The sequence below is a fragment of the Symphalangus syndactylus genome, chromosome 1 (assembly GCF_028878055.3).
Source record: "Symphalangus syndactylus isolate Jambi chromosome 1, NHGRI_mSymSyn1-v2.1_pri, whole genome shotgun sequence".
NCBI lineage: Eukaryota > Metazoa > Chordata > Mammalia > Primates > Hylobatidae > Symphalangus > Symphalangus syndactylus.
In genome coordinates, this window is record NC_072423.2 from 19,147,346 (window position 1) to 19,219,434 (window position 72,089).

General features: G+C 37.1%; 2 protein-coding genes across 2 annotated transcripts; both read left to right on the forward strand.

The window, feature by feature from the left end:
• The first annotated feature begins 15,936 nt into the window (after positions 1 to 15,936).
• LOC129492061 (WW domain-binding protein 11) lies at positions 15,937 to 56,387 on the forward strand. Its single transcript, XM_063638359.1, has 4 exons — positions 15,937 to 15,988; positions 16,291 to 16,564; positions 16,611 to 17,073; positions 54,884 to 56,387. The coding sequence occupies exons 1-4, from the start codon at positions 15,937 to 15,939 to the stop codon at positions 54,908 to 54,910; spliced, it is 816 nt and encodes a 271-aa protein (XP_063494429.1). The 3' UTR covers positions 54,911 to 56,387.
• DSEL (dermatan sulfate epimerase like) lies at positions 17,945 to 51,558 on the forward strand. Its single transcript, XM_063637368.1, has 2 exons — positions 17,945 to 22,460; positions 28,463 to 51,558. The coding sequence occupies exon 1, from the start codon at positions 18,783 to 18,785 to the stop codon at positions 22,449 to 22,451; it is 3,669 nt and encodes a 1,222-aa protein (XP_063493438.1). The 5' UTR covers positions 17,945 to 18,782; the 3' UTR covers positions 22,452 to 22,460; positions 28,463 to 51,558.
• Positions 56,388 to 72,089: the final 15,702 nt, after the last annotated feature.

Here is a 72,089-nt window from a genome sequence, read left to right on the forward strand (position 1 = left end):
TTTCACAGCCTCTCAGCTCCCTGAACACCACATTCCAATGAATTTATCCTCTACTCCACCTCTGGTCATGCTCTGGACCTTTTCATCATGAAAAATTACTAATTTCTACATCCTGCTCAAGTTTTCCTGATGCTGCTATTTTCATAGCTAATTCTTCACATAGTTGTCAGAGAAATTTTTTTGAAATAGTTCGTATCTTACTGATCCCCTGCTTAAAGCACTCTAGTAACTTCCTAACACACCAAGGACACAATTTAGTATCCTTACCAAGGGACACAGGCCATGCATTATCTGGTCCTTAGTTACTTCTCCAAATCCTCAACCTCATATCTTCCAAATGCTTTCCAGGTGCACTGGCTTCCTTGCTTTTCCTCAGTCTCACTAAGCACTTCTGTCTCCAGGCCTGTGTCTCAGCTGATATATCAACTGAAATTCTCTTGCCTTATTCTGTCACTTCTTTTGGTCCCGGCTCAACTATCACCCCCAAGAAGGATCTCTAAATTAGCATTTCAGTGTTTCTTTTGCTTCTTAATCTGCTTTATTATCTTCCTGTTATTTGTTGCTATAAAACCTTATATTTTTGTATATGTAGGTATTGTATGTTAGCTTTGCATGAAGGTAAGCCTCCCAGGCATCAAGAGATTTAGTTCTCTGGTTCACTGGTCTATTTTTAGCACTGAGTCTGACTAGAAATTTAAAAATATGAATGCAAGAAAAATAAGAAACAGAAAGAATCGTGATGTGATTAGGCTTTGAGTCCCCACTCAAATCTCATATTGAATTTAACCCCCATAATCCCCTCTCCATGCGTCAAGGGAGAGACCAGGTGGAGGTAATTGAATCATGGTGCGGTTTCTCCCATGCTCTTCTCATGATAGGTGAGTTCTCATGAGATCTGAAGAAGGTGCCTTGTTTCCTCTTTGCCTTCTGCCATGATTATAAGTTTCCTGAGGCCTCCCCAGCCATGCTGAACTATGAGTTAATTATCCAGTCTCGGGCAGTTCTTTACAGCAGTATAAAAATGGACTAATACACTTGTTTTCTCAAAACACCTCCTCTTTCTGCAGCTTACTTGTACAGCTCTTTCTCTAAGACCATTTGTCAGCCGCATCAGAAATTCATTACAGAAGCTTGCCATATTCACAGTTCCTTCTGTATACAGATAGATTCGTGGAACATCATTTCAGTAGCGCTGCTGCAAATACCACAGTCTCCTTGTACTGTGTCCAAGGTGAAACCTAATCTTGGATTGACTTTATAATCTGCTTTCTCCATGATTGTACCCAAACAATTCATTGCTACTGCAGAAAATCAGAGTACAGCAAATACCACTCTTTTAAATATTTAGAGAATAGAGCTAGCAGAACTTCGTGAAAGATAAGCTATGAGATAACGGAAGCATAAAAGATTCTGGCATTCTGGCTTATGTGACTAGATGTATGCGACACTTCCCAAAATACAAGGGAATGGAAATGGATCAGGTTTAGAGTAGGAGGAATCTGCAAATTTGAGTTTGGCCATTTGAGTTTTTGGGTTGATTTTTGAGACATTCCATTGGTACTACTAAAAAGGCATTTGATTACCTGGATTTCGATATATAAATGTAGAAAATTAATCTATGGATGGCTGTTCAAGACATGGTCATATATAAGATTGTATAGTGAGAGGACAGAGTGAGAAGGGAAGACAGTCCAGGAGCCTTGAGAGTCTTTGAGGCTCCAAGGTAAGGACCGCAAAGGAGGTAGAGGTGAAAATTAGGAAAGTTACTATTCAGAGGCCAATGTAAATAACAATTTCGAAGATGTACAGTGAACAACAATATCACATGCTGATGAGAGGTTGAGTAAGATGAGAATTGGAATAGTCCTATTGAATTCAATGATATAGATGTCATTGATGTCCTCAGAAGAAGCCCTTTCAGGAAACAGTGAGGGGAGACACCAGAATAATTTGGGTTAAAAAGATAGTGAGAAGGGATAAAATCTGGGGATCGAGTGCTGTGCAGAGGTGAGAAGATAATTTCTAGGATCCAAATCAGAGGTGGATTTATTGACTTTAGGTAAAAAGAGAGATACCTCGTATATTGTAATCTGAGAAGAAAAGAAGCTTTGTGCAGATGTAGGTAGACTTGAAGGTTTGACAGCTGGACAATGAGGGAATTCCTGTCTATTGATTTTAGTTTTCAAGGAAAAAGAACAATTTCTCCTCTGGAGATTAAGTAGAAACACGTCTGGATGTGCAAGTGGGGTCCTGGTTTTTAAGACAATGTAAAGGGCCTTTACTAGTCATGGGGAGTATAACATCAGTTTAGGAGAGGTTCATGGAAGGACTACAGTGCAGAGTTGACAGCCCATTTCTCCAACTAGGTCCCATCCATCCATCTTCACTGCCATCAATCTGATTCAAGCACCATATCTTGCCAGAACTGGCAATAGACTAGTCTTTTTGGAAGTGCCTTGGTAATTTATTCTATGTAGTATAGCCAGGGAGATATGTGCAAAATACAAATCTGATATTCATGTTAATTTATATTTAAAATTCTTAACAGCTTCTTACTGTTAAGACAAAGACCAAAATCTTTAACATATATAACATGATTATAAAATGTATCATCCAAACCAAGAGACGTTTGAGATTGGCAGGAAGCACTACCAATACTTAAGATGGGGAAGCTATTTAACCCCATACTACCCTGGGCAAAATGAGATTGATTATAAACCTATGTATTAGATCTTACTTGGTTAAATATCTTAAGTCTTCCATTATGTCACATTATCCTAAGCTGCTTCTATCCAGATACAATGGGAAAGCTAATGTAACCCCATACTATATAAACCTATGTATTAGCTCTTACGTGGTTGAACATCTTTAGTCTTCCATCACATCACATTATCCTAAGCTTCCTTCTATCTAGATAACCAATTATTTTTGTTTTTCTTCTGAGCCTGCCTCCCTCCCACTACAGGCATTTGCTCTTCCTATTCCATCCACATTAACTTATACTTCTCCCCACCCCTTGGCTGAGAAAACACACCATAGGTTCTATTTTTACAAACCAAAAGTGTCTCAAGTATAATAATTGCACTGTAGGAACCATTGGTGGTCAAGGCCTGGACCACCACACTAGGTATCCCAACCCATAGAAAGAGAAATTTCCATCAACATGTGAGTATAACCAAGGCTCTCTCCCATATTTTCCTTGTGTCCAGTAGGGAAGATGGCACCCCATGACTCTCAGGAAGCAATATGTCTTTCCACAAACTCACTGACAGTGGTAGAAATGGACCTTGTGATTATAAGCTAGTAAATGTCAAAATAATTACTTCATAGAATTTCTGATAACATATATTGAAAGAGGCCATGATATTTGTCCAGCAAAATATTCATATTTATAAAAAAGGCTATTAATGAGACAGGGGATTAAAATATTAAAGATGTTTAAATGGATAACATTATTTGCCTGAGGTAGCAAAACATTCAGAATCTCTTTGTAAGTTGAAATTGCTTAACTTTCAGAAAATATGATATAAAGTTCAATGAATTATGGAAGGTCTGAGTTTTTTCAACCCCTTCTCACAGTTTAGCTCAAGGACCAATTGCCACTTTCTCCAACAAGCCTTCTCTAACTATTCCTCCTCATTTCCTGTCTACCATAAAGTAGTATAATTTTTTTCACTTTAACACAGCTTTTATTTATATATATATATATAAGTGTCAATATGTCAATAGCACTTTTTCCTGCACTACACCATAAACTCAATGACAGCTGCAACCCTATTCTTCTTTTTACTATTGTATACCCATTGCTAACCACTGAGTTTGGCACATACTAGGAATTGTAATAAAATCTGTTGAATAAATGAATGAATAAACATAAAAATATGTTTAACTACATATTTTTCCATAATGTTTTATTACATGGATGATTAATTAATTTATTTATTTTCAGACAGAATCTCGCTCCATTGCCCAGGCTGGAGTGTAGTGGCATGATCTCAGCTCACTGCAACCTCCACTTCCCAGGTTCAAGTGATTCTCCTTCCTCAACCTCCCAAGTAGCAGGGATTACAGGCACACGCCACCATACCCAGATAGTTTTTGTATTTTTAATAGAGACAGGGTTTCGCCACGTTGGTCAGGCAGGCCTCAAACGCCTTACCTCGTATGATCTGCCCTCCTTGGCCTCCTAAAATGTGATTACAGGTGAGAGCCACTACACCCAGCCTGGTTTTATATAGTGATAATCGATTATGTTATTCTAGAATTTACCTAATGATCACATAGGAAATTAATGAAAAGAAATGACCTTTGTTTTCTTCAACCATGACTTTTTAATATCAAAAAATAATGAAACCGTAATGACTAAAATAAATAAAAAATAAATTGAACATTTTTTCTTCTCTCCAATCAGCATTACCTGAACCCTAATCTGGAAGAAAAAATCCTTGCCAACTCTTTTTTGAGAGAATAGTGCCCATCACGACGGGGTGGCTTAACATATCTGGACTGAATGTCTTGCTTCTAAGGAACAGAGTAATGTGGAAGTAAAAGGTTGTGACTTCCGAGACAAGGCCAGCGAAGGAATGTAGCTTCCTCCTCGCTCTCTCTCTCGAAAGGATAATTCTGGCAGACTTCAGGGGTCATACCGTGAGGACAGTCAAGCCGCCTTAGGTAGTGGTCCATGTGAAGAAGAACAGAGGCTTCATGCCAGCAGCCACTGGTTGAACCCTATAGAAAGCAGTTGCTTCAACCCCACTCAAGACCTAAGAAAACTGTAGGCCTGGCAAGCTGTGATATAGTTTTTAAAATGCTATCTGAACCATTTTGAGACCCTAGCTAGTGTCCAGTCAGTTGTTCTTGAGAGAGTAAGTCCAAATCCCAAACAACTCCCTTCTTGGGCTCTCACACTCTGTGCCACTATACCCCAACCCTAATCACTCAGGGCCAAGTACCAGGAAATCAGGAACAGTCCTTCTGACCAGAGCCCATTGAACGTACTCAAGCCGGCTGATCGCAAGCCTGCTTACCCTACCTGGTCTGCTCCTTCCTGCAGAAAGAACAATAAGGACTTTTGCCCACCAATACCCTTTCTCCCTCTGCCTCATGACCAATGCCCAATGCTTTCTGTGAATAGCACTGCATGGCCTGCTATTTCTCCCCAGTGAGCTGTGAGTATAGCACAACTGTAGGACTCCTTCCAGTTTCTCCCTCTGTCTTTCTAAATTATTATTATTATTATTTAGAGATTGTCTCACTCTGTTGCCCAGGCGGAGTGCAGTGGCCTGATCATAGCTAACTGTAGCCTCTAACTTCTGGGCTCAAGGGATCTCCCCACCTCAGCTTCCTCAGTAGCTGGGGCTACAGGTGCACACTACCATGACCAGATAATTTTTAAAAAATATTTCTTATGGGTGAGGTTTCACTATGTTGCACAGGCTGGTCTTGAACTCCTGGGATCATGCAATCCTCCCACCTCAGCCTCCCAACGTGTTCACACCTGATCCATCATGCTCAGCTGTTTCTCTTTTTCATCTACATCTGGCCTTGTCATACCCCACACAAGGTAATACAGTTAAAATACAGACATCTTGGCTATAACCCTCTGAGCGACACAGATCAGAACCATTCAGTTAATTAAGCTGCTTTGATTGGTAATGATCAGAAATTGTGTGAAAAAATAAACTTCTGTTTCTTTTCAGCTAGCAAGTTTGGTGATAATTTGTTATGCAGCAATAGATGACTAATATCCAAAATAACATTCTTCAAAATTGGCCTGAAAGCTAATTTTCTCCTCTCTCTATCCCTCTTTGTCTTTTATATATAATACATATGTGAAGTATGTATCACATTTCACAAGTATCATATATACATATATTTGCCAGGCAGACAAGTATATCTGACAGGACAATTATGCCTGTAATTCACAGTAAATTGTAAAAATTATATCTTTGAAAATGATTCCTTTATACATGTGCTTCATAGATTTTTATATAACTAAAGCATTTGACCTTAATCTGATTCTACCACTGTTCAATTCAATGAGTTAACTGAGTGGAAAGCATGTGCCTAAAATTCTGGCTGGAACTGATGGGAAGACAAAAGAAGGACAGTGCCCAATTTTTGTCTCTAAGGACAGAATGGTTTAATTAGCTGATTCTTAATCTTGTATTGGTAAACCTGATAAAAATGCAAATTTTTATGCCCTGATCAAAACTCTATTTCAGAAAGGATCTGTAATGGATATATAGATAGTCAGCTTTTAAAAATGCTCCCAGAAAAATTTTGGGTCCTAGAAAGTTCTTTGAAAAACTGCTCTAATATAAGCTGCATATAGAATTGTTACTTTGAGGTTTTTTTTTTTTTTTTTTTTTTGGAGACAGAGTCTTGCTCAGTCGCCCAGGCTGGAGTGCAGAGGCGCGATCTCAGCTCACTGTAACCTCCACCTCCCAGGTTCACACAATTCTCCTGCCTCAGCCTCCTGAGTAGCTGAGACTACAGGCGCCCGCCACTACGCCTGGATAATTTTTTTGTATTTTTAGTAGAGACGGGGTTTCGCCGTGTTAGCCACAATGGTCTCGATCTCCTGACCTCGTGATCCACCCATCTCGGCCTCCCAAAGTGCTGGGATTACAGGTGTGAGCCACCGCGCCTGGCCACTGTATGAGGTTTTTTTGCTTTTTTTTTTTTTTTAAGATCTAAAGAAGCAACTTAATATATCACTGAATATGCTTAAAAACAAATAGCATCATCTACAATGTAGTGGCATGGCTGCAGATGGGTAGTAAAGAAACCTGTGTTCTGGTCCAGCAGGCCTTCTTTTTCTCTCACGCATCGAGCTCAGATTCTTCACCAGTAAAATGAAGGAACTGCACTACATGTTTCCTTCAAATATTCTCAGTCTTTAAAATTAGACAAGTTCAGAAAGGAAGTTGGTAGACACTGGAATACTATTTTTGTCACATTATCTTAAGTTATGATATTTTCTATTCCAAATTCCTCTTTCTCAGTTCTATGGTACACAAAATTGAGTTAATCACATAGCATTCACATGATTGTTAAAAAGACTAAATGAAATAAAGTATGTAAAATTGCTTTTAAAGTGTAACAACCCTTAAAGCTCTGTACTGAGAAACGTACCTGCCTCTTCTCATTTAAGCTTCTCAACTACTCTATACAGTTAGTTCTATTGTAAATCCATTTTACAGAGGAGGACACCTATATTCAGAAAACGTAAGTAACTGGTCCAATACCTCCCAGAAACTTACAGAGCTTGGATTACAATCTCAGAGCTTGGATTCAAACTCAGGATCATCTCACCCCAAAATCCAGCATGTAACCATAAACCTATGAGAATTGACCAGAAGTAAGCCCAGGACAACACACAGTAGGTAACTCGGAGTAAAGCCATTACAGGGAGGGAATCATCCTTTATCCTTCGACTTCAGTATTTCCTAAGCTTCTCTGCTGATACTAACCACTTGACGTACCTGCCAAGAACATCAAATTCTAGACTTGATCCCAGGCCAAGCAGTCTGCATTTCCAGCTCAGGAACTATTAAGATTTTGTGATTTTTAGCATCAGGACTTTGGAAAACATGGTTCTGTTCACTTCTTTTCTATGTATTATTTTTAAGATGGTTACCAAAGAGAGATGACTTTCATCTTGCATTTTGAGTTTGACTGAATCCCATGACAAAAAGCTCTGGCCCACAGTGACGCATATACCAACAGTATGCCCTGTTCTTTCATACTGATCTTTTTCAGTGGCCTGCTTTGCAGCCAGCTGCAGGAAAATGGCTCAGTCTCATCCCCAAGGGCTCCTAGAGAAATAGCCAAACTACTACATTCTTTGTTTTTGAATCTCCTCATTGTCTATAGGAAGTCTCTGGCTAGCTGTGCTGGAAACTCTGGAAGCAGGTCAGCAAGAGAGGTTCCAGCATTCCTTTCTGCAGTAGTCAGCCAGATTGCTTTGTGCCTGGCTGGACTCCAGGTATTAGAACAGAAGGAGTGCATCTCTGAAAAAATGCAAACATCCTAGTGATTTCTTACAACATTTGGGTTTTTACCTATTTTCCCAGCTTCTGAGTCATTACCAATCTTCCATCCTCATCAAATTACATGTGCTCTTGAAAATAATGGAATCAGTATATAGATGAATCTTCAAAGCCATTTAAATATGATGAAGTAATGATTAAAATACAGAAAAAATGAAGTCATAATTCATGCCTTTTGTGCCTTTTCTATCCACAGATTATAAGCTCCATTTGGTGAAGAATATTTTTTACCCTTGTGGTTTTTCAGCATCTGGCACAGTGCACTATTGAGCACTCAGTGAATATTTATTGAATTAAAGAAATAAAACTTAATACACAACTGCAGGAATAAATCAGATTGCTTGAATACATGGCCAGTCCTTGACTGTTCCAGGCTGAGAGGAGTTATAGTAGTAGACAACTTAAAAGAAAGGATAGTAATTTTTTTCCCCAGCATTAAAATGGAAAGTTGAATTCCTGGGGAGTTGAACTAGCATATGCAAAATCAGGAAATTTATTTTCATGCATCCAGCTCACAATCAGAAGTCAAAACCTTGCAGTTTATGATTCGAATCCATTTTATTTGGCATTCACAGAGTTTTCAAAACAAGTTAAGCCACTATAAAAATCAGATAATTTCCTATACGAGTTCAGATTTCTGGCTTTCTTTGCAAAATCAGGTTATCTCGTGACATAGGTCCTTACGTTCCACGTGACAACAAGCACCTGGCTGGCTTCACCCACATAAATTACCTACCTCCCATCTCTATCAAACTTTACTCTTTGAATCTGAAACAGAATTATGTTCTATTTTAAGTAGCTAGCCAATTATTATTATTATTATTTTCATTATTATTATTATTTTAATTAACAGGTAAGGCCAGGCACAGTGGTTCACGCCTGTAATCTCAGAACTTTGGGAGGCTAAGGCAGGCAGATTACCTGAGGTAAGGAGTTTGAGACCAGCCTGGCCAACATGGCAAAACCCTGTCTCTATTAAAAATACAAAAATTAGCCAAGTGTGGTGGCACGTACCTATAGTCCCAGCCACTGGGGAGGCTGAGGCAGAGAATCACTTGAACCTGGGAGGCAGAGGTTGCAGTGAGCTGAGACCGTGCCATTGCTCTCCAGCCTGGGCAACAGTATGAGACTTTGTCTCAAAAAAAAAAAAAAAAAAATAGAAAAATAAAATAAAATAAATTGACAGGTAAAATTGTAAGTATTTAACATGTAAAATATCATGTTTTGAAGTATATGTAGATTACGGTTTGACTAAATCTAATTAACCTATGCATCACATATAGTTATTATTTTTGTGATGATATCAGTATGTCAAAGAAACACTGATATGTATCTCTGCACTGCCATGTTCATTACAGCTCTATTCACAATAGCCAAGCTATGGAATCAACCTAAGTGTCCATCAATAGATGAGTGGATAAAGAAAATGTGGTACATATACACAGTGGAATATTATTTAGCCATTTGCAACAATATCTATGAACTTGGAGGACATTATGTTAAGTGAAATAAGCCAGGCACAGAAAGACAACTACTGCATGAACTCACTCACGTGGATTTTTAAAAAATTGATCTCATAAAAGTAGAGTGTGGTGGTTATCAGGGGCTCAGTTGGTGGGGGCAGCAGGTTTAGGGAGATGTTGGTAGCTGGCAATATTTTAAAAGGTTATCTAATGGTGATTTGTTAATTTTGCAGGATCATAATGGAATTTAAAAATACAGGCTTCTTATATTTCCTTCCTCACTCTACCTTCAAGTAGAGTTTTGGATCTCATATCTCGTACTTTTAACAAGTAATTCTAGGTGATTCTTCTAATTAGGTAAATTTAATACAGCCTACAAAAGGAATAATTTTCAGGGGATAAGAAAGAGGAGTCAGCCTGTTTACATAAAGCGTGGGCATTTTTGAACCTTTCCTCCCACCCAAACTTTCACTATCCCACCCCATACCTCAACCTCCAACACCTCAACTACTCACCACAAAATACACTGCTTTTATGTGCTTCCCTGGGGGTGCATGGCTCTCTGGTTTGTGTCATTTTATAATAGATACTTTTAAGGTATAAGCCAGCTCTCTCTTCCTAAGATGATTGATATCCCGAACCCACGAATGTCAGCCCCTGTAGGAATATTTGAACTATGTGACCCTGAACTGCTTTCCATTGCTGCTGGAGTCATGATGAAACTCTGACTCTGCTAGGAAATCATCTTTTCTGAGAATATGGATTTGAGGTTCAAAAAGGACAATTAATTTCTGCCTGATGGTAGAGTCAAAGCGATATAAACCTGTGCTGAAGGATAGCCATGTTGAGTTGTATCACCATGAAGGAGCAGGTGAAATTGATTCTCAGAAAAAGAGAAGGGAGTAAATGCTCAGGAGCAGAGGGAGAAGTCTCCCTGCCTCAGATGGATGGAAAGGGGAATCTTTTAGTGGCTTCCCAGCAAGGAAGCCTACTGAGGAAATATGATACTGGCTAGATCTGAGTAAGATACAGGTGCTGATGGCGGGTTAGCGGCCAACACTCTACAGAGGAACCTATCACTTCTGCTCTACAGCTAAACTCTCACTGTTTTCTGGGCAACAAACTTCTCTGCTAACTGTCATTTAATCAACTTGCCCCAAAAAATACAACTTTCATTGTTTCTAGGTTGTATTCATTTTTTTTCTCTTTTCTGTTTTATAAATCTTATTTGCCTTTATTGCTTGACTCTAATATCTCACTTCCTCACATGTGAATAAAGAATTTAAACGTAAGACTATTAAACTAGCTGCAAAATAGCTACATACATGTTTCTGAGTTATTCTGCAACACTAGTTCCTAACCCTAGTCAGTGCTTATGCTTCTGCCAGCCTGAGAATGTTTCTGTTATGTAGCCAAACAAACCCTCAGGCACAGGTGTGTGTGGCAAGGAGGAAAGAATGAGAATTATCTTCGAACAGTGACTCAAAATTTGTTAGGCACTTGAGGAACATTTCAAGGTACAGAATACCAGGTTACACACTGAGATTCTTAATCCATAAGGCTGAGACCGATTTGATAATTGACATTTTTAATAGCACCGTGAACTTTCTGATACTGGTAGTCTAAGAACTGTAATTTGAAAAACACAGTTCCAGTGAAAATAAATCAGATAGTAAGGGTAATTGGGGTGCGTGATATGTACGGGGGTTGTGGGTAAAAGGACATTCTCTTATTAAAATCAGAAGGGCGTTTCTGATAACCCAAAAAAAAAACATCATTCCAAATATTATTTGGTAGTAATTAGTTTACTGCCAATTATGCCTGTAGGCATAGCTCAAGTTTTTATAAGAGCTGAGACAGCTGGGTTTAGAAGTATCTTATGTCAAATGAAGAAAAATGGAACCAGTACCTGGTAAACAACAAAAAGTCATCTGTGAAGAAATTAGAGAAAGCTAGTGTCTTAGTTTGTCCTTGCTGCTATAATGAAATACCACAGATAAAGTAATTTATACATAGCAGAAATTTATTTCTCAGAGTTCTCAAGGCAGGAAATTCCAGGATCAAGGTGCCAGAAGATTCTGTGTCTGGGGAGGGCTTACTCTCTGCTTTGAAGATGATATCTCTTGCTGAATCCTCACATAGTGGAAGAGGTAATAAAGAAATGAACACTGTGTCCTCATGTGGAGGAAGAGATGGAAGGTGATATGGTCTCAACATGTTCCCCCAAATCCAAGTGTTGGAAACGTAATCCCCAATGCAACAGTGTTGGGAGGTGTGGCCAAATGAGAAAGCTGTTTAGTTCATGAAGAATGGATTAATGCTCTATAAAAAGGGTTGGTGGGAGTGGGTTCTCTCTTTCTCCTCCTTTTCTGACATGTGAAGATATAATGTCCTTCATCTCTGGAGGGTGCAGCATTCAGGTGCCGTCTTTGCAGCAGAGAAACTGGGCCCTAATCTGCCAGCACCTTGATCTTGGACTTCCCAGCCTCCAAAACTGCGAGGAAATAAATTTCCATTCATTATAAATTACCCAGGGTCAGGTATTCTGTTATAGAAGCACAACGTGGACTGAGACCAAAAGGCCAAAAGGAGACTAGGGCACCTTTTTTTTAATGCACCTCTTTTATAAGGCACTAATGCCATTCATGAGAAAAGGACTTCCCAAATGGCTCCACCTGTTAATACTACCAATTTGGTTCCAACATATAAATTTTGGAGGGACACATACGTTTTAGCCATAACGGCTGACTCTAGAACAAACTGCAAATAGGTAATTGGCAAGGCAGGGGGACAATTTAGGAATTGATTTGAACTACCAACAATTTGTACATAATCAATTTTTAGAGTCAGTGGGATAGGTCAGAGTTTCTCATTCTCAGCAGTACTGACTTTCTGGCCTGCATAATTCTTTGTTTTGTGAGGCAAGAGGAGAGGGGAAGTTATCCTGTTCATTGCAGGATATTTAGTAGCATCCTGACCTCTATTCACTAGATTCCAGCAGTCCCTCCCACTAACCGAGACCAATATTGAAATTTCTCCAGACATTGCCAAATGTCCTGTTGAGAAACGCTGGTGTAAGGATACCAGGCCAGGGGAAAGGGAGGGTGGAAGAGCCCTGGAGAAACCATCTTATGATCCCTTTGCAAGTTTTACTTTGTTTAAATTTTTCTTTCATATCAAAAGCTAAACTGTATGTAAGCAAATATGGTAGCAATAAAGCTTCTCATTTATGAATTCAAGGCTTTAGTAGACTTATGGGGAAACTTTTTCCCCCAGAATTTGGCTTTGCTATTTTTAAGTTTTAATAAATCTAGTTACTGTCATGCTGACTCTTGTGCAGCTGGATAAACAAACTCAAGAAACACTCTCAGCCACATCTTCATTAGCAACTCTGCAGGCAAAATCCCTGTCATTTTGAGATGTTTTGTATTCAAAGCAATTGTGAAAAAAAAAAAAAAAAAAAAAAAAAAAAGATTATTTCCAGACTGTACCGCCTGCTTTAAATTTGTGGTTTTGTCTTTATTATTGGTGTGGCCTATTACTGCTGGCAAATTGGGCAATAAAATTTGCAGCTTAAGTTTGGTGTCTGTTTCTAAACAGTCACAGATGCTATATCCCTAACCTCTGGGGCAGACACTAGTTCTAATATTGCTAGTGGATCAATATAATATACATCTGGCCCTGGTAAGTGGTTCGAGAAATCTGCATCTGAGCTTTCACGGCCAAAGCTGTAGCAAACACAGGTTATGCTATGAGAAGAATAACCAAGCCATCTCCATATTCAAATGGCTATGCTGCGTGAAAGCCCAGGTATTGGAGACCTGTGCATATAAGTTGCTGAATGCACAGCAACTAGTTCTTGAATGTCTTGGCCCCATTTATTTAAAAACCACCAGAATAACAGATCATGGACAAATGTGATTTTAGATCAGGGACTTTATGTAGTGTCTAGGCTTGTTTTATGGCTTGTACTTTATCGTTCTCAGGCTCACAGCTTGAATTTGCCTATCTTAACATACACAATTAATGCAGAAATTCTCTTGAAAATGTTGTATGACTTTCCAGTCTCATGTTTCACTTGAATTAAGTCACCTCAAGGCATAGCTCCAATTACGGGTTGTGTGGTAAGAGGCTTCTCAGCACAGTCAGGAGAAAGAGTGTGTGACTCTGCTTAAAATGTAGTAACCCACTTTAGACCTTTATCACGTTTTCTCTTCTATCATAAAATGGGGGCGATAATTCATGTTAAACATTCACCAAACATTTTTTAAAAAGTGCCAGGCTCTGGGATAGATGTTGAGAAATAAAATTTTAAAAGAAAAATAAAAGAGAGAGAGAGAGAGAGAGAAAGGAAGGAAGGAAGAAAGGAAGGAAAGGAGTGCGAGAAAGGCTTCTGTTCTAGGGAATCTATTCTAGAAAGCATTGTTTCTGTTGTAAGATAGGTGGTTGTGGGTAGGTTGAAAGATAGGCAAATAAAGAAAACAGATTTTCATGAGTACTTTGAAATCACGGAGTAAAATCTCATGTAGATTTAAGATCCTTTTATATATAGAGAAATCCCCAGAGCAATAGACTGCAGCGTTCTTCACTTACATTAAAATAAGATACTGCTCCAGAATTCTGAATTTAGCAGCTGTTGGTACATGTGTCTCTTGCCACACTAATAAAGGTTTTTAATGTACAATAACATAGCATATAGCTCTTCCCTTCTATGGTCGGATGCATTATTTATAATTAACTAACTTTGTACCATCTTCATGTGTGGAAGGAGCAATAATTGGAGCTACCCATTTTTAGTTCACAGGAAACAAGACTCTCTTCATTTTTAATAGTGCCATTTACCTACCACCCTTTCTGCCAATGATTTGAATTGTTCAGCTGTGGCTCTTGTTTTACTTTAATGCATTCACATTTTACCACTATGAAAAGATGTCTGTTCAAAATGAATTAGTCTGAAAGCCCATCTGAGAATGCTGGGAGGCTAGCTGCATCCCCACTGCTTCAGCACAGATGCATGGGGCAGAGCTGAAAGGCCACAATGTCGGTACCTGAATTCATTCTTCTCTAAAGTGAAAATGATCATATTGATATTTCAAAATCTGAAAACAATATTGGAAGAATATTTGCCTGGCAGATGTTTGCGCATTAATTCTCTCTGACTCACCTTGCCCTCGCATCATGAGACACTTTGAATCCATAGAAATAACCCTGCCCACACACTTTGTTCTGAGAAATGTTCTGTACATCTAGTAGCTGTGTTTACTAACCCTAAATTCTAGGCTCCCCTCTGCAAATAGATAGGAATCTCTGGAGTCAGCTCCCCCTTTCCCCCAACTCTACTTTCTCATAAATGAGGTTGGAGGCCATGGGTCCTCTTCGTCTCTCAGGGGCCATGTAGAGGCACAATCCAGATTTTACAGGAAGTTGTGTCAGAAGAGGATCCTTGTTTGGGAATGAACCACAGTGGAGGAGACGAGGCTCAGTATCAGCCCGATTGTTCAAGGTTCAACTCATTTCAAAAGCAGATATAGTACTTACAAAGGGGACTTGCGTGCTACTCATGACTTGTAGGAGTTTTGAATACGGTACAGGAGTCAACCAGTTGAAACAGAAAGCAGAAAATAAACAACCTAAACGGCCGAATATAGCTACAAATGATATAGTTCGGGAGTAATACATTCTGGCTAGGGAAACTTTGGAGTTATTTACAGAAGAATGTAAGCATCTGAGTTGAGACCAGGATGATCAGATAATTTCAACAGTCAGAAAAATTTTAACTAGTAAGTGGGGTGGTTGGGTAAAGGACACTGTGAGGGAAAGAATGGAATAAGCATAGTTACTGAAGCACCCGAGGAAAGCAAGTGTGGCCATTTGGACTGGGCTAGGGTTACTAAGGGGCCAAAATAGAGGAGTGATGAGGAGTTAGAGGCCACATTTCACCTCAAAGTTAAATGATTTGAAATGTAGTCTGCTAGCAGTCGTCTACTGTTTGATTTTCACCAGTAAATGATCTAAGCAAGACATTTAGTTTTAAAATGTTAAAATATATCTTCTTAAATATTACCAAAATAGTATGGGAAATGAAGAGACTGAATGTGTTACTAATCCCCAACTGGGAATGGAATTGTTCATTTGTGAAGCTTGATATTTCCCTGTATTTTTATTACTACTAAGCTATTATTTTTTACATTTGAGGTCAGAGCTTGGGTTGGTTTATGCCAAAGTGTCATCTCAGCTACCTGTGAGAAGCTCCATATGTGGAGTGCAACAGGAGTCCTGCTCTAGGATTTCCACGCCCTGGCACTGCACTTACATGTCGTAGTAACCGGGGCACACTGCCTTCTCCTGTCTGCATGTAGGTCTTTACCGAATACCAGGTCCCATTTTTAAATAAGAGGCTCCTTCTACTTGTTTGTCTCATGCTTCCCCTATTTATACTGCCTGAGAAATTGTTTTCCATCAGTAAAGCTGGTTAGTCTTTTCTGTTTTCCCTTGATCTTTGTTAGCATCTGGGCTACAGAAGTTGTTCTCCTATATTAATCTGGGTATTTTGGTTTTGCTTTTCCAAAGGACAGCAAGCTCAGCTAGGCTGCCTCTCAGTTCCAAGGGAGTGCTCATTCCCTCCTTCCCCAGCCTTTGCTCTTTCCAAAAGGATGATTTCTGTCGTTCCAGGGCTTATCCCCTCCCACTCCAGCTCCTCCCATCATTTGAGTCAATCCCACAGCCCCCACTATGGCTCTATTATATAGTTGTCCTGTTCCCATAACCAAAAGGTTTTAACGCCAGCCTGGCAGCGTCTTTAGACTCTCGCACTCCCAAATTGTCCCCTCCTCCAGCTCGACTCCTCCGGGAGCGCGCGGCCACCGCTGCAATCCCAGAACACAAACGCCCAGAGCTTCCTCCGCTTAGAAACCCGGGGCGCTTGGCCCCGCCTCACCTGCTGTCGGCCCCGCCCCGCCCCGCCCCGCCAGCCGCCGGCTTGCTCACGGCTCCTCCCGTCCTCCCCGAAGCCCCGCCTCTGACCCCGCCCCGTCCTGTCTCCGTCCCGCCCCCCGCCCGCCAGCCAGCGTTGCTGTCTCTCGCCTTCCCTGAGGCCCCGCCTTCAACCCCGCCCCGTCCTGTCTCCGCCCCGCCTCCGCTTACCGGCCCGCGTCGCCGTCTCTCACCCTCCCCGGGCTGCGCGGCCGGAGCTGGCACAGAGGATCCTCGGCCGCGGCGACATCACCGCCTGGGGACGCGGGCGCTGCTCTGGATACGGCGCCACCGAGAGAACCCGCCGCCCGCGGGTCCCTGTCCTGCGGTCCGCGGTTGCCCCCACGAGCGTCCGGCGTTTCCTGAGGGCGGGCGTGTCCGGGCCGTGCGGGGCGCGGGGACCGAGGGCGGCTGAGGAGACCGAGCTGGGGCAGCGCCTGCCGGAGCGCGGGGGACGACGCGGGGGTCTTGCGGAGCCCCCGCGGGAGCCTGGCCCACCGTGCAGAACAGTTTTCTGGAACTCTCCACCTCCGCCTACCTTGGGGCCCAGTGCGGCGCTGAGCCCCCGTCGGGATATGCCTGAGGTAAGCGGACTTGGTGGCTCAGGGGTCTCTCGCCCTCCTGCCTCAGCCCCAGAGCGGGGAGCGGAGAATGGGGGCGGCAGGGTCGGAGAACGCCAGAGAAAAATGCAACAGGCGGGGCGGATCAGGAAACTCCTAGCCTGAATGTTTCCGAAAGAGGGGAGACTTGTCCAAGACTGAAACTTGCTTAGGTTCTTCCAGCCGCGGACGGGTACGGAGAGGCGTTTTCCGACACCAGGGTCCGAGCTCCCTCTGGCGGCTCCGCCTGAGGACAGGGACTCGGCCACAGGTGAGCGCCGAGCGCGGAGCTACCGCCCCTCGGCTTGGCGCCTGGTCACGATTCGCGGTTACCCCGCCGAGAAAAGTGACTGGTCCGAGTAGTTCTCGTTAGGAAGATACCTTCTGATCCCATGAACGCTAAACCTTCCCCCGGAATTTAAAAAAAAAAAAGATCTTTTCAACTTTTAGTTTTTTGTCCCTTGGTCCTTGAGAACAAGAAATAACAAGGATAGCAGGATTCATCTTTGTGTAAACTGTATTTGAATAAAAACATTTTTTAAGTGACTGACGCCACTTTAGTGGCGTTAAACTATAGATATTGTCGAGAAAGTTCTATCTTGTATATTTTGTATTTATTAGTTGCTTGTCTTCTGCTGACTGTCATTGGGTTCCAAATAAGTGCATTTACATGGATATGAAAAAAATCACTTGCCCTAGCTTAGGTTGCAGATAATATGAGATTTTACTGTGATTCTAAAATTTCTATCAAGTGATTGCAGAATGTTTAAGTCATCAGTTTATATTCACTCTCAGCATACCTGAAGCTTCAGAGAATTTTTATTTTGTCCCCCACCCCCAGAAAAGAGTGTCATGAAAAAAGAACAGAAGAGAGACCTCACTGTTGCTGAAAGGGGAATTTTCTTTCCCCGTTGGCGGTTACTTCATGATTGGACGAGAAGTATCTAGGTGACTGAAGAGATTCCATTTTTATGGTTATACACATGAAGCTGATAAAAGAAGATGTGAACGTGATTTCTCTTTGTCATAATAGGCTGATGAGTAAGTAAGCCTGAAAAATACTTGAAATGAAGGCAGAATTCTGAATTTTTAAAAACCAACTAAGACTTTGATCACTTGTTGAGGATGTTTCTCTCTCATAAATGGAAGAAAAACGTATTCACAAGACAAGAAGTATAAAAAGTTGAGAGGAATGACAACTGAGTCCACTCACTCGAAGAATGTCAGTACTTTATCATCTTCTTTGGGCAAACATACACAAAGGCATCATTCATGTGTGGTGAGCGTATCACCAGTGATAGTTTTCTGTGCTAGAAATGACTCTTAATTTGAATTTTGGAGTGCTTTTTCTCTTTTTTTACAATGTGTGTTCCAACTCTTTGTGTTAAATAGATTTAAGTAAAGGAGGTAAATGCTAAATTCATAGTGTTTTTTAACTGAATCACTTCCCTGTGTATTATGGAAAAATTAGAGATTTTAACGTTCTTCGAAGTTTTACTGGAAGCAAAACTGCCAGGGACAGAGATACACAATTTAAGTTTTCTCTTTTTGGCAACTGCACTTGCTTAGAATGTACTGAATGTCAGCTGGATTTCACAGCATATCAGATTTACAGTCTTTGTCTTATCAAGGCCTTTACTGTATGTTTTATACTAACCAGATGGGAAACACATTGAGCATCATATCTGACATGTATGCCTAAGGGAGGAGCTCCCCCATGGATCATGGCGTTAATGTTTACAGGACATTTACTATTCTTAGCATTATTGATGTTTGCTTTCTCTACTTTTGAGGAATCTGTGAGCAATTACTCTGAATGGGCAGTTTTCACAGATGATATAGATCAGTTTAAAACACAGAAAGTGCAAGATTTCAGACCCAACCAAAAGCTGAAGAAAAGTATGCTTCATCCAAGTTTATATTTTGATGCTGGAGAAATCCAAGCAATGAGACAAAAGTCTCGCACAAGCCATTTGCATCTTTTTAGAGCTATCAGAAGTGCAGTGACAGTTATGCTGTCCAACCCAACATACTACCTACCTCCACCAAAGCATGCTGATTTTGCTGCCAAGTGGAATGAAATTTATGGTAACAATCTGCCTCCTTTAGCATTGTACTGTTTGTTATGCCCAGAAGACAAAGTTGCCTTTGAATTTGTCTTGGAATATATGGACAGGATGGTTGGCTACAAAGACTGGCTAGTTGAGAATGCACCAGGAGATGAGGTTCCAATTGGCCATTCCTTAACAGGTTTTGCCACTGCCTTTGACTTTTTATGTAACTTATTAGATAATCATCGAAGACAAAAATACCTGGAAAAAATATGGGTTATTACTGAGGAAATGTATGAGTATTCCAAGGTCCGCTCATGGGGCAAACAGCTTCTCCATAACCACCAAGCCACTAATATGATAGCATTACTCACAGGGGCCTTGGTGACTGGAGTAGATAAAGGATCTAAAGCAAATATATGGAAACAGGCTGTAGTGGATGTCATGGAAAAGACAATGTTTCTATTGAATCATATTGTTGATGGTTCTTTGGATGAAGGTGTGGCCTATGGAAGCTACACAGCTAAATCCATCACACAGTATGTTTTTCTGGCCCAGCGCCATTTTAATATCAACAACTTGGATAATAACTGGTTAAAGATGCACTTTTGGTTCTATTATGCCACCCTTTTACCTGGCTTCCAAAGAACTGTGGGTATAGCAGATTCCAATTATAATTGGTTTTATGGTCCAGAGAGCCAGCTAGTTTTCTTAGATAAGTTCATCTTAAAGAATGGGGCTGGAAATTGGTTAGCTCAGCAAATTAGAAAGCACCGACCTAAAGATGGACCGATGGTTCCTTCAACTGCCCAAAGGTGGAGTACTCTTCACACTGAATACATCTGGTATGATCCCCAGCTCACACCACAGCCTCCTGCTGATTATGGTACTGCAAAAATACACACATTCCCTAACTGGGGTGTGGTTACTTATGGGGCTGGGTTGCCAAACACACAGACCAATACCTTTGTGTCTTTTAAATCTGGGAAGCTGGGGGGACGAGCTGTGTATGACATAGTTCATTTTCAGCCATATTCCTGGATTGATGGGTGGAGAAGTTTTAACCCAGGACATGAGCATCCAGATCAGAACTCATTTACTTTTGCCCCCAATGGACAAGTATTTGTTTCTGAAGCTCTCTATGGACCCAAGTTGAGCCACCTTAACAATGTATTGGTGTTTGCTCCATCACCCTCAAGCCAGTGTAATAAGCCCTGGGAAGGTCAACTGGGAGAATGTGCACAGTGGCTTAAGTGGACTGGCGAGGAGGTTGGTGATGCAGCTGGGGAAATCATCACTGCCTCTCAACATGGGGAAATGATATTTGTGAGTGGGGAAGCCGTGTCTGCTTATTCTTCAGCTATGAGACTGAAAAGTGTATATCGTGCTTTGCTTCTCTTAAATTCCCAAACTCTGCTAGTTGTTGATCATATTGAGAGGCAAGAAGATTCCCCAATAAATTCTGTCAGTGCCTTCTTTCATAATTTGGATATTGATTTTAAATATATCCCATATAAGTTTATGAATAGGTATAATGGTGCCATGATGGATGTGTGGGATGCACACTACAAAATGTTTTGGTTTGATCATCATGGCAGTAGTCCCATGGCCAGTATACAGGAAGCAGAGCAAGCTGCTGAATTTAAAAAACGATGGACTCAATTTGTTAATGTTACTTTTCAGATGGAATCCACAATCACAAGAATTGCATATGTCTTTTATGGGCCATATATCAATGTCTCCAGCTGCCGATTTATTGATAGTTCCAATTCTGGACTTCAGATTTCTCTCAATGTCAATAATACTGAACATGTTGTTTCTATTGTAACTGATTACCATAACCTGAAGACAAGATTCAATTATCTGGGATTCGGTGGCTTTGCCAGTGTGGCTGATCAAGGCCAAATAACCCGATTTGGTTTGGGCACTCAAGCAATAGTAAAGCCTGTAAGACATGATAGGATTATTTTCCCCTTTGGATTTAAATTTAATATAGCAGTTGGATTAATTTTGTGCATTAGCTTGGTGATTTTAACTTTCCAATGGCGTTTTTACCTTTCTTTTAGAAAACTAATGCGATGGATATTAATACTTGTTATTGCCTTGTGGTTTATTGAGCTTTTGGATGTGTGGAGCACTTGTAGTCAGCCCATTTGTGCAAAATGGACAAGGACAGAGGCTGAGGGAAGCAAGAAGTCTTTGTCTTCTGAAGGGCACCACGTGGATCTTCCTGATGTTGTCATTACCTCACTTCCTGGTTCAGGAGCTGAAATTCTCAAACAACTTTTTTTCAACAGTAGTGATTTTCTCTACATCAGGGTTCCTACGGCCTACATTGATATTCCTGAAACTGAGTTGGAAATCGACTCATTTGTAGATGCTTGTGAATGGAAGGTGTCAGATATCCGCAGTGGGCATTTTCGTTTACTCCGAGGCTGGTTGCAGTCTTTAGTCCAGGACACAAAATTACATTTGCAAAACATCCATCTGCATGAACCCAATAGGGGTAAACTGGCCCAATATTTTGCAATGAATAAGGACAAAAAAAGAAAATTTAAAAGGAGAGAGTCTTTGCCAGAACAAAGAAGTCAAATGAAAGGCGCCTTTGATAGAGATGCTGAATATATTAGGGCTTTGAGGAGACACCTGGTTTACTACCCAAGTGCACGTCCTGTGCTCAGTTTAAGCAGTGGAAGCTGGACATTAAAGCTTCATTTTTTTCAGGAAGTTTTAGGAGCTTCGATGAGGGCATTGTATATAGTAAGAGACCCTCGGGCATGGATTTATTCAATGTTGTACAATAGTAAACCAAGTCTTTATTCTTTGAAGAATGTACCAGAGCATTTAGCAAAATTGTTTAAAATAGAGAGAGGTAAAGGCAAATGTAACTTAAATTCGGGTTATGCTTTTGAGTATGAACCATTGAGGAAAGAATTATCAAAATCCAAATCAAATGCAGTGTCCCTGTTGTCTCACTTGTGGCTAGCAAATACAGCAGCAGCCTTGAGAATAAATACAGATTTGCTGCCTACTAGCTACCAGCTGGTCAAGTTTGAAGATATTGTGCATTTCCCTCAGAAAACTACTGAAAGGATTTTTGCCTTTCTTGGAATTCCTTTGTCTCCTGCTAGTTTAAACCAAATATTATTTGCCACCTCTACAAACCTTTTCTACCTTCCCTATGAAGGGGAAATATCACCAACTAATACTAATGTTTGGAAACAGAACTTGCCTAGAGATGAAATTAAACTAATTGAAAACATCTGCTGGACTCTGATGGATCGCCTAGGATATCCAAAGTTTATGGACTAAATGCTGCAGGTCAGCAGAAATTTGCACTAATAATACTTCCCAACCCACTTTGTGGATATGAATCAGAAGAGTTTGTTTATTCTTGTGTGTGTGTGTGTGTGCATGTGCGCGCGTGTATGTGTGTTCAGTGTTATTTGCACAGAGAGATTGTTTTAAAAAATGGCACCATATTTGGCCTAGCAGGATTTATTTTTATGTCATCACCTCCCTTGCCTTTGTTTCTGAAAATTTCGTCTGCTAAAAAGTTTCTGCTACAGAGTGGTAGATGAAGTTATATCATGGGGGTCGGGGAGATGGGAAAATTTTAAAGGTTTTTGTCTAACTCCCCTTCATCTGTAACTGTGCTAATCTATCTAGAGACCTCAAACACTGCTAAAGGCCTTGCAATTGCTGCTTTACCCACGCATCTCTTGCTTTCAAGATGGACTACAAAAGTTCCTTATCCTTTTGAAAAGGTCTTCTGACACACTTATCTTGCACAAAGAAAAAGAAGAATTTTTTTTACTGTGTATAAAGTTCAGTGATATCACTGAGGAAATGGTGAAAGCTCCTATCAGAACTATAGGATTTCTTCTGGGAAATACAGAATGAATATGCTTTTTTGAGGTCAGAAACTGACTTTAAAAGCCCCCTTAAAGTTTTTTACTTAGAAATATAAGGAATAAGTCTTTGAACAATCTGGGTGGCAAGGGCTGGTAGATTATTTTAGACATGATTGTCTGTTTAAAACTCTCCTTTCACTTTTGATCCTCCCTGAAGCTACAGCTGTTCACCATCACATCACTCCCATCCTATTCTTTCTGTCACTGTCAAGCAAAACAATCAGTAGTTACTAATTGCTAAACTCTCAGTATTGTGGGGCATTTTCCCCCCAGATGATTAATTTTGCATTAAAGACTGACACAGACTTAGAATCAAATTTATTTTTCTGGAATTAACACTCTGTGACTCAAAGTGGTGCCACTGTAGTGTCTTTTTAAACTGCAAACAGAATTGGAAAACTGCCTGACTTATCCTGCATCCCTTTGAATGAGTTTACAGACTGCCAGTGTCTGCAAAAGTTGAAAGCAAATGGGAGATGATGTCAGAGGCATCTGTTTCCTTTACCATCTGCATCTTATTATAAATGTAGTCGTCATAAAGTGTGGTTTATTTTATTTTGGTAGGCTCTGAAATCAAAATGCTATGCCATTATAAGCCAGTGGAGTAATTACAATGTATTGGATGAAAACATAAGGCAGTGTCGAGCTTGATGAAAATCTCTGTACAGATTGCAGTCTTCTTCCTGATGTTTCAAACTGTAGTTCCCCCAAGCTCTCTTAACACTTGGGAGTCTGTCATTCTGACCTAGATAAAAGTGGTTCTTTCTCAGTAGTTTGTTATTATGTCAAAATGTGCCTCCAGAGTGATGAAGCTGTGGATATGTTACATTCCAGCTAAACCTAACTTGGCTGTCATTTTTCTTCCATTATAGTGTGAGTGGAGACTGCTCCCCCTCCCCCACATATTCCTTCCCATATCTCTCATGATCGTCCCTCTGTAATGTCAAAATGAATGAAATTCATGTGAATGTAGGTTGAGAGGGCACTGAAGACCTGAATCTACACTAGTATTCTCAAGCAAGATTATTCATTCTATCTCAGAGTTACCAGCAAGCATATAAAATGCTACTTGGATGATATCTACATGAATATTGCATGCTATATGGGTGATAACACTATTTCTATTATTGGGCAGAATCCCAATGTTTACTTTCAATTCCTAGGATATGTGATCATGAATCAGATCACATATAAAAAGTCTGGATTGTCAGTAGTAGTAGATCTGATCAAGGTAGGAATTAACAATTGTGTGCAGGTAGCAAACAAGAAAGCAGAAACTACTGTTCCCTTTATTTTAACATTGTACAGACAATACAAAAATGTACCTGTTGGCGGCCGGGCGCGGTGGCTCATGCCTGTAATCCCAGCACTTTGGGAGGCTGAGGCGGGTGGATCACGAGGTCAGGAGATCAAGACCATCCTGGCTAACACGGTGAAACCCCGTCTTTACTAAAAAGAAATACAAAAAAATTAGCCGGCCGTGGTGGCGGGCGCCTGTAGTCCCAGCTACGTGGGAGGCTGAGACAGGAGAATGGCATGAACCCGGGAGGTGGAGCCTGCAGTGACGAGATGCGCCACTGCGCTCCAGACTGGGCGACAGAGCGAGACTCCACCTCAAAAAAAAAAAAAAAAAAAAAGAAAGAAAGAAAAAGAAATGTACCTGTTGGCAGGAGAAGGCCAGATGGAGTATGTGGAGTAATAGGGGAAGAAGAGTTATAGAAAATGAAAAAGAAAATGAGTTACATTGAGAATGAATATGGGAACATGTCATTGATAGCAAAAGGAAGGTACAGGCTTACCAAAATGATCTTTACAATGTATCCCAGCTTTTACCCCCACATGGCAATGCAGAGTTGTATTTACTTGTTTCTGTACTCACCTACTCCCACCCCAAGGGAAAATTTTAGACATGAACCCTACTATTTAGTTAATTCTAAAATAGAAAGTTTGCTGGAGAAAGCGTCTACTCACAGATTGTTCTGTAAGGAATGTTATGTATGGGTAAGCGGGTGACACATCCATTGGATATGTATGCATGTAATGGTGCCTGAGACCCCTGCCATAGAAACTGAAGTCCTAAGGGGATTGACTCTCCCAGCACATTCCCAGGTCCTGCACCCTTACGGTGATCTAGGAAAATTTTAAATAGCTTCTACTCTTATTTTTGTTCTTATCTTTAAAATAATTAAAAGAGGGATTGCCACTATCTGATACTTCTGAAAGAAACACAAAATTTCTTATCTGTAAAATCCGTCTTTTTCTACATTAACTTCCCCAAACATAGGCCTAATTGAGATAATTGCTTTTATTACAGTAATAGGATTGAAATTTTAAAATTTTGAAAGGACTTATTTTGCTGACAAAAGTGAAGTAACAAATATAATGATAATTGGCTTTTTAAATTTTCAAACAACATAGATTTACTCAGGATGAAATGAAAAGGCCATATTCAGAGGTTAATTTACTCTAATGAAAATTCAGAGGAAATAGGAAAATCTGCTCAGGAGAAAGAAGCTGAATCTGCATACATTTAATTTGTAGAATTTAATTTAAAATGTAAACTTTAACAAAGAGATGACACAAGAATATGTACGTTTAGGTGTAGGCACCAAAATATTAGACATTTGATTGTCCTTTTACATAGAGAATAACTAATAAATGCCTGACAAGAATGGGACAATCCTTCCTTGTATCAAAATTCCCAGGTCTTGCTACATTGCCCTCTGCAAATATATTCAAAGAAGAACCTCCTCCACCACTTACTTTTGGTTGGCATAATTGTTCAGCAATGATTTCTGTACGTCACCAAATATCTTTGGCATTCTTGATATACGAAGTATATCACAATTATAAGTGAGTACATATTAATGATAATTTTTGAATTGCTTTGTTTGGCTTGATTAACTTTGATCAGAAATAGAAAAGTTTTCATTTATTAATTTAGGAAAAAAACATAAATAGAAGGCAATATAACACCACTTCTGAAGGTAAAGATACCTAACATCCTTTTTTTTTTTTTTTTTTTTTTGAGACGGAGTCTTGCTCTGTCGCCCAAGCTAGAGTGCAGTGGTGCGATCTCGGCTCACTGCAACCTCCGCCTCCCAGATTCAAGTGATTCTCCTACGTCAGCCTCCTGAATAGCTGGGATTACAGGTGCACACCACCATGTTTGGCTCATTTTTGCATTTTTAGTAGTGACAGTGTTTCACCACACTGGTCAGGCTGGTCTCGATCTCCTGACCTGGTGATCTGCCCGCCTGGGCCTCCCCAAATGCTGGGATTACAGGCATGAGCCACCCACCTGGCAAGGGTACCTGACATTCTAAGATATCAAGACAGTTAATATGTGGGCTATTAGCTGCTTATTTAAGTGTTGACCAAATTGTCTAATATGTCTGATTAATCATGATTTCACTTCATTTCAGAAGAAAAATTATCCATATCATTTTTAAAGACCCAAATGACTTTGGATTTTTGCATAGAGTACAATAGATACTTTAAACAATAGATTATAACATTCTCTGAAACACTTGAGCTGTTTGAGCTACCATTTGTATGGGTTATTTATATTTAGTCCAAGTAACACATACATGTTTAATTGATTGTTTTCATGGATAGATTCAGCTAAGTCTTCCAAGCAATTAGTTTTTTTGTTCGTCGTCGTTTTTCCTTCATACGTTATCCAGTTATGCAGCACTGGAAACAGACTGAAGATCATAAACCAGTTTTATCAGACCTATGTATAATAAGACTCCTGTTAATACAAAAATAAAAAGCTAAAAGCAACTTGTCTATGATTGGGATAATTTTATCATACCCCTTTTCCCTAGGTCTTTGAGTAATGCTCTTAAGATTTTATATGGAGCTGTGGAACCAGCAGTTGGAAAATGCAAGACAAGTTGAATACCGATACCCAAACCCACAATTTTAGCAACTGAACTTGGTCCTTCTGCACCTCCCCCAACCCCCGACTCTCGTGTCTCTGTTCCCCTAACTTAATTCCAGGTCCTGACTGCAACTTTCTAAATGGCAAGGATGTACCTGTATCAAACGTATTCTACATCTGCCCCTCCTGCTACTGGTAAGATCTTTAGGCATGATATCACTAAAAGAAGAAACTTTTTGCAAGGTACTTGAGGTATACATCACTAAAGTGATGCACAAGGTTAGCACATTGAAGATGCTTTTTTTTTTTTTTTAATAGAAGGGATTTAACACTGCTTCCAGAAGTAAGGTTCCCTAACATTCTAAGCTATCAAAACAATTAATATGTGGGCTGTTTACTGCCTGTTTAAATGTTGACTGAATTGTCAATAATTGGTTTACTTTGGATAAGGATCTATCATGAATTAATCACTTAATATGTGCTGCACATTGAATCGTAAGGTTTTTGTGTATCATTACAATCCTCACAACAACTCTCTCAAGTAGTTACTTTACATATATGTTTGAAACTCATGTCCAGTGATTTGTCCAAAGTAAATCAGCTGATAAGTGGCTTGACCAAGATTTAGGCACATGTTCTAAAGTTTTTTGAAGGAATTTTGAATGGATTTATAATTCATTGTTAATTTGCCTATTCACCACACTTTTGTTACTTTTGAATGAACGGATACTTTTGAATAAAAGGAACAATCAGTGTATCTACTCTCAAGGTACTGATTAGCATAAAGGAAGAACATAAAAATCAATTGACTATGAATCTGCTCAGTGAGGAATTGGCAGTCTCTCTAGAGACTTTGAAACTCTTAGGAATTCATCAGGAAGATAAAGAGCAAGAGGAGGGGCATGCAAGGTAGTGATTACCACCCAAGGAGAAGCCCCAAGAAGTGGTACCTGTTCTATAGTAGACATGGCTTATTTATTTCTGAGACAGCATGGTTATGAGGAAAAAGAAGAAACTTCTTGCAAGTTACTTGAGGTATACGTCACTGAAGTGATGCACAGGGTTAGCACATTGAAGTGCTTTTTTTTTCTTTTTAATAGAAGGGAGTATAACACTACTTCCAGAGGTAAGGTTCCCTAACATTCTAACATATCAATTAACTAGGGAGAATTATGATAGGTAAATTTGAGTAGAGATCTAGGTTTTGAGTATATACTTCTCACAGCACGTCCCATCAATCTTCTAAGAGAGATTCTGGGTTATCCATAAGTGCAAATAGAATAAAACCATTGAAACTCAACTCTTGCAATTCCCACTCACTCAACGACCCCAAGTTTGGTCTGTAATTTGAATATCAAGGAATGCGCTGGAAAGAGAGAGAGAAAAAAGAAAAAAAAGGCCTGAGTGTGGTCTGACTGGCCTGTGTGTAGACCATTGTTGGTAATGGCAGTAAGATGGACAACTCAGTGTATTTGATTCAGGCTCCATCAGGCTTTTCTTTTCCTTCTCTCCCCCTCTCTAAGAACCTCCAGATCCAAAGTGCCAGGCACAGCTCTCAATCCTGGGAATGCAATGGTGAATCAAGTATACATGGACCTTACCTCCATGAAGCTGACAGTTTAGAGGGAACTAAAAAGAAACATTCTTTTTCCACTTTTCACAAATTTCCCAGCATAAAGGAGCCTACACCAAGTAGAAGCAAATGCTGTGAATTCTGTGACTATAACAGTTGATCAAATATATTCAAATAGAGTTTGTTTTAGGGAAAAGACAACAATATGTTGTTCTTTTCCCTGTCTTCTAAATAATGACAGAAGAAAGGAAACAAAGGAGGGAGGAAAGGAGTGAAATGGGAAGAAAGGAGAAACCCTAAATCTGAACACAGAAAATAAAGTACTCGAGGAGAATCATTTCAATAACAATGGTGTGTTAATTGTATCAACTATTTAAAAGACTGAAATATTAGGGAAGATGATACTTGGTAGAACAGAAAGATAAATTATAATCTAAGCCGATACTGTTTCACAGTACATGGCAATTGCTCTTTCTATTACACTATTTCTTTAAGCGATTTCTGTATTGCTGACTCTTGAATGTAATTTTTCTTTCAACTGTATTAACACTGGTGTTGAATTTCACCTAGTGTCTGAGGTTTTCAAATGTCCTAGATAAGCCAGTGTCCTCTCATATATTGTGTTTTGCTCTATGTCTGACCTCAGGATACATACATTATTCTTTATGGTTTAAAGAAGGAAATATTCATGGTCATGCAACATCTTTAATGCTCCTTGTTTCTCTTTTTGGAAGTCAATTTGGCTCCTATTACTGTCACTTTTCTCATTTGCTAAATGGGAAACATAAACTTTTCAATCCTTGCATTAAAATCTGACACCCCTCAATGAACAATAAGTTTATTTTTACCTTGTTCATTGCATGATGCAAATAATGCTCCAAACCCCTGTACTATACTGAAATATTAATGCCAAGTTTTATTGATTTTTGTTTGTTGTTTGTTTTTTGTTTGTTTGTTTTAATGATATGTTCATTCCTTCACTCTGTTCCAAAAGATTACTTTTTCTCTGGATTTGTTTACATTGCTTGCAACTTTAAAATATGGTTATTTTAACTTTGTGGACCATTTTAATTTGATGCTTTAATGCAATATTTCACTTAACATTGAAGGGAGATTTATATGTATAAAAACACAATACAACCAAGAAATGATGAAATTGCTTTGAGGGGACACACATTAAAATATAAGTTCATACAAAGGATATAGCTAATAAAAGTTAACTCCACATAAACAAAACAGAAGGTTTTTACTGTTATTTTTAAACATTAATCTGAGCACCCTGGCTAATTCAATGCTAACTGGAGCACAACATGCTTACAGTTGGCTTATGTACACCAACTAACTTCTGATTATCTCTCTAGATTTACCGAAGTAAACTGAAATGTACACATATCCAGTTGTTATTTTGACTTTTTCCTAACAGTAATTATAAAACTAAAATATCCTATTGTTGAACACATGAATAAAAAGATACATGCTTGTATACACACACACAAACTTAAAATTTCGTTACCTTAAGAGGCATAAGGTTTTCTCTGTACAAGCAGCAGGTTGTACTGGTGGGTTTTTCACAAGCTTTGTTTTTACCTTTCCCCCATTTCCATCCTTAATTTGAAGGGGGACATTACCATTGAAAATGTAGTAGACACAACAAGTTTATATTTAATAATGATCTTTGGAATTAGAAATAAGAACAAATCCCCTAGTCAGTGTCTACTAGTTCTGAGGTCTTATGCAAGTTTCTTAATGTTAAATCTTCATTTTTCTATCAGTAAACTCCCTCAAAGTTGGCGCAAGGATTTTCAAAAAGTATGTAAATTAATTATAGTAATTATTTCCTCTTTGTGACCATCTCCAATATTCTTGTCTTACTTATGAAAGACAGAGAGGCAGCAGAGGTATATTTACTCTTATTCTCTTACAGTATATGCCCAAAGAGAAAAACCAATATAAAATGTGATGCATCTGTTTTTAAGTGAGAAAATATTAAAAATATTTTCAAATAATTTGGGCATATATAGTTAAGATATGTAGATATCTATACTAATCAGGCACATATTTTAATACTGTATTAATTGAGTTACACAAACTTGTAAAATAAAAATTACACAATATTATTTAGAAATGATTAATATGATTTAGAAATACTGCTTTTTTAAGCTTCATATTTCAGTAAACAGATTTTATTCAGCCTTTCACTTCACCTTCAATATCTTCATTTCCAGAGCCGCATTTTGTCTTTTTCCAAAGTATATTTGTTTCTGAGATTTATTGAGATATAAACATTTCTGAATTCAAGTTTGATGCTGTCATTCAGTTTTATTCCATGTCACAAGAGCTTTTTTTTTTTTTTTTTTTTTTGGAGACAGAGTCCTGTTCTGTCACCCAGGCTAGAGTGCAGTGGCGCAATATCAGCTCACTGCAACCTCCACCTCCCGGGTTCAAGCGATTCTTGCGCCTCAGCCTCTGGAGTAGCTGGGATTATAGGCGCCCACCACCACATTGAGCTGATTTTTTTGTATTTTTAGTAGAGATGGGGTTTTGCCATGTTGGCCAGGCTGGTCTTGAACTCCTGACTTCAGGTAATCCGCCCCGTCATCCTCCCAAAGTGCTGGGATTATAGGCATGAGCCACCCTGCCTGGCCACAGGTGCCATTTGCATAACATTAAGCATAACTGCGTTCATACCTTCATTTGATAGGCATATATTTGTGATTGTCTACATTATTGTATTTTTTCCATTTCAATTTTTTCCACTTAAGTATATGTAAACTCAGCTTGTTTTAGAACATTACATTTACTCCACTGACTGTGATAGAATAAATGGAAACCAGTTGGAGGAAGTGTATTCAAATTACATATAAATGTATATGTATATATTGCCTTAACACCCTACGTAACAGAGGATTATATCAATATAAAACTATTAAATGTACCTAGAATGAACTTTTCTGTTAATTCACAGGCTATTCACACATTTTTTGGGTAGCGGTAAAATTCTACAGTACCTCATCTTTTGGTTGGTGCTTTGTAGGTTTGGATGCTTTCTTTTTCATGGCTTGTACGTTGGGACTAAGGAGCAAATTCCAGAGCCTCCAGTCAGAAACTCAACCTTTCAGTAAGGAGAGTGGGAGAGTGTGCACCTCTGAAGTAGGACTGAGTCTCATAGTACTATGCTAGTGGGGCACATACCCTCAATAGAGAGTCAGCCCTTGTGTGCGATTGTTTATTATTGGATATTGCTGCCACATCCTTGCATTAGTTGTCTCTAGGCAGTTATATCCCACTATTGTGTTGATTCTTTTATATACGAGCTTTATTGCCCCTGTCTGTTGAACTGTAGGTATTTGGATATGCAAAATATATTGCACTAATATGTTGACAATGAAAAAATGCATTGACCCTAGCTGGGAATTTGGAAGCCCTCCCCTATGATATTGATATGTTTTTGTGGCCAGAACTGGGATTCAGATTTAGAATTCATATACTCACACATTCTACAAAATGTTGTGAAACATATGTAATATGAAAGTAATAAAGTGGACATGAGTGTACACACCAACCACTGTAAGAAATATGCAGTTAATATTAGTAGTTAAGCCCTCCATCTGACCTCCCATTTTCACATTGTCTGCTCCCACCAACCATCTCAGAGGTAACTTCTGTCCTGGATTTTGTGTTTATCATTTCCTTGTTCTTTATAGCTCCACCATATATGGCACTATCTTCATCAACATACTGTATGATTTTGCATGTTTGTAAATTTTATTTTAATACTAACTGTATTAGTCAGGTTTCTCCAGAGGGACAGAACCAATAAGATAAGGTTGTTAGGGAGAATTGTTTTATAGGATTACAAGGGGAAGTTCCAGAGTAGGTCATCTGCCAGCTGGGTAAAGAGAAGCTGGTAGCATTGCTCAGTCCAATTCCAAAAGCCTCGAAACCAGGGAAGCCAACAGTGAAGCACTCAGTCTGAGACTGAAGGCCCGAGAATCCCTGACATGCTGCTCGTTCAAGTCCAAATGCTAAAGAACCTGGAGTCTGATGTCCAAGGTCAGGAGGAGAGGAAGCCAAGTATGTGGCACAGCAGGGAAAGAAAGAGAGCAAGCCAACTCAGCAAGCAACCTGTCTATCCCAGTTCTTCTGCCTGCTTTGTTCTAGCCTTGCTGGCAGCCTATTAGATGGTGTCCACCCCCACATTGAAGGTGGGTTCTCCTCTCCCAGCCCACTGCCTCAAATGCCATTCTCTGCCAGCACCCCCACAGACACACCCAGGAACAATGCTTCATCAGCCATCTAGGAATCCCTCAGTCTAGTCAGGTTGACACCCAATACTAACCATCACAGTAACACATTGTACCATTAGTATCCAACTTGCTTTTATTTTTTGCTCAAAATTTTGTCTAATACATGTGATGTTTGTAGGTGGAGATCACTTATTTTCACCATGGTAGTGATTCATTATATGAATATGCTATTGTAGGAACATGCCATACCTTATTTATCTTTTAGCTGCTTGGTAGATTTTAAGGATATTTCTAATTTTTGCAAATTCAAGTAATTTTTTGTTAAAATTCTTAAGTATGTTCCATAATGTACACGTGCAGGAATTTAGTTTTTTGTTGGTTTGTTTGTACTAAGAACCTTCCCTCCCACTCAATCTTCCTTTTTAGCATATATATCTAGAGCTGAAAGGTTCTGGATTAATATGATATGTACATCCTCAACTATTATAGACAATGCCAAATTATTTTTCAGATTGTTTGTATAAATTATCACTCTAATATAGGAGAGTTTCTATGCTGGATTTTCTTCTGCACTTGACATTTACAGAATTTTTAATATTTCCCTGTCTGGTGGGATAAAAGAATGTCACATTATGGTTTTCATTTACATTTCTCTGACTAGTAATGACTTAGAACTTATACACACAAGTGTGTGTGCACATGTACACATATACCCACCCACCCATCCAAACTCACACACCCACCCAAACTCACACATATAGCCTTTATTTTTGTCATGTGTGTTTCTTTTCTGGAGTGAAATTGGAGTCATTTCTTTTACCCCTTTTTCTATTCAGTTTTTATTGACTCACTGAAGTTTACTATGTATTATGAATACTAATCCTGTTTTGATTATATGTATTGTGAATAACTTTTTGGCTTATGTTTTCTTGATTTTTGTATAGTGACCATTGTGATAGCTTTAGATACACAGGTGTTCTTAATTTGAAAGTAATCAAATATGTCGGTGTTTTCTTTTATTATGTGCACTGTTTTTGCATCTTACTAAAATTTTTTCCCAAGATGTTGGCCCTGAAAATGTTCTATGTTTTCTCCTAAGCATTTTTTAAAATTATTTATTGCTGCCTAACAATATTACCAGAAACCTAGTGGCTTGAAACAACATGCATTGATTATCCCACAGTTTCTGTAGGTCAGGAATCGACCATGACTTAGTTGGGTACTCTGCTTTAGGGTCTTTCTCAAAGCAGCAATTAAGTTGCTGGCTAGGGCTGCAATCTCATCTGAGACTCAACTGGGGAGGCATATGCTTCCAAGCTCGCATGATTGTTGGCAGGATTTCGTACCTTGTAGATTGTTGGACCTAAAGCTTCAAAACTTTTCTGGTTGTTGCCTGGGGTCCACCTTTAGTAGCTTCCATGTGGACCTCTCTGTATAGCAGCTTGCTTCATTAAAGCCAGGAAGACAGTCAATAGAGAAACTCTGCCAACAATGTAGCATAAATTATGAAAGTGACACCCATCATAGTTGCTGCATTCTCATGGTTGAAAGCACATCAGAGGTCCCATCCATACTCAGAGAGAAGGGGCTACACAAAGGCATAAGTACCAGGAGATGGGGATAATTTGGGGGTCATGTTACAGTCCATCTGCCACAGATTTTGTCTTTCATATGTAAGTATTTAATCTACTTTATATTAATTGTTGTCTCTATTCTGACTTTTTTTTGTATGAATAACCTATTGTCGTAAACTAAAAAGATTGAATAATCGTGTTTTTTGTTTGTTTTATTTTTTTGCCCGCTAACCTTCAGTGCCGTCTCTACCAAATATTAAGTTTCTATATTTTGTAGGAGGCTACTTTAGGCTTTCTCTTCTATTCCACTGGAAAATTTGATTACATCAATGACAATACCACACTGTCTTTATTACTACAGTCTTATTGTTAGCCTTGAAATCTGGCAAGATGAGTCTTTATTTTCTTTCTCATTGTTGTCTTGGATTTTCTTAAGCCTTTGTTCTTACACATGCATTTTGGAATTAGTTTGCACATTTACTCAAAACAAAGAACAATGCATTTTAATTGTAAATGCATTGTATCAGTTTTGGGAGAGTTGACATCTTTACATGAATTAGTCCCTATTCATGGGCATGGTATGCATCTCCTCTTATTTAATACTTGGTAGTCCTTTGGTAGATTTAAGTCAGAGCACTTTATATATTGTTATTACTGTGGATTATATTTATTGTCAATTATATGTTCTAACTCTTCCTAGTATACAGAAAATGCAGTTTATTTTTGTGTATTTATAGTGTATCAGGGACCTTATTAAATCGTCTTATTAATTCAACAATTTGCCTGTAAACTTTCTGGAGATATTTATGTATATGGTTTGGTAACATGTAATTACTATGAATTATATTTTCTTTCTAATTTTATAACTTTTTAATATTCTTACTGCATTTGTTAGGACCCCCTGTGAAATACTGAATAGATATGGTAATACCTGTAATGGGTATTGTGCTATTTATAAAGTTAATGGAGTGCTTCTAATATTTCACTACTTTCCAAATGGACATTGTGTATATTTCATAGGTTCACCTTATCAGGACGTGATATTCCCTTCTATTCCTAGTTTGATAAGTGACATCTTATCATGAATGCATGATGAAATTTATTGAATGTTTTTCCTCCATCTTATGAAGATTCTCATGTGTTTCTTGCCTTTATCTGTTAATGTAATGCATTTTGTGAAAATCTTTTCTTATTTGAGATTAAATCCAACTTGGTTTGCTATGATAAAATGAGCCTGGGAATGATTCATTATATTTGTATAGTTTGCTGAATTTTCTTTGTTAATAATTAGTTTAAGATGTTTACATCAACAATTGTAATTGTGATTTGCCTGTAATCATCTTTTCTCATATTGTAGTTGCCTAATTTTGAAGTCAACATGATACTTGTCACATAAAATAAGTTGGAAATCTTTCATTTTTATGTTCTTTAGAAGAGTTTGCATAAGATTGAAATGATTTAATACTAGAATATTCATTAGAACCTATCTGTAAAGCCATCTGACCATTGTATTTTCTTTGTGGGAAGCTTTTTAACAATGTGTAAAGTTGTATTTTGTGCTTATAGGCTTATTCTATTTAGCTCATATAGTTATTTTGTAAGTCTATTTTGGCAAGTTGTAGTTTTAAGAATTTGTCTTTTTGGTCTTACTCTGTTACGTAGGCTGCATTGTGTGGCGTGACCTTGACCGCCTGGGCACAAGCAATCTCCCACCTCACCTCCCAAATAACTAGAACTACTGCACACCACCGCACCTGGCAATTTTTTTTTTTTTTTTTTTTTTTTTTTTTTTTTTTTTTTTGAGACTTAGTTCATTCTTGTTGCCCCGGCTGGAGTGCAATGGCACAATCTCGGCTCACCGTAACCTCCACCTCCCGGATTCAAGCACTTCTCCTGCCTCAGCCTCCCGAGTAGCTGGGATTACAGGCATGCAGCACCATGCCCAGCTAATTTTGTATTTTTAGTAGAGACAGGGTGTCTCCATATTGGTCAGGCTAGTCTCAAACTCCCGACCTCAGGTGATCCGCCCACCTCGGCCTCCCAAAGTGCTGGGATTACAGGCGTGAGCCATGGCGCCTGGCCTGTGTTTTGTTTGTTTTTTTTTTTAATTATTTTTGTAGAGATGGGGTCTTACTCTATTGCCCAGTCTGTGTCCTTTTCTTTTTCACATTTATTGACCTAAGTTTACTCAAAATGCATATTCTGTTGCCTCTCTGTTCACCCCCTACATATTTTTTTCTATGCTTAATATTGAGCATGTGTGCTTTATTTCCTTTTATTACTTAATTGGAGTTTCCCTTTTATAATATAAGTCTTTTCGAAGATTAACTTTTAGTTTTACTTTGTTTCTAACTTCTATTTTATGTACATTTGCTGTTGCATTAACTTTGGCTTCTGATTTTACCTATTTCCTTCATTCTATTTTATTTTTTCTAATTTGCTTTCGATGTTGTATTTTGTGTCTTCTTTAATTAGATATATGATCCATTTTTTTTTTTTTTTTTTTTGTCAGTGTCCTGCCAAAACCCACCAGGAATGAGCTGGATTTATTGCTTCTTTTAGTGAGAGAGATTTAAGAAGTGTGGCTTTTCTCTGGATTAGCTACTCTCAGGAAGTGGAAGTAGTTCTATGATTGGGTATCTGAATAAATCTTATCTAAAAGGAGACATGAATACAGAGAGGCTAAAGCTGTAATTGATGAAAAAGTAGCCATTGCTTATATTAACCGGGAGACAGGAATGTGCACTATTTTGTGGTTTAGAAAATGTTTATACTTTTTCTGTATTCAAACATGATTATGGAGTAGTGTTGTTTTTGTCTTGATCACTGAGGTGACAGAGTGGCTTTGTTCTGTGAAATGTTCATGTTCAACAAGAGGATATTGGGTCTGGCTGATGGTGACAGGCCAGCTCCTCAATGTCAGGAGGTAATTTTTTTTCATTCTCATTTTTAAATTATTATTATTTTTTACTATACTAATTTAAGGCTATTAATTTATTTTTTAAACCATATTGCTTATATTCCACACATTTTGATATGTAGTTTATTCATTAACCCTTCTAAATGTTTTCTTACTTCCAGTGAAACTCATGGTTGAGTTATTCTTAACTTTATATAGTACTATTTATCTCATTTATCTCTTGTTATTACTTTTTATCTTCAGTATGTTGGAATTTTGTTTAGTATTAGTTTGAGATGTAATTTTTCGTTTTGATACTACCAAACATTTTGTGGCCTGATGTTTTTAACATACATACTGTATATAGAAGATAGCTGGATTTTACTGACGTTCTAACAATCATTGTCTTTTATTGGAGTGTTTATATCCATGTGATTATTGATATGCATGGATTTATTTATAATTAGTATGTACTTTCTGTCTATACCTCGTTTAACTATTAATATATTCCTTTTCAACTTCTGTTCTGAATTATTTTGAGATGATTAATGCCTCCCTTCCTTTTACTAAAAGCAATGCATCCTATTTCTATTATTTCAGGGCTTATTAAAGAAAAATGAAAAGTGATTATTACTCTTTTATACAACCAGTATTTGTATATTTATTCATATGTTTATGTTTTTCTTTCTGTACCATCATACTGCTCAAGCCTTTATTCTGTGCTCATTTTTTCTACCTTAAGTGCATCTTTAATATTTTCTCAATTTTTATTTGCCTAAAATGTCTTTTTATGACATTCATTCTTGCAACATAAGTTGGCTGTACATACAGTCCTAGGTTTACAGCATTTTGAATATATTATTCTACTTACCTCTTTTTACTACTTCTATTTTCTCAATGAAATAGGAAGCAGAATCAATAGATGAGAAAAAAGATGGGGAAAGAAGTTTTGGAGGCTGGATAAGAGAAAAGGAGATATAAAAATAGTCATCTAGAAGAGTGAAAGAGTAAAGGATATGGAGAGGGGAAATTTTGTACCATTGCTAGACAGCTCTAATGGCCTTCTTGAAAGTAATGGCTGTTCACTTTATGTAAGAAGCCTTTACCCCAGCTCTGTTCAGCTGCACACATGCAAGTGTAGAAAAAAATGGGAAGCTAGATTAGCCAGATTATGTTTTCCCCAGGAGTGAGTGAGATGACAGAAGAAAAAAAAATAAGAGATAAGATTGCTTGCAAGGGACTGATTATGGAGGGTAAAGTGGCTATGAGAATATGAGGCTTAGGAAACACTGTAAAAGGGATTTTAAATCTGGCATCCAAGATTGTTGGAATTGAGGTACTAGCTGGTAAGATAAACTAAATAAACTAGTTTTTGTCATTTTCAAAATTGCCTCATGAGCAAAGAAGGCTAGTAGAGCTGAAATCATCATTGCTGCATTCCAGGAAGCTGGAAGGAAGGAGAGAAGAGCAACATCCCAGATGATGTTCTCTTCTGAAAAGAGCCTTTTAATCAACAACTTCCACTTTCTTGAGGTATAATTATGTAGAAAAGAAGAATTTCTGGAATTACTTGAGATTTTAAAAACATCAAAGCAGAGACCTCCACAGATTCAGATTTCCATGGCCTGGGGGGAGGGTAAAATGGGTAACCAGCATCTGCATTTTTTAAATGCTCACCCTCCAGGGGATTCTACTGTGTAGTGCAGGGAAATCCACTGCATTAGGCAGATAATAGTACAATCAATTACAGTTGTTTCTTGTTTTCTGCAGTAATTGTGTCATATAACATTGTTGCAAACACTGAATTAGTGAACAATACCCTATTGCTCCTGGGGAAATACAGGGTTAGGGTCCTGGAAGCCTTTGGTCACTAAATTTTTATCAGTCAATAACCTTGGTTCATGAATGTTTCTGTTTAAAGACACCTTATATAATAAATATTGCTGATTGGCTTTTGACATTGAACTCACAGCCAACAGCACTGTAACTCATACCTGAATGAAGCTTATCTAACACTTGTATTTTCTTTGTAAGGCATATCATAGGCTTCTTTAGTCTAGGAACACTATTAGCCCTGCAACACTACACTTTGGGGCCAATTTAAACAGCAAACTCACCAGCAAAAATCACACAAAAAAGTGTGAAAAACGTGACATTAAATAAGCCCTGAAAAGTGCACTTGCTTATAGCATGAAAGTGGAAACAAACAGGCAAAGCACTACCTTGTTCAACCTCGGTTGGGAATGTGCTCTCTCTCCAGGTAACTTAAATTTTTTGCCGCTCTGCATGTATCTGCAAATGACCATTGACAGTGATTATTGATTTTTGAGGTAACATACATTTTAGCAAGAAGTCAAACTTACAAATGCAAATCTGCACATAAGGAGGATCAACTGTTTCTGAAGTTCTTTCCTTTCCATATGTAGCTCTGGTTTTTCAGAGATCTCTGCTTGAACAACAGCTCCTACAGTTCCATTTCTGTGCACTTGTGCCCCCTCTGTCCCACTTTAACAAGAATTGTTCTTTTTCAACCATTTGCAAAAAGTTCTGTTTTAATCTTACCCTTGCGCTCATTTTCAGCACTTTTTAAAGTGATATTCTTTGTTCTCATTACAATACAGTATTGTGGAAGGAGAAAAATTAGGAAAGTCCTTTTTTGTATTAAAAAATAGGTATGTTTTGAAGAATGTCTTTAAAAATACAGAGAAATATGAGGGGCACCACAAAGCCCTCTCTGAGAAATATCTACTAGCATTTTTCTTAATGTTCTTTCACTTTTAGGTTTAGAAAGGTACATTAATAGATAAAGTGATCGAATTGAGATTAAAAGTATAATCTACTTTTCAATAATAAGGTAAATGTAGATCCAATAATTCTTCTCACACAACTGTTGAGCTAATTGCTAATTTATTTAGATATGTTTCAAGTTTATTCTTAACAATAGCTTTCTAAAGTACCTTATAGTATGTCCAATTCAATAATTAATGGGTGAAACATACACATTAAGAACTAATCTTATTTTTCTCACATACCCTAAAATATATTTCAGTGGATTTATGGCATAAATGTAATCACAGACATTTCAGATTACTATGAGGAAATAATTGCTTGTACAATATCGAGGGTAAAAGAGGTAGAACTAACTAATCATTAGACCAAAGCCAGGAACCACGTAAGAAAATATTGAAACGTTTACATACATATTTTTATATCTTCTCTATATCCAAAAAACAAAAACAATAATAGTAACGGCATTAAAAAAGAGCACCAAATTAGAAAACACGACTGTACTATAAACTGGTAAAGATTTAATATTTTTAATATAGAAAAGGGTTTATAAATCTTTAAGTAAAAAAGAAAATGTTCAACCTAAAAAGAGAGAAATCAAAGTGATAAAATATGTTTAAAACAATCTGTTTTACCAGTTCAGGTATGCATACTGTTACTTATCTTCCATTTTATCATTGTTTCTACTTAAGGTCTTCCTCATGCTACTAAATAAATGGGGGAGAAAGACATACAGGAAAAAAAAAGTCTAAAATTTCTTGGAATTTAATCAAAAGTTTTCAGGACTAATTCCAAACACAAAATGAAAAACAATCTAAAATCCCATGTGGCCAAAACTTTCACTGCTTCTCACTGGTATAAAGTATCACTATAGAGGACTGGTTCTGCTTACCTAAACAAATGGCAATTGTGTGTGAGGGCCAAAATTGCATGCTTATACCACTTTGTGCAGTTGACATTGGTGGCTCATGCCAAAAGGCCAGTTCATTTTAGTTCATCTTTTTGCTTAATTTGTTGTTTTTTAAAAGGACAACCTACTGGATCACTGTTACTAGATCTAGAAGAGCTGCCTACATTAGGTATATATTACACAGAAATCAGCCATCATCCCGCACCCCTAACCCCTTAAAAACCATTAGGAACTTCTATTGAACTTAAATTACCAGCCTAAAATTTCCTTTCAAGATAATTTTATTTCGGTGTTTTCTTCTTCTTTCCTGCACACTGAATTGCTTTGGCATCATGCTTTCCAGCTTTCAAGGCCTCTCTACATTCAACTTTTGAAAAAAAAAAAAAGGTGAGGGGGGGATTGGTTAAAAGTCACTTCAGTTTCAAAAATGTCCTGGTCCCCTTCAGTGATCAGTCATCATCACAGTGACCAGTTTGGCATCACAAGCCATAGGTGAAAGATTCATTTTTCTCAACCCTCAAAACATTTCTTGTCTCAAACCAAGAGGCACCAACTTATGTTAAAACTAAGGTTACATTAAAGCTGTGTTTCTTTTGTTTGTTTCTTGCTTTAGACAGTAGGGGAGAAGTAACATGGCCAGAGAATAGCTAGACCTAGCCCCTGACCAAACTAAAAGTCAGAAATAAGCACTTAACGCCAAACTTAGAAAAAGCACTGTCGTTTGTTTCTATGTTTGTTTTTAAGGTATTAGGAATGAAAAAGTGTAGTATATCCAAATGTAGGTTATCAGCTATTGTCACTCTTGATTTCATAGTCTATGTTTTGGATAGAATTATCCTACTATCCTAGCTTTCCATTTAGGATGATGGCAATGACCATGAAAATGATGGGAGTGAATATTCTTCAAGTACACTCTGTTTACTTCCGAGTGTTCTGTTTCAGATGCTTTTAAGAAGGGCACATTGTGACAGACTACACATGGCTAGCGCTGACCACTCTTAGCCTCTCACAATCTCTATTTTCTTCAGGAGCTAAAGCAGGCCCACATGTCTAGTTCCTTGAATAGTTCACCAGGAGAGGGACATTCTTTCTCATTGTGATATTTACTTTAAATCTGGCTCAGTAGAAGTGATCATGTTTAGGATTTGGATTTCAAAACCCTAAGAAAGTTTCCTTAACTTTCCAATAGATTTGCCTGAGGTCGTATAGTGAGGAACCAAGAAAAACTCCAAAGATAGTTATTTCACAAGGCATTCATTGTTTTCTTCATTTTACACTTCCATTTACCTCTAAATTAAAAGGTAAAAGAGAGGAAGAATAAAATGGATGCATTCTCAGTCAGCTTCTGGCTTGTTAGTAAATCGGCCTCATTAGAAAATCCAAGCGCTTTATAGTCAGAAATAGAAATAGTATTAGGAAATCATTAGTATATAGCTGATGGGTTAAACCAGTACTGGAATGCTATCACTCAAGAATAGGTAGCATGGAACAAATTATAACTAAGGTATAAATTCTGGGAATACTAATATTTAAGGGGAAGTCAGAAGTTTAAAAAGATGACTGAGGAGAAGCAATGCTTTAATTGCATCCTGTAAGTTTTGATATATTTTCACTGTTCAGATTATTTTCTATTTATTATTATTATTTTTATGCATGCTTTAAATTTATCACTCAATTTCCAGATACATGGGGATTAGTAGTTATGTTTATTTGGTAGCACTGTTATAAAATGTTGTGTGTTATTTTAATACTTGGAGATTTTTTGAAACTCACTTTATGGTTCTGCATATGGTCAATAATTGGAAATGATTTATGTGTCCTTGAAAACAAAGTGTATTCTGAAATGTTTGGGCATAGTGTTTTCTATATGTCCATTAATAAGTCACATTGTTTAAATTGTGTAAGTCATCAACAACACGTGTGGGTGTGCACACACACTTTTTTCTAACTCTGAGAGATGCTTTAAAATCTAAGATGGCTTTGTTTCCTAGTTTTATCCATTTTTGTTCTATGTATATTTCTGCTATTAAATTTACTTCTCTCATTCATATAGGCTAAATACCTATGAGTAGAATGTCAGGGTTGTGTGTTATATGTGTGTTGGATTTTTAACATTCATCTATATAAATTTTAACCTAAAAGCGCACGTGACGGTGTTGTTAATTCAAAGTGGATCTTATCGTATATGTCACTGTAAGTAATAAGTGTGCTCCTCCCTTTGCCTTAGTCCTTACCCTTCAAACAAATTGATAAGAAGTAGGCTAATTGTCCTATACAAGTAGCTGGACAGCTCAATAGCTAGGAATAAAGAAAAAAATAATTTTTCTCTGCTTATAAAGGGGGAGGAGGCAGCTGTATCCCACGCGTCCTGAAAGGGACTCCTTACTCCAGCCTTTCAGCATGAATATATGTGAAATCTCTCTCACAGCCAGCTAGCCTCTTGTGACCCAGTTTTTATGGAGATGTGTCCAAGTTCCTGGAGCCGATTCGCTTTTGATATGTAAATACCTAGGAAAGTAGCTGCTATTATATTTTCTTGTACCTTGGAGTCTTAACCCGGAACCTAATACAACTGTAACCATTTTACATAGAAGTTTGAATATCTCATTGGTCAGAACAATTAAGAAAACAAATGGCTACAGATCTAATTGAGATCTCTAATGGTTTGTGAAAATATTTCTAGGAAGCGAGGGCTTTTCACAGAAACAGTGAAAACTCTAGGCAAGTTTTATTTCCGTCTATGTAGTATGTTTAACTTCTTAAGAAACTGAAAAGCAGTTTTCAAAAGTTTTTATACCATTTTACATTTCAACCAGCAGTGTATGAGAATTCTAGTTTCTTCAAATCCTTCCTGGTAATTGATGGCAATCATACTTTGTGAATACAGGAATTTTCACATTAAATTTTTTTTTAGGTACTAACTTGGCTTTACCTCACAAATTTTTATATATCTCATTTTTATTTCATTCAATTGAATATATATTTGTATCTACCTTATATTATTCAACCATAGGATATGTACAACTGCGTGTTGTTTTAAAACATTTAGAGTTTTCTCTTCTATCCTTCTATTAATTTTTTAGTTTATCGTGGTTAAGAAGATGCTTTGTGTGATTTCAATTACTGAGCATTCTTTGATGCCCAGAATATGGTCCATAAATGTACCATACCATGATAAATGTACACAAGCACTTAGAAAGAATGAATATACTGATATTTTTATGTGTAGCACTTTATAATTTTCATTTAGGCCAAGCCAGGTGACAATGTGTATATCATTATTAATTTTCCTTCAACTTGGAGATTTTCTTTAAAATTTCTGTAGTACAGGTCTGCTGACAAAACATTATTTCCCTCTCACACAAATAGACACACTCTCTAAGAAGCATTTAGAATGCATATACTGATATTTTTATGTGTAGCACTTTATAATTTTACATTAGGTCAAGCTAGCTGACAATGTGTATATCATTATTAATTTTCCTTCAACTAGAAGATTTTCTTTAAAATTTCTGTAGTACAGATCTGCTGACAAGACATTATTTCCCTATCACACTAATAGACACACACTCTCATTGGAAAATATTTTCATTTTGCTTTAAATTTCTGAAAGATATTTTCACTGACAATGGAAATCTTAGGTTGAAAATATTCTAAACTTTTGAAATATTATTACACTGTCTTCTGGTTTTTATTGTTTTTGATGAAAGTCAGCAGACATTAATATTATTGCTCCCATGTACCTAAAGTGTTCTTTTTCTATTTCTACTTTGAAGACTTTCTTTTAAGGTTTGAATCAACGATTTATGATGTGTCTAGGTGTGATTTTCTTTGTATTTATTCTGCTGTTGTCAGAACCCCCAAATTTGGGTTTGAATATCCAGTGCGGAGTAAGCCAAACAATAACACATGAGTGGATAGGAACAGAGAAAGGTTTATTTGATTTGGCCAAAGCGTGAGAGTGGGAGAGGCAAACTCTGAAGTCCGACCTGCTTTTGAACATAACTGGGTGATTTTATGAATAAGGAAGGTGTGTGCGAGATGAGAACTTTCCGTGATCAAAGCTGTTTGCCTCCCTCCTCAGATAGAACTTCTAGATGCCATCAAAGAGCTCTGTATGACCTAAGGATTATTGTTCTTTAAAAGAAAAAACAAGTTTATTAACCTTTCGGGCAACCCCCGGGTGGTTAGAATATGAAGTTAATCAATTATTAGTGACTACCGTGTACTGAAATAACTACATGCAAGCAATCATGCATGGGGGAAGAAAAGGACAAAGAAAAGTTAAACACCGTATGATTTTTATAATATAGGATCAGTTACACTAATTAAAATTGATGATCTTCTTAAATGTGTAAACTTTATGCCTTTCATCAACTTGGGGAAATTTTTGTCCATTAATTCTTCAAATATATTTCTGCTCCATATTTTCCCTCCTTTTCTTCTAGAATGGTATTTATATGATGTTTAACCTTTTGTTTTAGAAGGTTAACATGGCTAAACACAAACTGCAAACCGAGTCCCCTATTGTTGACAGCAATTGAGATATGTTTTCAGATCTTTTAGCTTTATAAGTAGTGCTTGGAATCAGTTGCATGCAAGTGTAATTCCTGAATCTGCCAGAGATTGACTCAGGGTTTATGTGCAGAATTTGGTGCTGCCCTTCTATGGTTTTCTTTTTTCTATGCTTCCCCCCTTTTTAAATTTTGTAACTTCAGTGGTAGTCCTGACATCTGTCTTCTCATTCTTTAAAAGAGTAAGATTACAGGTTTGTAACTATTTTAGCTGCTCCATGTTAAGCCAGCTTGCTGAGAAGCCCACAAAAGTTTTCAAAGATAAAATATTTCTTGAGTCGGATGATGAGGAAACACTCTCTGTGTGTTGATTTTCCATTTTTGTATGTGTGTATATTAATTTGTATATCTTTATACAAAGGAATTCTCAATTTATTAGACAATAGTAGATAACAGACAATCTTCAAGAAGAAAGAACTTTTGTCATCAACTAGTCTGGGTATGCAGAAAATTATACCTAGATAACATAAGTGACCTTTCTTATTGGCACATTGTTAATGACAAAATTAGTATGGGAAAACCTCCTGAAAGTTACTCTAAAGCCTACTATTAAACAAAAAGACATGAATATCTTAAATGGTCTTCGATTTATTTTATATTACATTATTTTATTTTAGACAATAATTTTGTGTTTAAAGTTTAGATGTTTCTTGAACATAAGAGCTTAGTACTGCAACGTGATAGGCATTCATTATGAATTGGAATATTGGAAATCTATAATTTATAGTCAGACGTAGAAAAAGAAGTTGACTATTCTGTCAAAATTTATTCTCACTAGTAACAAACTCGAAAAAATGTTTCTTTATCATTATTTCTCAAGTTTCTTGAAACGACAGGGTTGTCTTACTAGCAGTGCCCCCTGGATATTATCAGTTTTTCATTTGACTGCACTTCTGTGATACTTCAATAACCTTGAAATAAAACTCAGATCCCAAGATACGCTTCTTACCAACCTCTTCCAAACAGAGAAAACCTGCAGATAAAAGAAAATAAAAACTCCCAAAGACGGTTTGGAAGGCTTTTGATATGCTAATGTAACTATTCCCAGCTTTTAGAGACCATTCAGCATAGAGACTCATACCCATTCAAACAGACTCCAGTTAAACAAGCATACTTGAAATGACTGTCACTATCAGTAAAGAACTGGGACACTTAATGTAAAAGAGGAGGATGGATCCCAGTTCTCATCAACTTTGCCCTTGTTTTCTAGTTATTTTTTATCTTTCATAGAAATATAAAAGTAATCCTCAAACTGAGTAACAGAGGCTTCATGATGTGTGCATTTGCTTCTCGGCATAGGTCATTATTGATTGAATCATATTTTGTTTGAATTGTCCATATAGATAAAGCTTGGTTACTTGATATTGGTGATTTTGATATCCCTTATGGTCATTGAAACAATCACTTTTATAAGGCATGGTAGTTATGCGATTTACTTTTCAGATAGTGATACAAGAGACTGTTAAAACCAGATTGACCTTTTGCAACAAGTGGCAAAAATATTCATTTTTTTCTTAATGAAATAAATTGATTTTATACTAAAAGTTAAGAATTTTTGGAAAAATGAATATTTGAGAAAGCATTAGGGTAAACCTTTCCTAGTTAGAAGTATCTAATTACTTTGGAAACTTGTCCTCAACGTGGGTATAGGATAAGGCTTTCTAATTTTGACAAAATTTACATGCTTGGGTTTCACTCCTGGTAAGGGACAAGTTAGCTTCCATCGGATCAGCTTCTCACAGATAGTAGCTATAAACTCTAGAGAAAACACAAAAATGAACAACTACGGGAAGTCACTGGGGAATGATCAAAAGTTAGCAGAAACTGGCAAGTAAACCACCAGTGGTAAAAGGGAATGGCGGGAGTGATTTTCTCATTTTCGTCGCTTCTAGCCTGAGGCCAGCCCTTGTCTGCACCACACATGGAAGCAAAAATAATACATAAAAATAAAAAAAAAAAAATAAATCTTCACTGGGAAGTGAAAGAGGAAACAGGAAAAGGAGAGTACCAGGGATTAGAGGCACAAATTACCTGCATTTACTCTGCCTGTCAGGCTGACCACAAATGCTGAAGACACAGTCTTAGCAGGCAACATAAAAATAGAATAACTGAACTAAGATTTGGCCTGCTACTTAAGACCATAATTGCAATTTGAGAAAAACCCAATAAAAGAAAATCTGGACACATTTGACTGCATAAAACTTTAAGAGGAGAGTAATTGAATAGGGAAAAAACACTAAAACAAAGTCAAGAGACAAATGGAAAATGGAAGAATATATACCACTGTATAACTGATAAAGGACTGATACCTTAATAATAGGAAACTCATAATTATGAGACAAAAAGTCACAAAAGGCTCATGACAATGGATTAAAAAAACAAAGACAATCTACCAAAAACATATGTAAAACCTCTTTGAGCATATAGAAAGATGTTTAGCCTCTCTGATAATCAAAAGATGCACATAAAAGCCATCATATTATCAGAATGGCAAAAATTAAGATGCATAATAATACACTCTGCTAACAAGAGTATATAATATACTCTGCTTGCAAGAGTATGTAGAAACAATAGCTTTCTTACATATCTAGTAGGAATGCAAACTGGTAAAATCCTTAATGAGGGAATTTGGAAATATTTCAAAAACAAAAAAAAACAAAACACACAAAAAAACTAGATATATGTTAACCTTTTCATCTACAGTCCAAATTCTAGGAATTTACTCTGAAGATCCAACTCATTCAGTACAACAGTATATATATATTTTATAAACATTTCATACATTGATGTTTTATTTAATATCAAATATTTCCTAAATATTTTCTATATTATTTAAAAATAAAATCGAACAAATAGCTATGCATAAATTTGAGGACAGACTTAAGTGAAGGACAATAGCCCTCAAAAATAAACTTCTAGTTGTGATTCTGTCTTCTCTTTATAACATGAGTAGCATTTATTTTTTTTCAGCAGAATGATCACACTATGAATTATTTCCTATTGAGAAATTTCTTTTTCCTAAAACTTCATTTGAACACCATTGTTTCTACATACTTCTCTTTGTTTTCATGCAACTCTTCTTTAGAGGCAATGTGGACTTTAGATCTCTGGGAAAGGGCATACTGGAGGATTTCACTGGCCTTTGTGACAGATAAGTGTTGTCAGAATATTTGGTGGCTGTGTGTCAGGGACTTGGGCCTCTCTGTTACGCAATTGTGTCACTCTGAGGCTCTCTACTTGAGGGAATATTTGTTTCCATTTTTAATCAACCTGGAACAAGGTGAATCCTGCCTCTCAAAGGGTTGTAGAAAATACTTCCCAGGTCTGTTGAGCCATGGAGTGCCTCTGAAGATGTCTGCACATTCCTTAAGCAGCTGGCTCTGAGGAAGGTCTCAGCTTTAAGACACTGAGGCTGGTTTCCCTTTCTTTTCCCACAAACCTTCAGTATAGTCTTAAAGTTCTGTCCAGGGTACCATTGTGCTTTGAGGAACGAAGGGGGACCTGCCCGTGTTCCAGGTGGAGTAGTCGTGTGCTCTGCCTGAAGATGAAGCAGGGGCATCTCAGTGGTCAGCATGTGACAGTGTCCCTAGCACAGCAGCAATCCCTAAAGTGGTCAGCAGCGGATGCAGCACTGAGGCAGTCAGGTGAAGACGCAGGCTAGGAAGGGGGTGAGGGATGAGTAAGGAGAACATATGAAACCACCATCAGGAATTTGAGGAATTTACTGGAACTAATTTAGGGCACTTTGGCCACCATATCCAAATAAAGCCAATAATATGGATATTAAAATGGAGTGCAATATTACTGTCATTTTCATTTTAGAAATGTGGAAATGGAGGCATCAGGCACATTACTTAGAGTTGCCTACTACATACTCCAAATTTCTTTAAAACCTCATTGTAAGATGAAGTAAATGTCATACACTATACCATAATATAGACAGCTGCATTTTAATAGTAAGCTATTATGATTAATATGAACATGGTCATAAAACAATTTCTCCTCAAACATTTTTAGTTAAACTTGAGAAGCTGAAAAATGAAGGCTGCTTCTTGTGTGGCTTTCTATGCTGCCTGCTTCCCTTTCAAACATAGACTCAAACTGCTGCCTACCTACTTGGAAAGTGTTTAGTGTAGTTTTGTTTTGTTTCTTCAAAGAAAAGGGAAGGCGAAAGGAAAAGAGAAAAAGGAAAGAAATCCAGAGAAAAGAATGGGGGGACTTAGCTTCTCAGGGGTAAAGACAGACAGGCTTCAATCCCAACATCAGGGAGAGTAGGGGAAACCAACTTGGCCCAGAGCTGTCACTCTCACTCTCCTCTTGCTTGAACAACTGCCAATACCCAGAGTCAGCCTGTCCTGTTGCCCAGTGAGCTTCATGCTTGCAGAGAAATACCCACATCTGTGCCAAAAACCTTTTGCCCAGCTCTGACACTTCCGCTTTGAATCCCATGGCTCTTCTTGATTGTACCACTGAAGGTCCAGGACACAAAAAGCCCTCAGGTCATTTGATTTAGGATTTGAACATTGGAGAGATGATCATGATCAGTAGAAAAATTCTTTATACTTGATAAAGGCAGAAATAAAAATCCAGTTTGAAATTGACTTTTGAGCCTGAAGAATAATGGGAAACTTCACCCATGTTAACTAGTCTTTTGCAAACAAAGTGTCTTTCTGTGTTAGAATTTTCAAGAGCCTAATTCTGCTAATCATAATGTATTTGCACATGCAATTAAAATTTCCAAATTTTTCTTTTAAAGGAACTACTCCGAAAAGCTTTTCTTTTCTTTGAAAGTATACCACTGAGTTTTGTAAAGTACCAGACTTTTGCTTGAGTTCCATAAAATGTTGCCTGAGCTTCTACACAGCATGACAGATTTTCCCTGGATTTTGTGTCTATTGAGTTAGTTATCACTCCTAGCTTACTGCCATCTACAAATCTTAAAAAACATGCCCTTTATCTCTCTTCCTCCTGGTTATTAATTAAAATTTTAACAAGACAGGGCTAAGAGCCAACCCACTATAGGGCTTTATTAAAGACTACTGTACTTTGCAGTTTGATGTTTATTAACATTCTTTGGGCACCTAACTACAATATAACTCAATTTTCTGTGAAAAACTATTAATAATCCTATTTTTTCCTTGTCTTTAATATGAGATAAATTTTATAGCACTGTTTCTCAAACCATCTGTTGTGAGGGGCAGTTTTGCTTTTTAATTTCCAATTGTCAGAGAGCTATGCTTTTGTAAAATACAATTAAAAACAAACTTAAAAATAAAATTATTAGAAAAATGAAATAAAAGAAATGAAATAAGAATAATTTTATTATTAGATTTAATAGATCAAATATTATTTCAATACTCACATCAAATGTGCAATAAGACAGGGTTGCAAAAAATGCAAGCTTTTTTATTAAAATCATTTATATAGGTAATTTATATAAAAATAATATTACAGTTGCAACTTTCTGTTGTTTCTCAACTATGACCAAACAGAGGTTACAAGTGAAGTAGCAATCCCAAGACTAAACTGCTATATGTGCATTTTGAATCAATCATGTGTATGTCAGTGAAGGTTTTAATGTGATAAATTTGCATTTTGGTTGTTAATTTATATAATTTAAGTTGGATAAATGACAATGCCAGTCATAGGGGATAATGTTGATCCTAAATGTTAGTGTGTTGATTTCATAACACTCAATGGAGAAGCCAGTCTCAGAGAGGCATGGTGCTAGACTGGAAGAAAATAATTTGAAATAATTACAGTAAGCTGATGGAATTCACTTTTATCTATTTTTATAAAGCAAGTGATTTTGTGTTTTTAAAATTTATCTTCAATTCTCCATCAGTAGCTACTTTTAATCATTAACCTTATAAATATTTCAATTACATTTTAATAGAAAGAATGGATTTCATGTTTCTTCTGGTGTGGATCTTTGATAATAAAATAAAATTCAAAATATTCTGTTAAATTTGGAGGTGTCTGGTGATAATTTTTCACAGATGTATAATATCAAGATCCCATTGAAGTGTGTGTGTGTGTGTGTGTGTGTGTGTGTGTCTGTCTTCCAGGCATAAAGGTATTAAAATAATTTACTAAAGACATTAGACTTGCTGTTTATTTTATGTATTTTTAAGTTAGGATCAAATCAGTTTCTTATATTACAAAAATTTCTTGCTGAATGGTTTATTCAGTAATTCAAACATTGTCAATAAAACTTATTTTAAAACTAGAATATGTACTGCATTTCAGCATGCCATAAGAGTTGTTTATGATGAACTTCCATATTAAAACATAATGAGAATAATATAGGAAGAATAGTACATATTAGTGTTTATGTAGTATCAAAGTTTTACAGTGTCACCAAATTGTTTAGTTCAACCGATTTTATTTTTTCATTCATAGTAAGTGTTTCTGATGAGTGAAGCAGTCTGGTGATTAACAATCTGATATGATACAAACTTCTTCATCTGTGTAACATTTCCAGAATGTTTTCTTGTCATTAAAATCATGCCATCAGAACACATTCCTAAAAAATTGAAAATTCAAAACACAAATACAGACTTTGTGATGAAAACACAAGCTTTCATAGTTTTATACAATTTAGAGCTAGTTGAGTTTTTGACAATAACGAAGCTGTAGACACAAATTATTTCTTTATAACACCATCATTTTCATATAACAACATATAAGCAAATACTGGCATTATTAGCAATAACTAATAACTAATACCTTAGACAAAAATGATGCATTTGTGAAGTTCCAAGAAAAAATACTTAGCTAAATTTATGTGTACTATGAGCTGGTCTTTAGTATTATCTTCATTTCCTGAGTAGAGTGAGCTCTGATGTGTTTTACAGCTCACTAATATTCCATGGTATGGAAGAACCACATTTTACTGGTTGTAGGACATTTGGATTGTTTTTGGATTTAGTGATTGTGAATAGAAAAGCTATAAACCTTCATCCACAGAACTTTCTGTGAATAAGAAAGTTCATTTTTCTTGTATAAATACCTGGGACTGAGATTTCTTGATCATATGATAAATATATGTTTAATAATTGTGAAAATATTTTTCAAAGGAAATGTACAGTTTTGTTTTCCTGCTACCAGTGTATGAGCATTTCAGTTGCTCTGTATCCTTGTCAACACTTAGTATTGCCAATTTTATTTTTAATTTTAGTATTGCCATTCTAATACCTGTATAATGGAATCTTATTGAGGATTGTATTTGCATTTGTCTAATAACTAATGATCGAGCATAGATTCATGTGTGATTTGCTGTTTATGTTTCTTCTTTGGCAGATGTTGTTTGAAATATTTTGCTGTTGTTTATTTACTTGATTTCTTAAAGTTTTGATAGTTCTTTAAGTATTATGGTTATAATTCTGTGTTCAAATGTGTGTTTTGAAAATATTGTGTTCCAGACTATGGCTTTACTTTCTATTCTCTTATGTCTTTAAAAGAGTAGAGGTTGTTAGTTTAGATAATATATAATTTCTCTATTTTTTTTTCTTTTTAAGGTTTTACATTTAGGTCTATGTTCTATTTTGTGTTAAGTTTTGTACATGATATGAGGTTTGGATTGAGGTACATGTGTATATGTATATATATGTTATGTATATGTGTATATGTATATATATGTTATATATGTGTGTGTGTGTGTGTGTGTGAGTGTCTCATATTCCAATACTGTGTGTTGGGGATTATTTTTTCTCCATTGAATTAACTTTGCAGTTTGTCAAAAATGATTCACCATAAGCATATGGGCTTATTTCTGCACACTCTATTCTGTTATATTGATTTATATTTCTGCTTTCATTGATGCAACACTGTCTTGATTATTGTAGCTTTAGAGTTAGTATTAAAATTATATCGTTTTAATCTGTCAAATTTTTACTTTTTCGAAATTTTTTTAGTTTCTTTGCTTTTCCAAATGAATTTTAAATTTCATGTGAATTTCTCCAAAAAAGTCCTGTTGTGATTTAGTTAAAATTGCATCATATTTTCAGATCAATTAAGGGAGAAATGACATAATAACATTCCACTATAAATGGAAAAACTCCATTTATTTAGGTGTTGTCTGATATCTTTCATTAGTGTTTTATAATTTTTAGCATTCTGACCCCGTACATATTTTTAGATTTATACTTAATAACTTAATGAGTTTTGATATTTTAAATGGTACTTTTAATACAAATTTTTAATCGGCTTTGCTGTTATGTAAAAATGGAGTTGAATATTTGTAGTAGCTTTGTATCATGTGATTTTGCTAAACTCAATTATTAGTTATACTACCTTTTTGTGGATTTTGTGGAAATTTCTACATAACTAATTATATCATCTGTGAATAGTGAAATGTGCTTCTTTCCTTCCAAACATTATAAATTTTATTTCCTCCATTATCATGTCTGTACTGTAGATAGGTTTGAAATGAGTTTTCTTAAGGTGTATTTTTCTCATAAAGTCTTTATTTCTCCTTTGTTCCTGAGATTTTTTCTGGGCATACGATTTTCAAGACACGATGAGATGCATTGAATAAAGAAAGGTGAATGTTCTATGGTTCTAGTTGAAATATTTCAATTGAGGATAATTCAAGAAATGAAATTTTATGTTTGATAATACAGTATAACATAATATAGTATCTCATAAAGGCAATGTGAACAAAAGCTATGGGCCCACAATGGAGAGATGGATTTAAATGGCTAATCTGAGATTTCTTAAAAGAAAAATCATTTATTTGGAACTAGATCAAAAAAATGAATAAGTTATCGTCTAGTAGAAAAAGTGAAGAATAGTCTTTAATACTCAGAAAGCTACGTTTGTTACAGAAAAAAAGACAAAGGAAAACATCTTATTCTTTTGAGGAAAAGCACTGAGCAATGTAGCTTGAGTATAGGGCACATGTGCAGGGTGATGGGAGATTAGGACCAAATTGCTGTACTTCTGCCAAATTGTGGAGCTTAGTTTTTAGACTACATAAAAGGCAAATGATTTAAGGCTTCTAATAAGGGAAAAGACATAGTCAAATATGAATCAAATGAATAAGTACAGCAGCAGCATGTATAAAAACAAGGCAGTGCAATGATTAATTTTATGTATCTACTTGACTGGGTGCCCAGATATTTGGTCAAACATTATTACAGATTTGTCTGTGAAGTGTTTTGGGTTAAGATTAATATTTGAATTGGTAGATGGAATAACACAGATTGTCCTCCATAATACGAATGGCCCTCATCCAATCAGTTGAAGGCCTGAATAGAACAAAAAATCTGAGTAAGCAGGAACTGCCCCTGCCTGACTGCTTTGAGCTGGAACTTTTGATCTTTTCCTGCTTTGGGACATGAACTAAAACACCGACTCTTGGGTTTTTACCCTGCCAGCTTTCGGACTCGAATGTTCACCATTGACTTCCCTGGTTCTCAGGACTTTGGACTTAGGCTGGAACTGCATCATCATCAGCTCTGATGGGTCTCCAGCATGCTGAATGCAGATATTGGGACTTCACAGCCTCCATAATCATGTGAGCAAATTTCGTATACACACATACTGTTGATTCTGTTTCTCTGAACATTCCTGACTAGTATAGAGATTTCTGATTAATAGATCATGTAGGTATCCACTGGAATATTACTAGCAGGAAATAGTGCTGATCTGAATGAGAGTGAGAGCATATACGTATGTCATTTTCTTATTTTCCCCTCTTTAGTAGCAAAAACTACCCTAAGAAAAGAACGGTTTTTTGACAATTAAAAAAATAAACTTTAGCATCATTGAAACATTAGAAAATATGTCTGCACAAATGAATAACTTAAAAATATATTATTACTGAAATGGTGATAAACATTGTAACATATTGGCCTGTGTACTTCTAGAATTTTATCTGTGAGTAGTTACCCATACCTCCCCACAAAAGACTATGCATTAGGTCATATAAAACATTTTTGGTAATCTATTTATTTCACATAACAATGTATAATGAACATCTTCTGACACTAAAATATCTATGTCAGCATTTAAATATGCAGAAGTATTTTTTATTCTTCAAGTCCTTGGTACTAAATAACTACTACTCACTCAGTTTCCCCTTCATAGCTTACCGAGAAAGGATTGTAGCAAGTCATACCTTTCAGTAGGTACAGAACATAGAGAAACATTTTTTAATTGCATAATTATACTAAGATAGAAGTTACAAATCTTGGACATTGACAGACATTTACTCATATTAACTTGGCCTGTGTACTTATATAAGCAAAGCAAGATAATACCTATCAACACATTTCAGGCAAATTTCTACTTTATCGATAAATCCAAAATGTGATCACCATTAGTACCACCACTTCAAACCATGCGAAGGGATGATTGTAAACTTATGATATTTAGATACTACTTTAGCCAAAGATGTTATATTTGGTTTTATATTTTGAATAGTGGTCTGTTCTATCACATGCTGATCTGTCACCAGTCCATAGAAAATCTTTGTGAAATCTAGGAAAAGATGTCCTTTCTGGATGGATAAAGTCCTGCAAAGTGCCTGACTTGACAAGGTGACACTCCTTCCTCCATATGGGGCAGGTATATCCCCATGCCAGCCCCAGTTTAGTAAGTGGACCTCAGGCTGAATTTCTGCTCCTATTCTCCTGTCAAAACTGTATGTAGTGCCCTGAAAGTTGGAAATACTAATGAGAGATTCAAAATAAAATTAGTATTCCCTACTATATTGTCTTAACAAATTCAAAAATATGACTCTGCTAAGAAACATTATTTCAGTATTTCATATGCAGGCATTTAAGTTGATTCTCAAACAAACATATCATTAATTTTTTTCAGTCTATCTCTGCACTTTGAAGAGATAATCTCCAGGGTACAAGCTGTCACAGGGCTGAGTCACTAATGTATTTTGACTTTACGCTAGGAGAAACCACTTCACATCTGGTATTAAAGAGTGTTCATTTCTTGCTTCTTGTGACAGTTCTTGGCAAAGTTTGTTGAATCATAATGTTTATTTAAACATGTTTTAAAAGATGTTCCCAAATTGCTTTTATGTCCTTGTAGTTTAATCATAACATTATGTGCCACTGAAGACCAGAAGATACATGATTCACACAAATTATCTACATATAAATTGTTGGTTGGATGTGATGGCTCACACCTGTAATCCCAGCACTTTGTGGGGCCAAGACAGGAGGATTACTTGAGGCCAGGAGTTTGAGACCAGCCTAGGCAAGATAGCAAGACCCTATCTCTAAAAAAAAAAAAAGAAAAAGAAACCGAGCCAAATGTGGTGGTGCATGCCTGTGGTCCCAAATACTCAGGAGGTTGAGGTGGGAAGATTGTTTGATCCCAGGAGGTCAAGGCTGCAGTGAACTGTGATCCTGCCACTGCACTCCAACATGGGTAACATAGTGAGACACTGTTTCAAAAATACATAAATATATACATACATTATTTTCACTTGAATCTAAATCCTTCAATATATGATGTACAATGAGGCTTATATTTGTGGAACGCTCAATAAAATCATACCTAAAAATGACAGAAAATTTCTACTCATGAATAACTTTAATTCAGGCCAATGTTCACCTGCATCAGAGCAGAGCTCTCCCTTCTATGCTTTTGTAAAATTGTGATCATCCATGTATGTATAAGGTTATCAAGTTACCATAAACTTAGTAGCTTATGACAACAGAAATTTATTATTTTACATTTATGGAAATCAAAAGTCTGAATGGGTATCATTAGGCTAAAATAAAGGTGTTGTTAGGTCTGTGTTTCTTTCTGTGTTCTATTGCTGAGTCCTCACATTGATTGCCCCATCTCTGTGGGAGAGTTTAGATTGTGTCACAGTTTTGAGGAGGGCAGGATTGCACTTCTACTTCCCTGCTTACATTATGATCCTGTCAAGGGAACAAAGGATCAGAGATTGAAATATAAGCTCTATTAGTGAGAAAGCCCAGGCTGGAAGAATGTGACAAAGATGAGCTCCCTAATACTTAAGACTGGATTTTGGCAAAGTTTCCCACCCAGCCCCAAGTGGTGCCGGAAACCGCACATGGAAATCTGCCCTTACAGTACTCAACCTGGAGGCATGGATTAGAACACTTAATCTTACTCTCAGGTCAGGCTGATTCCCAAGAAACATCAGGACTGGAGTCTAGACTATTTGGCAGTTCCCCTCTAGATTTATCAGCAGGTAACTTTGCCCCCGTGGAAAGAGGTAAGAGCAGAGCATGTAAAAACCCCTCCTCATGGAAACCACAGCAGTGAGTTAGAAACATTCCTCTCTGCTGTCCAACAGACTAGTCATTTTAATAAACATCCAAGAAATTTATTAAAGTCACTTATAAGACCTGGTAACATTATATAGTAGTTTAGCTGTCTCAAAATAAAAATCCCTCCTCATGGAAACCATAGCATTGAATTGGAAACATTTCTAAGTATGTTAGGAAATAGATGGAGCATATGCCAGTAAATTGAATTGTAGGAAGTAATTATCCAAATAATCTGACCCACCATTTCTTCAAATTTAAATTTCAAACTATTTATTTTGATACAAGCCACCTTACATATTTTGGAATAAATAAAATCTTGTTTTAAATTTTGCAAAATGCTCAAGGGAAGAATAAAAGTAATAATCTGAATATTTATAAATATGTTAATAACATCATTTTCCTTTTATCTATAAATTGCTAAGTATGTTTCCAAAGAAACATGTTATCTATGTTTAAGGTGAGTTTTAAAGAGCCTTTTTACTTCAGAATTTACTTTAGAATTATGTGCTCTTCGAGATCAGGGATGGAACTGGACTAAGCATTGTAAAATAGATCACCATGCATTCCTTGGGAGCTCTGCAAAAGTTTGTTGAGGTAAAGAAAGACAAGCAGGAAATGATTTCCAGTTGGCTGAAGCCAACTTCCTAAGTTCAAATCCTGCCACTACAGTGTACTAACATTGCATGACTTCAGGCCAATTACTTAATATTTCTGTGCCTCATTCCCTTCAAGATGTAAAAGGATTATAAGAACAGAACCTTCCATAGGGTTGTTGTAAAAGTTAGGTTTAGTATGTAAAGCCCACAGAATAGCAGCTGGCAGATTGTAAGCTAGTATAATAAGTGTTCATAGTAAAAGAAATGGAGATTCAGAGACTTGTCCCATGTCACAGGATTAGAAAAATCCAGGGCTTCAGCCCAGTATTCTGATTAATTCTGGCTCTGTATTTAATATGCTAAAATTATCTTCACGATATATATTCATGGGATTTAACATTCCAATTTTAGAGCTAGATGTTTGGGCATGCATGAAGACGTTCCTGTGTTGAAATTCTTATGATATCTAGCATTTTGGGGTTATTCATTTTTAAAGTACAAACACATAATTTGACTTCTGACGCCCTATAACACCTGAGATCTCAGAATTTCTTTTGATTTTCTGGGATTCTCACAGGATTTCACTGGGATTCTTATCTGTTTTTCAGGTTGCAATGTGGCCTCTCTCCTGCCTTCACTTTATCGCTATTGCTAATTTTTCTTGTACATTGCATCCTGATATTTTCCTTCTGCATGATTTGTTTCAAACTTGGACAAAATCTTCTCTCAATTCTCCGATGAACCATTAATAAAAGATCATGATGGGATATAATCTTTTCCTAAGTCTCTGAGTGTATTTCAGGAGAATTTTAGAATGGTACAGTCATAATTTAAGATTGAATATAGGACTCTTTCGTTGGCCCCAGCCTGCTGTCTCCTCACAGAAAACTTATTCCCGTCTTTTCTCTCCCTGATGTGCCAGGAAGCTCAACATTCTGGTTTCTTTTGCTTGCCAAACAGGGAGCAAAATTAGATAACCTCAGAACTACCACTTTTCACCATGTATCAGTAAAGAAAATAATTATTAATGTCATAAATTCAATTTGTTATTGAAACCGTAAGCATAATCATGATAGACAGACTCTTCCCTCTCGAAAATTAATTTTAAAATTTATACTTTTATTGTATATGGATTTTTGTCGTTATTGACCACTTATCTATATAGTTACAGAATAATATGAAGCAATTTTAATATGATAGCCAAACCATGATAGTGTAGTATGACAAACAGCTTGAAGAAAACTAAGATTTATCAAATGGTGTTTTACAAGGGTGAATTTTTTTTTAATCTGAAAGAAATGTTTATGTACAGAAAAGACTATGTAGAGATGAGAGTTAAACTACCATTGTTTTTTGACACATCATAAAAATGCCTCAATTTATATTTAAATTCAACTAAAAATATCATTAGTCTATTTATTTTACTTATAACTTAGTAATTATATCCCTTCATACATTTTAAATTGTACTTTCAAATATAATCATTTTATTTTTAAATAGTTTAAATTAAAAAAATTAAGTATACTAAGTCTTATTAGTTCATTTAAACATTCCAACAATCATTAAAACATTGTCAAGTTGCTGTGATGCCAAATTGCTGCCACAACTTAAGGTCATTTACTTAATTGGACATTTTAAAATTGAAATCTTAAGTTCAATCTTTCAAAATCTCTATAATGATAACATTTATTAAGCATCGTTGGCCTTCCAATGCCAAATAGATGCAGATTGTTCTAGTGATTAAAACCATATCCCTTACTTTATCATCAAATAATTAAATCAGTGAGTTTATTTACTTTTGTTATCTTTTTACTTAATTATAAATCCAGAGTTGAAAGACAAGTTCAGGAAATAATTTTTGTCATCTCTAGCAAGTTGAAGACGGTTATATGTCTTCTCACAGAAAACTTATTCCCATCTTTTGTCTCCCTGATGTGCTAGGAAGCTCAACCTGAGAACAGTTTATATTCAGGGTGATTTGACTTGCATTATAGATAAACTGTGCTATCTAATAAGTCAGTGTGAATATGAAACTGTAAGTTAAAACTATACTTACAAAATATATAAAGTACACTATGGTGTACATATGTATTATCTACCATAAACTTACAGGTTCAAGTTGTACTTTTATTCAGTTATTTTCTCTCCATGGGTTGGAGAATTTCCACACCCTTCCTGTCCCCAGTGTGTGCACACACACACACACACACACACACCACAAACATACACACTGTGGCTAACTTGCTTCTCTAATCTCCTTATAATTGAATTGTATATTAATAGAATATTATTTGGATCTAGCCAGACAAAAATTCACGTAGATATTTTTATGCAATCTGAATGGTTCTGCCTATTTCAGGTCTTTTTCTGGCTGTGCAGGTCTCACGGCAGTAAAGTCATGCTCATGGAACATTTATGTGCATAACATCTTGCTTACATTAAATGATTTAAACTTCCTAAATTCAGCGAGGCATTCTGTTTTCAAAAATTAGGAGAGTGCCTCAGAAAATCTAAATAACTTATACTAAGTCATAAAGCTGGTGAGTGGCAGGCTCAATCAAGCTGATCTCATACCACAGTCAAGTTTCCATTCACTACAATATGGGGCCTTATTTTTTTAGAAAACCATCATTACAATATTTATTGAAACTCTATATACCAGGAATAGATTTCAGGGAAGACCCCAAGGGATTCATAGTCTGGTGGGAAGTCTTGTGGGTAAACTGGGAGTTATTATACTACAATATCTATGAGAGCAGAAAGACTGTGGTTAACATGGAAGAGCTGTGCAATTCATGTTACTGTAGGTAATTTTAGAGAACTGTGTAGAGGAAATACACGGTATTAAAATTTAGGAATGTCTGACTCCTAAGACCCACAGCTGGGCCTATGTGTAGTGTGACTTGGGACAAGTCACTTAACCATTCTGAGCCATAGTTTCCTCATCTGTAAAATGTCAATACTAATATCTACCTTGCATTTTTATTCTAAATATGGCTGATACAAAGAACACATTAAATAGTGCTTTTACATGTGTTGGAAAAATTATTTACAATTTATTTCAATGAAGTTCACTAATAAATTATTTCTTTTCTATATATATTCACTTTTATGTATAGTTTAATAAAGCAATAGCTATTAATGTACACATTGAAAATAATTTCACCAATACTAGTTTTTTTACAATGACAGGTTTTCTTACAATGACAGATTTTCTTAAAATGACAGGATTCCTATACATATATTTGGAGAAATTATTGAGCAAGGCCAATCTAAATTACTTAGAAAGTTAAAAAATAAAATATGTAAATTAAGCTTAATAATATTACTCTCAAATACAGAATACTTAAAACTTTGAAAAATTTAGTGTTTATTCTATGACCAAGTCACTTTCTCATACCTAATGAACCTATTCTCTCTCTCTCTTCCATAAAAATTTCTCTGGTACTTTCATTAGTCCTTTCCTTTTCTGAACTTTTAAAAATTTAGTGTAGCTAGTATTCTAGTTCTCAATCAAGTGCATGTTACACATTAAGGTACCATAATGTACTGGTGTTTTTTGTTTTTTTTTAATGTGTTTTGTTTGTCTAAGGCAGGTCTTCAAAAGCATGATAATTTTCCTCAAGGATAATTATGATCCTAGGTGAAAACCTCGTGGTTTTCTTGGGTCCTCCAAAACCCCCTTTATCAATAGCAGGGCAGTTTTGACGGAAACACAGAAAATAGCTTCTCTCAGGCCAATTGTCTTTATGCAAATATGCTTTAGAGGAATCTACAGTTCAATTTTTCCAGGTTAATCTACTCAGTAGTTGTGCGTGTCCTCCAAAAGTTTCTTTTATCAATAGAGCAGCACCATGTGGTACCACACAACAGTGAAATCGAAGTACACAGAGCACACGCAAGGATGCACACCCCCCATCCCCACATATTCACACCTGCTTTCCTCTGATGTCTGAAGTAATACTGTGAAGGGAAAAGTGATAATCATAGCAGTAATTTGAACTAGGTTAAGCAATTTTGATGTTTGATGAAGAGATCTGTAATGAGGATTTTACATCACCAGTATAATCAGTGTTTGCTTATGTTAAAATTGTATGTCCCAAATGTTGAATTTATATAATTCTTAAAAATTCTTAACTTAATGTGTTTTACCAGCTCAGTAAGTGCCTCTTATTTATTGGTGGCAGTAAGTTAAATTTTGGCTCATTAGGGGTCGTATTGTATCATATTCTGAAGAAGCTAAGTCTCAGCTAATGGAATTTTTTAGTATAATTAAAATGCTCTTTGGCACAGTCACATACATAATTATCCAGTATGGAACTATGTTTTAATGTGATAGCCTTTGTAACAATGAAATAAATATATTTCAATTCTCTTTATTTAACTTATATCAAGTAACCCCCAAAATGGTTATAATATTTCTCTTGAACTTTTAACTATCATTTGTCTAGCTTAATTCTTAATTTTTGCATATTTTTGGTTAGAAACTGAGATAAAATCAAATGTATTAGTAACTATTAATTTTAATTTTTTTTTCTTTGATACAGAGTCTCACTCTGTCACCCAGGCTGGAGTGCAATGGTACGATCTTGCCTCACTGCAACCTCCGCCTCCCAGGTTCAAGCGATTCTCCTGCCTCAGCCTCTTGAGTAGCTGGGATTACAGGTGCGTGCCACCACGCCTGGCTAATTTTTGTATTTTTAGTGGAGACGGGTTTCACCTTGTTAGTCAGGCTGGTCTCGAATTCCTGACCTCGTGATCCACCCACCTCAGCCTCCTAAACCGCTGGGATTGCAGGCGTGAGCCACTATGCCCGGCCATAACAATTTATTATGAATGAAAGATTAGACTTTTAGTTAAAGTATACTCTTGAGACTCTAAAGCAATGGAATTCCTCGAGTTGAAGAGATGCATATCTGTGCATCTGCATATGTTCTAGAGATGCTGAGTTCTTATTGGTAATAGCCTGGTGCCAGTTTATTTATATGGAGAGGGAACCATAGAAAGAGAGAGAATAGGACCATGAAGCAAGGATTCTAGCCAGAAAGCTAGGCATGGGACTTGCTATTAGTTTAGGTATGTGATATTGGTCTAGCCACCTAACTTTCATGAATCTCATTTCATTATCGTAAAATGGAAATAACAATTATATTTACCTTTGAAATTGTAAAAAGATAAATATGTAAAATGGCTCTAAATACTGGGTCAGGTATATTTCTAGAAGGACATACTTCTAGGCAGAGGTTAGTGATATTTCTCTAATATCTAACCAAAATGAGGAATGGACTTCCAGTAGGTCGTGAAACACGGGTTTAACACTCTTCACAGCTAGGGCAGCAACATGCCAGGCATGTTTGAACACCTGTGCATGGGGAGGGGTTAGTAAAGAGACAAAGTTGCTGATGGAAGCTACATTACAAGAAGACAATGGGACCCCCAAAAGAATCGTCATGGTTATTGTGTCTGATACAGCAAGAAGGAAGAAACAGTGGTTATGAGAATAATTTAGCCTATAATAAAACTTACTTTTTCCAAGTTGTCTGTGGTTACCTTCCCAGTTTTGAGATTAAAAAGGGCTATTAACAACTATTAACAACTGCATCTTTAAGGCCCAACATTCCTAGTCTGGGTTTTTCTCCATAGAATAGTTGAGTATGAGAAAGGAAAAATGTTTCCTATTAACTCGAAAAGGAATTAAATACCTGAAATATGCAGGCTGGGAGGTTTGAGCAAAACATCAATGACAACTAGAGACAATGGTGGTAAAGCAAGCACATTCACCAATGGGCTTTATAAATTAAAGAACGACAAAATAACGGCATGTTGGACCTCAGCAGAGGGTTTTTGGCCTATGGGGCCTACGGAGTAAACCAGTGAGGAGAATGGCAATGGAGAATTGCCAAGGGAAACAAAGAGAGCAGCTCTTGAGTTCAGAAAACGGTGGAGGTTTAGGATGCATTGGAAAGCGTCTCTCTGTAAATCCCCCCTGTTTGGGACTCCCAGTGACACCTCAGAATGGAACAATAGCAGAGGCCCTCACAGTCATTTTAGGCAATCATCAATAAAAACAAATTTAAGGTAAACTCTCAATTAGTTTGCTTAGGATCCAAGCTGATGGGCACTTAGGAGTTTTTGTTTTCATGTTTCTAACATTTTAAGGTTTCAACATTAAATAGAACTTGGAAAATATTTGCTGTGTTTTAGAAATATCTTCCTCATAAATGAATTAAATTTTAATAATTTCACTTATTGTGACCTAAATGTTCAATGCTCCAGAATTTAGATGATTCTGATATTCAAAGTCACCATTGTTATGCGCATGCATAGGAAAATCAAAAGGACATTTCTCTTCATTTTATGTAAAATGTTTCTTTTAACTTCATACCAATTCTTTCATAAATTTCCTTAGCCCATGCCAATTCTTCTTCCCATAACCAATGGCGGAACCAAAGGAATAACTTGGAATGTTTCAGCTTTGCTTTCTCAGTGAGGAATAAACTTTCTAGTAGCCAGAAATACTTCTAGCCTCAGGTAATAGAAATCTCAAGCAATGGCTTTAACAAATATGACTTTATTTTTATTTTTATTTTCTCCCTGAGACCATAAAAAGTCTCGAGGAAGGAAGTTGCTAGTATTGGTTCAGTGGTTTGGTGATGTCAGAGGTGGATGCTCTGACATTCTCATGGTAACAAAATAACTGCCAGTATTAACATATTACATCCTCAGTCAAGATTGAAGGAAGAGGTGATGGCAACAGATGCTTAAATCTCTTTACCGGGAAAAGAGAATCTTCCCCAGATAATTCTAGTAGAGCAATCATTATGTCTCATTAGGTGAAACTGTAATACCTGACCACCTTTAGCTTTGAGAGTGTACATAAATATGCAAATTTAACATTTCTATTTCTTCAGGGAGGTAGGCAAGGGGAAAGGATTAGGAAAAGATATTTGATTAGCAAGCCAAAGATGTTTGCCCTAGTACCCGCCCCTACTTCAAGACACACTGAAATTGTTTTAAAAGTATGTTTGTTGAATAAACACAGTGTGAATGTGAAACTTTTGGCATCTCTTTTCATTCATCTTGCATATTTTAAGCCCTTCCATATGGATTATTGAACCACAAATGTTCCTATTCCATTTCCTTCGCTGTCAAAATCACTCTATTGCTGTGTGTGAGAGGCAGAGAGAAATAGAGAGACAGAGAGAGAAAGAGAAGTTGATTGACTTTAGACTGTAGCCAAAGTTAAAAATATAGTCGTATTTCTAGTGTCCTAATTTACTTCAATTTATCCCATTCTACCTTTAAATTGTACCAAGTATTTCCAGGTTGCTTGCTTGCTTGCTTTTTCTTCTTGATTTTTTTTTTTTTTTTAAGGAGCCTGAGTGCTCTTTCTCCTCTTTTACCACCTGGAGATTTTCTAATTATCCCCAGAGTCACAGAGTAACTGCAATCTTCTGCATGAAGCATTTCTGATTCCTGATTTTCTCTTGGCAGTGCTGTCTGCCCTCTCCATTGTGCTGTGAAAAAAAATTGCACATGCCTTCTCAGCATGTGATACTTACTTATGTAACTATGCCTGCCTTTCAGCCGAAGGTGTCTCCATGTGTCCCTGAGAATATGGAAAGAAGTAAATTTATTGGTTCAACATGTATAAAATGAATATAATACACATTTTTAAATGTGAAATAGTGAATACAAGTATTTGCTGCCCAGAATAAGGAATAGAATAGAGCAATGCAGCATGTTAGAAGCCCCATTACACCATTACTCCTCTGCGCACTCATACCAGCCATGAAGATGGAACCCTTATCTTGACTTGTGTTAAACTTTCCTTCTATTTTTTGTTTTTATTTTTATTTATTTGAGACAGGATCTCTCTCTGTCACCCAGGCTTGAGTGCAGTGGTGTGATCACGGCTCACTGCTGCCTTAACCTTGCAGGCTCAAGCGATCCTCCCACCTCAGCCCCCTGAGCAGCTGTTGCTACAGGTATAAGCCACCATGGCCGGATAATTTTTTTAATTGTTTGTAGAAATTAGATCTCCCTACGTGAACCAGGCTGGTCTCAAACTCCTAGCCTCAAGCTATCCTCCTGCCTTAGTTTCCCAAAGTGTTGGGATTACAGGCATGAGCCACTGTGGCCGGCCAAATTTTACTTTTATTTTATTTTTGCATTTTTTCAGCTATACATGTGTGTTTATTAATAATGGTAAATATATCATTTCCTATTTCATAAAATTATTTTGAAGATTAATTGAATTTTATGATACACTTAAAATTAACTTCTACATGGAGAAGCACAGTGTTATTTATGGTTTTGTTGGTATTGATGCTTTATTACTGTTATTTAACTTGTCTCCCAATATACTTGATAGAGTTTCTCTAGGACATATACATAGGTGCGTAATAGATTGGACTTTAGAATATGCAAACATATTCAACAGTACCAAATAATACCAAACTGTTTTCCCAAATTGCGTGCTGAAATTTATAGTCTCACAAGGAATACATGAGAAAATGCCATGTTCCATTTCTTTATAATGCTTGCTATTATCAGATATTTTATTAGACTGGTATTAGAAAGGGTTTAAAAGGCATTTCATTGCGTATTTAATTTTCATTGCATTGTTTCTCTAGATGGTGATGTTTAAGTGTCTTTTCACATATTTAGGTTGTTTGGGTTTACTATTTTGTTAAATGCTGTCCTTTTAAGACTTTGGCCAATTCTTACATTCCCTTGTTTTCTGATTATTATTGATGTATGAATGTTCTTCATATATTTTATATATGAATCTTTTGTCAGTTTAAGGATTGAAAATAACAGTAGTTAGTCTTTTCATACTTTTTATGCTAACATTTCATAAATATTAAATTCTTAATTTCAGTTCAGCTGAATTTCTCATTCTTTGTTGATTTCTCATTCTTTGTTGTACCTTTTGGGTTTTGTGTAATAAGTTATTCAGTAAACTATTCTCCCATATAGTTTTTCAAGAGTTTTAGAGTTTTACCTTTAGATGTAGGCCTTTACAACTGATTGACTTTTGTGTGTGGCGTAAGATGAGAATTCAGTTTCGTACTCCCCACTTCGTGGGATGGTTCTGAGGATTAAACAAGTTAATATATCAATATTCTTAGAGGTATTCTTAGCTTAATGTAAGTGCTCAGTATTTGTTAACTCTTATTATTATTTATTTCTATCTTGCTTTTCTGGGCCTTTTTGTTTTCCAAATTGGTAGAATATTAGACTTTTACCTCCTTTCCCGCTTCATCCTATTTTATGCCAGGTTTTTAAGGCTTCCAACCATATTCATGTAACTTGTTGTAGCAGCCAAAGTCTACTCTGCCCTTGGATCCATGAAACACAACACAAAATTTAAATTAGAGGGTTTTTGTTTGGTTGTTTTTGTTGTTGTTTCTTTGTGGTTTTTTTCCCCCCGAAAGATGGTGGTTTAGAGGCTTTCAGTGTACCTCAGCCACTTGGAAATAGCAAGATAGTGCATAAAGATTAACTCTGTGAGCTTTAATTCCAGAAGGAAAACAGGAACCCACCTAAATCATGAAGGACACCCCAGATCCCAAAGAGGAGAACATAGGCAAACAGTCTTTTTGATGGTATTTGGCTGACAAAAGTGAGTGAAGCCCCAGCGTGACAGAGACAGACAGCCTCCCTCTGTGACTCACTTTTTCACTGGGGATCTGAGCAGGCTAGGCCAGGGGAGAACCCTTTGTTTCTCTCAAACCCTGGAGCTAATTTGCGGAGAGGATTGGAGGCACCCAGAGGGAAAGACATCAGGAAAAGCTGCAGGCATTTTCCCAGACCCATGAGCAAGTAGGATGCTATTTTTGATAAGGGTGCATACAAAGTCATTCTTTGGTGACCTTGCAGCATGGTTCCTCAGACGTTTAGTCTCAGGTTCAAGATTGGAATGCCTTCTCTGAAGCAGGATAGAGGCTTCCACAACAAAAATTATGGACAATGCCCCAGCAGAATTGTGCTTTCCCCATCACAAGCCTGGAGTGGGAGGAGAGCTGTAACAGCTGTGGTTTCTCCTGGTTGATGAGACTTGCAGCCAGGGCCAATGTGGCTATGTGGAACCAGCATGTGTGTGTCCTTGCTGGGTGGTCTGGACTGCTCCCCTGAGATGGTGATGCAGTGGAGTCCTCTCTGCTGAGCCTCCAGTCAGAACTCCAGGCATTCAGAGTGCCTGCTTGCCTGGCCCAGCAGCCCAAGCTGTCCAACCCTTCCTATGCAGAGATTGTGGTGCAGGAGGCCCTCTCCACTTCCCACTTAAGCAGGTCTTCAGCCATTTGGAGCACCCACTTGCCTGGATCAGCAGCCTGAGCTGCCCTGCCATTCTTGTGGAGAGATCTGGGTTCAGGGGGTCCTCTCTGCTTCACATCCAGGCAGATTTTCAGGCATCTGGAGCACCTGCTTGCCTGGTTCAGTAGCCTCAGTTACTCACCCGTCCTGTGCAGAGACGGTGATGCAGGAGGCTCTATCTGCTTCATGCCCAGGCAGATCTTCAGGCATCTGGAACGCCCAGTCTCCTGAATGTGGAGTTTAGGCTGCCTCCCCCTCCCCATGCAGAGAACTTGGGGCCAAGGAGGTTTCTAACTCCAGAACTAGGTACACCTCTGGGCACTTGGTGGCTTCCCACTGGATTCTCCCTTGGCAGTAGTGTTTGTGTCTGCCATCACAGGACCTGTAGGTATGCCTACTCAGTCCAGCCCTGGACTCAGTTCATCTTTCCGCCACGCCCCCAGGACTGAGCAGGGAGCTCAGACCACTGTGCACCTCAAAGATAAGTCCATTGCCTGAGGCAACAGAGAGCTCTTTCCAGTAAGCAAGGATCAAGTATATACCCACCCACCTTGGCCACAACCACCTTTTACTCATAAGCGCCATCTACTGGCTTGTAGGTCAAACCGCACAGCCTAATAAAAAATCACCAAAAGAAGTGCACAGGACTATAGAGAAGCAAAGCCAAAAGACCCTACCCAATATTCTCTTCCGTCACACCCCCTAAGAAAGGAAAAAAAGGCAAAAGAAAAGAAAAAATAGATAATATTACATGGAAAGAAAGAAAAACGAAAGTTCTACCTACAAAAAAAAATTACAAAAATTAGAAGTTCCAATGTCTCCAGATGAGAAGGAACCAGTGCATGAAATCTGGCACCATAAAAAATCTGAATGTAGTGACAACACCAAAGAATTGCACTAGCTCTCCAGCAAAGGTCCTTAACCAAATGGAAACTCAAAAATGACAGATAAAGAATTCAAAGAATAGATAGCCAGGAAGCTCACTGAAAGCCAAGACAAGGTTGAAAATCATTACATAGAAACCTCTTAATCAGTCCAGGAAATGAAGGAAAATATAAACATGTTTTTAAAAAAATGAATCAGGGCTTCTGAAGTTGAAAAACTCAAGGATTTTCAAAATACAAGTGAAACCTTTATCAACGGACTTCACTAAGCAGAAGAAAGAAATTTAGAGGCCAGTCATGGTGACTCCTGCCTGTAATTCCAGCACTTTCGGAGGCTTAGGTGAGTGGATCACTTGAATTGAGGAGTTTGAGACCAGCCTGGTCAACATGGTGAAACCTCATCTCTACTAAAAATATAAAAATTAGCTGGGCATGGTGGTAGGCACCTGTAGCCCCAGCTACTCAGGAGGCTGAGGCAGGAGAATCACTTGAGCCTGGGAGGCAGAGGTTGTAGTGAGCTGAGATCATGCCACTGCACTTCAGCCTTGGTGACAGAGTGAGACCCTGTCAAAAAAAAAAAAAAAAAAAAGAAGAAGAAGAAGAAGAAAAAGAAATTTAGAGTTTGAAGACTGATTTTTTTTTTTTTTTTTTTTTTGAGATGGAGTCTCACTCTGTTGCCCAGGCTGGAGTGCAGTGGCACGATCTCGGCTCACTGCAAGCTCCGCCTCCTGGGTTCACGCCATTCTCCTGCCTCGGCCTCCCTAGTAGCTGGGACTACAGGCGACCGTCATGACACCCGGCTAATTGTATTTTCAGTAGAGACAGGGTTTCACCGTGTTAGCCAGGATGGTCTTGATCTCCTGACCTCATGATCCACCTGCCTCGGCCTCCCAAAGTGCTGGGATTACAGGCATGAGCCACTGCGCCTGGCCTGAAGACTGATTTTTCAAACTAACTCGGACAAAAATAATTTTAAAAGGGATTTTAAAAAATGAACAGTCTTCAAGAAATATGAGACTATGTAAAGCAACCAAGGTGATAAATTATTGGCATCCCTGAGAGAAAAGGAGAAAAGGTAAACAACCTGGAAAACATATTCGATGGAATAATTCAAGAAAATTTTTCTAATCTTGCTAGAGAGGTACACATCCAGATACAAGAAAACCAGAGAACACCTGCAACAGAATATACAAAATGAATATCACCAAGGCATATAGTCACCAGACTGCCCAAAGTCAATGCTGAAGAAAAAATCTTAAAGTCACCTGGAGAAAAATGTCAAATCATGTACAAAAAGAACCTCATCAGGCTAATAGCAGATATCTCAGCAGAAACCTTACCAGCCAGCGAAGATTGAGGACATACTTCCAGCATTCTAAAAGACAAGAAATTCCAACCAACCAAGAATTTCATGTCCCACCAAACTAAGCTTCATAAACTAAGGAAAAATAAAGTATTTTCCAGACAAGCAACCGCTAAGGGAACTTGTTACCACTAGATTAGCATTACAAGAGATTGTTAAGGGAATTCTAAATATGTAAACAAAAGAACAATACCAGCTACCACAAAAACACATTTAAGTACATAACCCACAGATCCTATAAAGCAACGATAAAATAGAAACTTCAAAGCAACCATTAACAGCTCCAAGATTGGATCAAAACCTCACATATCAATATTAACTTTGCATGTAAACAGTCTAAACATACTATTTAAAGGGCACAAAGATGCAAGCTGGATTAAAAAAGAAAAAGATTCATCCATCTGCTCTCTTCAAGAGACCCATCTCACATGTAATGACACCCATAGGTTCAAAGTATAGGGTTGGAGAAAGATCCATCATGTAAATAGAAAACAAAAAAAGAGCAGGGGTCACTATTCTTGCATCAGATGAAATAGACTTTAAACCAATAACAGTAAAAAAGTCAAAGAAAGGCATTACAGAATGATAAAGGGTTCTATTCAACAAGAAGACTTAACTATCCCAAATATACATACATCCAACATTGGAGCACTCAACCTCATAAAATAACTGCTTCTAGACCTATGAGAAGACTTAAAGAGCCACATACTAATAGTGGGGTCTTCGACAGCTCACTGACAGCATTAGACAGGTTATTGAGACAGAAAACTAACAAAGAAATACTGGACGTAAATTCAATGCTTGACTAAGTAGACCTACTAGACATCTACAGAACACTCCACCCATCAACCACAAAATATACATTATTTTCATCTGCACACAGAACATACTTCAAGATCAGTCACATGCTTGAACATAAAGTCACATGCTCGGCCATTCATAATGTTGAATAATCAAATAAATCAAAATCTTACCAACCATACTCAGACCATAGTGGAACAAAAATAGAAGTCAATACTAAGGTCTCCCAAAACCACACAATACATAGAAATGAAACAACTTGTTCCTGAATGACTTTTGTTTAAAAAATGAAATTGATAGAGAAAACAAAAAAATATTGGAAATAAATGAAAATAGAGACACAACTTACCAAA

Excerpts from the sequence above, each read along its gene's own strand:
- DSEL (XM_063637368.1), top strand. The coding sequence starts at position 18,783 with ATGCCTAAGGGAGGAGCTCCCCCATGGATCATGGCGTTAATGTTTACA.
- LOC129492061 (XM_063638359.1), top strand. The coding sequence starts at position 15,937 with ATGCTTCCCCTATTTATACTGCCTGAGAAATTGTTTTCCATCAGTAAA. Across the intron at positions 15,989-16,290 it reads GTTTTCCATCAGTAAAGCTG|GTTTTAACGCCAGCCTGGCA; the intron begins GTTAGTCTTTTC and ends CATAACCAAAAG. Across the intron at positions 16,565-16,610 it reads CCCCGTCCTGTCTCCGTCCC|GCCCCGCCTTCAACCCCGCC; the intron begins GCCCCCCGCCCG and ends GCCTTCCCTGAG.